The 72089-nt window shown below is 36.3% G+C and overlaps 2 protein-coding genes and 1 long non-coding RNA gene across 18 annotated transcripts; 2 read left to right on the plus strand and 1 right to left on the minus strand.

Annotated features, from left to right (window-relative positions):
• Window positions 1-9828: 9828 nt before the first annotated feature.
• Fam133a (family with sequence similarity 133 member A) lies at window positions 9829-43014 on the minus strand. 16 transcript variants are annotated; one of them, XM_085684877.2, is made up of 7 exons: window positions 42898-43014; window positions 42028-42078; window positions 40271-40295; window positions 38628-38663; window positions 37916-37988; window positions 23162-23234; window positions 9829-12861 (listed from the first exon to the last, which is right to left on the minus strand). In XM_085684877.2, the coding sequence occupies exon 7, from the start codon at window positions 12751-12753 to the stop codon at window positions 12001-12003; it is 753 nt and encodes a 250-aa protein (XP_085541003.1). In that variant the 5' UTR covers window positions 12754-12861; window positions 23162-23234; window positions 37916-37988; window positions 38628-38663; window positions 40271-40295; window positions 42028-42078; window positions 42898-43014; the 3' UTR covers window positions 9829-12000. The 16 variants fall into 16 exon arrangements, with proteins under 16 accessions (XP_085541003.1, XP_085541001.1, XP_085540998.1 ...); XM_085684875.2 differs by lacking the exon at window positions 42898-43014 and adding an exon at window positions 42507-42614; XM_085684872.2 differs by lacking the exon at window positions 42898-43014 and adding an exon at window positions 42487-42610.
• Window positions 43015-43206: 192 nt separating this feature from the next.
• On the plus strand, window positions 43207-56578 carry LOC125389386 (uncharacterized). The gene is made up of 4 exons (XR_007228447.3): window positions 43207-43487; window positions 46158-46276; window positions 46495-46535; window positions 48433-56578. It is a non-coding gene; the product is annotated as an uncharacterized LOC125389386 (long non-coding RNA).
• Nap1l3 (nucleosome assembly protein 1 like 3) lies at window positions 43486-46045 on the plus strand. Its single transcript, XM_048417940.3, has one exon. It carries the CDS (start codon window positions 43564-43566, stop codon window positions 45268-45270), a length of 1707 nt encoding a protein of 568 aa, XP_048273897.3. The 5' UTR covers window positions 43486-43563; the 3' UTR covers window positions 45271-46045.
• Window positions 56579-72089: the final 15511 nt, after the last annotated feature.

A 72089-nucleotide genomic window follows, 5' to 3' on the forward strand; every position in this document is an offset into this window, starting at 1 on the left:
CCAGTCAGAAGGTAACCTTTTTTTCTTATTGACAGTGTCCTTTGCTTTACAGAAGCTTCTCAGTTTCAGGAGGTCCCATTTATTCATTGATTCTCTTATTGTCTGTGCTACTGGGGTTCTACATAGGAAGTGGTCTCCTGTGCCTATGACTTGTAGACTACTTCCCACTTTCTTTTCTATCAGGTTCAAAGTGGACAGATTAATGTTCATGTCTTTAATCCATTTGGACTTGAGTTTTGTGCATGGTGATAGATATGGATCTACTTTCATTCTTGTACAGGTTGACATCCAGTTATGCCAGTACCATTTGTTAAAGATGCTTTCCTTCTTCCATTGTATACCATTAGCTCCCTTGTTGAAAATCAAGTGTTCATAGGTTTGTGGGTTAATATCTGGGTCTTCTATTTGATTCCATAGGTCGCCTTCTCTGTTCTTATGCCAGTACCAAGCTGTTTTCAATACTGTGGCTGTGTAATAGAGTTTGAAGTCAGGGATGTTTATACCTCCAGAAGTTCCTTTATTATATAAGATTGTTTTGGCTATCCTGGGTTTTTTATTTTCTGTATAAAATTAATTTATTATTCTCTCAAGGTCTGTGAAGAAGTTTGATGGGATTTTGATGGGGATTGCATTGAATCTATAGATTGCTCTTGGTAGAATTGCCATTTTTACTATGTTGATCCTCCCAATCCAAGAGCAAAGGAGATCTTTCCATTTTCTGGTATCCTCCTCAATTTCTTTCTTCAAAGACTTAAAGTTCTTGTCAAATAGGTCTTTCACTTCCTTGGTCAGAGTTATCCCAAGATATTTTATGCTATTTGTGGCTATCGTGAAAGGTGATGTTTCTCTGATTTCCTTCCTTGATTCTTTATCCTTTGTGTATAGGAGGGCAACCGATTTTTTGGAGTTGATCTTGTATCCTGCCACATTACTAAAGGTGTTTATCAGCTGTAGGAGTTCTTTGGTAGAGTTTTGGGGTTCGCTTATGTACACTATCATATCGTCTGCAAATAACGAACGTTTAACTTCATCGTTTCCAATTTGAATCTCCTTGATCCCCTTATGTTGTCTTATTGCTATTGCTAGAACTTCAAGCACTATATGAGGTATGGAGACAGTGGACAGCCTTGTCGTGTTCCTGATTTTAGTGGAAAGGATTTGGGTTTCTCTCCATTCAATTTGATGTTAGCCGTCGGCTTGCTGTATATTGCTTTTATTATATTTAGGTAAGATACTTGTATCTCCAGTCTTTCCATACCTTTATAATAAATGGGTGTTGAATTTTGTCAAATGCTTTTTCAGCTTCCAATGAAATGATCATATGGTTTTTTTCTTTCAGTTTATTTATATGATGAATTACATTGATAGATTTGTGTATGTTGAACCAACTCTGCATCTCTGGGATGAAGCCTACTTGATCATAATGGATAATTTTTCTAATTTGTTCTTGGATTCGGTTTGCCAGTATTTTATTGAGAATTTTCGCGTCAATGTTCATGAATGAGATTGGCCTGTAATTCTCTTTCTTGTTTGTGTCTTTGTGTGGTTTTGGTATCAGAGTAACTGTAAATTGCAAAAGGAGTTTGGCAATGACTCTTCTGTTTCTATATTGTGGAATACCTTAAGGAGTATAGGTATCAGCTCTTCTTGAAAGTTCTGGTAGAATTCTGCATTGAAAACATCTGGCCCTGGGCTTTTTTTAGTGGGGAGGTTTTTGATAACAGCTTCTAATTCTTCGTGACTAACAGGTCTATTTAGATTGTTCAACTGGTCTTGATTTAACATTGGTAAATGGTATTTATCTAAAAACCAATCCATTTCTTGTACATTTTCCAACTTTGTGGCATATAAACTTTCGTAGTAAGATATAATGATTCTCTGAATTTCCTCTGTGTCTGTTGTTATGTCCCCCTTTTCATTTCTAATCTTATTAATTTGAGTGTTCTCTCTCTGCCGTTTGATTAGTTTGGCTAGGGGTTTGTCAATCTTGTTGATTTTCTCCAAGAACTAACTTTTTGTTTCGTTGATTTTTTTGGATTGTTTTCTGTGTTTCTATTTTGTTGATTTCAGCCCTTAGTTTGATTATTTCCGGTCTTCTACTCCTCATAGGAGAGTCTGCTTCTTTTTTTTCCATAGCTTTCAGGTGTGCTGTTAAGCCTCCAATATGTGCTTTCTCCATTTTCTTTAATTGGGCACTTAGTCCTATGAACTTTCCTCTTAGCACTGCTTTCATCCTGTCCCATAGGTTTGAGTATGTTGTGTCTTTATTTTCATTAAATTCAAGGAAGACTTTAATTTCTTTCTTTATTTCTTTCTTGATCCAGGCATGATTCAGTAGTTGACTGTTCAACTACCACGCATTTGTAGGTTTTCTGGTGTTCGAATTGTTATTGAATTCTAACTTTATTCCGCAGTGATCCGATAAGACACAGGTAGTTACTAATATTTTTTTGTATCTTTGGAAGTTTGCTTTGTTACTGAGTATGTGGTCAAATTTCGAGAAGGTTCCATGAGTTGCAGAGAAGAAGGTATATTCTTTCCTATTAGGGTGGAATGTTCTATAGATATCTGTTAAGTCCATTTGATTCATTACCTCTAGTAATTCTCTTATTTCTCTGTTGAGTTTCTGTTTGATTGACCTGTCCATTGGTGAGAGAGGTGTATTGAAGTCTCCTACTATTAGTGTGTGTGGTTTGATGACTGCCTTGTGTTCTAAAAGTTTTTCTTTTACATAAGTGGGTGCTTTTATATTAGGGGCATAGATATTCAGGATTGAGACTTCCTCCTGATTAATTGTTTCTATTATGAGTATGAAATGTCCATCTCCATCTCTTCTGATTTTTACTTTGAAGTCAATTTTGTTAGATATTAGAATGGCCACACCCGCTTGTTTCTTAGGTCCGTTTGCTTGGAAAATCTTTTCCCAACCCTTTACTGTGAGTAGATGTCTATCTTTGTGGTTGAGGTGTGTTTCTTGTAAACAGCAGAATGTTGGATCATGTTTTTGTATCCAATCTCTTAGTCTGTGCCTTTTTATAGGTGAGTTGAGTCCATTAATATTAAGTGATATTAATGATCACTGGTTGTTCATTCCGGTTATTATTTTTGTGTGTATGTGTGTGTTGTAGAGTTTGTGTGTTTCTCTTCTTTGAGTTGTGGTTGTGAAGGGTCGCTAGATATCTGGGTTATTGTAGGCAGTGATGGCAATGTTGGATTCCTTGGGTTTCGATTTTCCTTCTATTACTTTCTGCAAGGTTGGATTTGTGGCTATGAATTGTTTAAATTTATTTTCACCCTGGAATATTTTGTTTTCTCCGTTGATAGTGAACAATAGCTTGGCTGGGTATAGTAGTCTGGTTTTGCATCCATGGTCTCTTAGTTTCTGCAGTACTTCTATCCAGGATCTTCTGGCTTTCATGGTTTCCATAGAGAAGTTTGGTGTAAGCCTGATAGGTTTACCTTTATAAGTTACTTGACCTTTCTCCTTTGCAGCTCCTAATATCTTTCTTTAATCTGTATGTTTTGTGTTTTGATTATTATACGGCGAGGTGATTTTTTTTTGATCCAGTCTATTCGGTGTTCTGTATGCTTCTTGAACCTTCATAGGAATATCTTTCTGTAGATTGGGAAAGTTTTCTTCTATAATTTTGTTGAATATATTTTCTGGGCCTTTGATCTTCAGTTCTTCTCCTTCTTCAATCCCTATTATTCTTAGGTTTGTTTTTTTATTGTGTCCCAGATTTCTTGAATGTTTTGTGAAGAGAATTTGTTGGATTTGCTGTTTTCTTTGGTCAGAACGTTTATTTTCTCTATGGTGTCTTCATAATCTGAGATTCGTTCTTCTATCTCTTGTATTCTATTGGTTATGCTTGTTCCTGAAGTCTCTGTTTGTTTACCTAGAGTTTCCATATCCAGCCGGCCCTTGGTTTGTGTTTTCTTCATTGGCTCCATTTCAGTTTTCAATTCTGGAACTGATTCCATTACCTGTTTGATTGTTTTTTCTTTGTTTCCCAGGGTATCGTTTATGAATTTACTCATTTCTTCAAACTTTTTGTTATATTTCTCTTCCATTGCTTTACTCATTTCTTCAATCTTTTTTGTTATATTTCTCTTCTATTTCTTTAAGGGAGTTATTCACACCCTGTTTAAGAGACTCTACTGCTTTCCTAATGACACTGTTTTCTACTTCTTCTGTAATAGGTTGTTCAAGTCCTTCTCTCGTAAGATCGCTGGGATCTGGTGTTTTCATGTTTTTTTTTTTCAGATTGTTGGAGGAATTCTTGCCTTGGCGCCTGCCCATCTCTTCCTTCAGATACTCTCCAATGGCTCTTCCCTCTACTGGGTCTTCTGCTACAGGATCAGTGTCCCTTGCTGGCCAGGAGTCACTTTGCCTACAGTCCTACCTTGCTGCAGGCAGGCTATTAAAACAAAGGAACTCCCTCCCGTTTGCACTCACTGCCCCGTCCCGGCAGTGCACACAGGGGCTGAGTTGGAGGATTTTATGCCCTGAAAAAGGGAGAGAGGAATGGAAGGGGTTCCTGGCTGAAAGTGGGAATGGGGTAGGAGGAGAGAGGGTTTAGCTGGGAGAAGCCACCCCTTCGGAATACCCAGGGAGATAAGGATGTTGGGAAAATTGTGTGTTCCCTTACCAGGCTTGTGTGGCGAGTCAGGAGCACACTTATCCCTCCATTGTATCTTCTGCTACAGGATCAGTGCACCTTGCTCCATAAATAAGAAACTTGAAGTGGGTCTTAGGAATACCTTCCTTTTCTTCAATCTCCTCTCAGATTTTTGTCTGAAATGAAGTACAGAAGCTCCTCTGCCACGTGTTCCCACTCCCTTATGGTTTTTTAAGTACTTATGTGGTGTGGGAGAATTGTTTGTATTTTGTCAATCATGTTTTAAATAAACACTGATTGGCCAGGCAGGAGGTGTATTCGGGAAAACCAGATAGGAAGTGGAAATGATGTAAGGAGAGCAGGAGAATTCTGGGGAGGAGGAAGTTGATTCTTCCCTCTCCTGCCCAGATCACCAAAGCAGCAGGGTGTGAGCATCCCCACTGAAAAAGGTACTGAGCCACATGGCTAACATAGATCAGAAAATGGGTTAATCAAGATGTGAGAGTTAGCCAGTAAGAAGCCTGACCTAATGGGCCAATCAGCATTATAACTTACAGAGATCTGTGGTTGATTTTTCTCTAGGACTAAACAGCTGGGGGGCCAGGCAGGACAGAATCACAAACAAGTAGGCCTGACCTTTTCATGTTACACTTATGGCAAAATGTTCTTGGAATAAATGGAAAACAATAAATCTGCCTTCCTTATATTGTTTATATTAGATATCTTGGTCATAATAAGCACAATCTTAATACTGTATTAATCTCTTAATAGCTGACAGTTTTTGGTCATACAAAACTTTGCACAATGATGTTATAGTAGCAGTAAATCTGAAAAAAAGAAAGTCTATGAAGATAGTAAAGGAAATCAGAATTTTTCAGTATTGAAGAAAGGGGAGATGAAGAGATGCAACAAGGAATTTAAGACAGTGAAAATGTACTATATAATGAAATTGTAGTGGATACAAATGATTCTTCATGTGTTCAAAACCTACAGAATGTAAAATACCAGTAATTAACCAAATATAATCTATGGGCTTTAAATAATAATAAGTCAATGTAGGATCATAAATTCAATCATATGTGTCATTATCATACAGGATACTTACAGTGTGGAAAGATACACATATTTAAGAAAGAATTTTTACGAGACATCTTTATGTCTGCTTAATTTAGTGTGAGTATAAAACTGTTTTAAAATAATAACTATTAAAATTGATAAGTACACATCTTGGATTTTTATGGTGCCTTAAAGAACTACTTCCTCAAAGTTACCTAGTACCTTTTACAAATGAACCTTAAAATATGCTCATTGGATAGAGGAGATGGTTACCAGGCCTTCCTCCTAGCTGGGAAGCTTTTGGCAGTTGAAAGCTGCTGAATGAGGAAGAGTCAGTTTTCATTGGGTATGTGGCCACTCTTAGGTTGTCAGTGCTCCAAAGGATGAAATCATATCCATGTGTTTTTACAGGACTTAGTGGGTACTTTTAAAAAATGAAGAAATGGAATCAACAGGGGCCATGTTGTAGAAGGGGTTCGTGAAAAGTGGTATGGAGGTATTGAGATATATATGATGAAAATAGATTGTATACATGCTTGAAATTTTCAAACAACAAATAAATACTTTCAAATCAGTACACTCGTGCTAATTAAACAAAGCTAGACCAAGAAGCCACTTATGTTAGCATTTTACTTATATGAAATATTTTGAATAGGGAAAATCACAAAGAGAGAAGGTACATCACTAATTTCCAAAGGCATGTAGAAACATTGGAAGTAGATGAAGGTCATATAAGGGAAAGAAATTTAATTACATGTATTTAGACTTTCCCTTCTCTCTCTCTCTCTCTCTCTCTCTCTCTCTCTCTCTCTCTCTCTCTCTTTCTGCATGTTTGTCTGTCTGTCTCTTTTTGTGTGTGCATTTATTTAGTGCCTTCTTTTTTCTATGACCTGAACAACTACTTTCATTATTATGAGGAAATCCCTAAAAATAACCACCATCATTGTAAGAGAGAGAAAAAAAAGGAAAGAGAAGAAAAGAAAAGAAAAGAAAAGAAAAGAAAAGAAAGAAAAACATGTAGTTATCCTTCTGGATATTGGAAGTAGAGAAGATTGTCAGGCAAACATTGGGAGCTTGGGGGTGGGAATGGGATGGGGGTAATGGGAGATGGGAAGAGAAAAGTGAGAAAGGGAGGATGGGGAGAGCTTGGGGGAATGGCACGGTTGGGATGGAGGAAGGGTAAATATGGGAGCAGGAAAGTAAATATCTTAATTAAGGGAGCCATTTTAGAGTTGTCAAGAGACTTGACTCTAAAGAGAATCCCAGGTGTCCAAGGAGATGGCCCCAGCTTGTTCCTTGAGCAGCTGAGGAGAGGATGCCTCAACTGGCCCTATCCTATAGGCACACTGATGAATATCTTGCATATCACAATAGAAAATTCATCTGGCGATGAATGGAGATAGAGACAGAGACCCACATTGGAGCACTGGACTGAGCTCCCAAGGTCCAAATGAGGAGTAAAAGGAGGGAGAACATGAACAAGAAAGTCAGGACTGCAAGGGGTGCGCTCACCCACTGAGGTGATGGGGCTGATCTAATGGGAGCTCACCAAGGCCAGCTGGACTGGGACTGATGGATCATGTGGTCAAACCAGACTCTCTGAACCAGGCTGACAAGGAGGACTGACTGAGAAGCCAAGGACAATGGCACTGGGTTTTGATTCTACTGCATGTACTGCCTATGTGGGAGCCTAATCTGTTTGGATGCTCACCTACCTAGACTTGGAGGAAGGGGGGAGGACCTTGAACTTCCCACAGGGCAGGAAACCCTGACTGCTCTTTGAACTGTAGAGGGAGGGGGAGGGGAAGGGGAAAGAGGGGAGAAAATGGGAGGAGGGGAGGAGGTGGAAATTTTTAATAAAAAAATTGGAATACAACTATGATATGCTGTGCATGGTATACATAACTTTAATCCCAGCACTTGGGAGACAGAGCCAGTACAATGTCTGTGAGTTCAAGGACAGTTTGTTAAACATAATGTGTTCTAGGCTGACAAAGGCTACAGAGTGAGACCTTGTCTTTAAAATAAGAGGATTACGATAATAACGAAAGGAGGAGAAAAACAACAGCAAATGTTTGTTGTGTGCTGGAGACTGACTTAAATGCATTAAATGTTATTCTTAAAAGAATTTTTGAGACAGTGACTATTATTTTTTTCTGATTTTTGTTAATGAGAAAATTGAGTTACATAAAAGTGAACCAAACAGAGTACGAGAACTGGAATTTCATTATCTGGGAGCCAAGATCTTAGCACCTGGTATCTGCAAAGATTTAAAATCTATTATATAAGGATATGAGACAAATCGATGTATATGTCTGTGCCCGTAGTTTGTTTTGGTTAATTTGACCCTAAACTGGTATAATCTGGGAAGGAGGAACCTCAATTATAAAACTACTTTCATCATACTGGCCTGTTACTTGACTTGGGAGGGTCCAGACCATTGTTAGTGTTGCCATACCTGGAAGGTAGCCATGGGTTGTGTAAAAAAGCAGGTTGGGCAAGTCATGAAAACAAGCCAGTAATCACATTTCTTTAAGGGTCTTTGATTCAGTTCCTACATTGAGCTCCAGTCTTGACTACACTAGATGGGAGATGGTCATTGATGTTTATGTATAAGCAAAACAACCCCTTTCTCCCACATGTTACTTTTGCTGATGGCTTTCACCACAATAAGAGAAAATGAATTAGAAACAGTGCAACAAAACAGTCAAGTAAATGTACTATTCAGTCCTCCTCAGTTATAAACTTGTTATGGTGGAACATGCCTGTCATTTTATCATTGCAAAGGCAAGATGATGAATATTTCAAGGTTATTCTTGGGCTACATGGTGAGCATTAAAGCCTTCCTTTATACAATATTTTGCTTCAATTTTTTTTAAAAGAATAGCACATGTTGATTAAACATAATGTCCTGTTTACAGCTCAGGAAGGAATGAAAAAGTCAGTTCACCTCATGTGAATGTCTGCCTAAAATGTTCATAAGTCATAAATTAAGTATGAACAAACATCTGAAATAATATAATTTTGTGAAATATAGCTCTGGAAATAGTACGGTGTTAAAGCATTTGCAATAAAAGCATGAAGACCTGAGACAGGATCACGATCATCATTTATAATTATATATCTGTAATCTCAGTGCTGGGAGTGGAATAGGAGAATTCTAGGAATTCATAGATAGCCAACTTAGCTGAATCAGTGAGGTTCCAGTGCAGTGAGAGACTCTGTACACCTTCGCCCATCCAAAATTTAAGGATGGATGTCAACCTCTGGCTTATAATCATGCTAACCCTCACACATGAATCCATATATACACAAACACCACACACACACACACACACACACACACACACACACACACATACACACACTGAGGACTATTGTAATATAATTAACAATTGTAATAAATCAAAATGAATTTATAATTGCACAGTTATCATCAAATGAAAAGCCAGGGTATTCGATTTTATTCATTCTCTTATCTCAAATTAATCTTTTATCTTCTGAAGATCTTTTAGAACATTTATTTCTTTAGAATTATATTCTTTATCTAGATTGTACTAATTTTTCCTATCTCTTTTCTTTCTAATTGATGTCCTTGCTGTTTCCTTTACAATAGTTAAGTCAGTTGAAAGTTCTGGCTGAAGATTTCTTACTAATCACATAAACAAATCATAAAAACTATTTCAGTGTTTTGTTAGTAGAGATAGTGCTTCAATATTGAGACTATGTGTTAAATATTCACTATTCTGCCTAGCCTATCATTCCGTATATATTTCTAGAGCACTTTTTCTATAATGACATTTACTTTTTACCTAAAAAATGGTATTCTTCTTCATCAATTAGCAATGAGAATCTTAAAATAATTTTCCGTCTAAATTGATTTATGAAAATTTCTTTAGGCTATAATTAGAGAAAAGAAATAGTAATTAAATCAACCTACTTCAGAGTTAATATGTGAAAATGAATGCAAATAAAATGAACATATTTTTTCAATATGCCATATATGATCTCTTTTGGATTAATTAGCCATCTGTAGAAATATCTGATGAAGATAATTGAATTACTTTTTTAACTGACGAACAGATGTTGTAGAGTGTTTTGTTAGTATTCAAGTTAGGTTAGGTGGTGATACAAATAGAAAGGACCCAAGATCTAAGTAACTGAACACATAATTTATTTATTACTCTCAAAAAGTTCATTGCAAGTTCATCAGTTTTCTAGGGCAAAATCCTTCTAAAGTGTCACATAAAGGTACAGCTTGAATCATTCTTGGAAGTTGGCCTTCACTTTCAGTTATGGTGGAAGTTCAAGAGACAGCTGAAGTATTATGTTAGAATTCTTTCTGCTTGAAGATGGAATTAACACATCCCTTCTGTTCTCAATTCCTCTACTTTGAGTAGTCAGATGGGATCCCCTAACTACAGAGACCTGGGAAGTGAATAAGCGCACGGAGCTATAGGATAAACTGTAAATGTTTTTGCCATATTCTACAAATAATATAACTCTTGAAAAAAACTATATATGGATACAAAATATCCTTTAAATGCAATAATTTTATAAGCAATATACATATAGGTATATTTTAAGAAACAGTTGTATTTTTGAAACTCCAAGATGATTTAACATGGCATTACTACACAATACTCCAAGAAGAAATTGAGAGAGTCCAATATTACCACTGCAACATTCTGCAGAGGTGACGAATCATTTATTTACTAGATGTTTTCTACAATGTTTCTTTTGACTCAAAGAATCTGAGACTCAGTCACCTATTTGAAATTAAAAAAAAAATGAGCATCTCTCATCATGTCAAAATATTTGTACCATGATATTATTAGTGTAACTTATGTAATAAGTGTTGTTGAAACATAAACTTATAATTTACACTACTCTGATATAGAATGTAAAGTAAATATATTTTAACATACTTTTAACGTTAGTGGTGAACATTACTCAGCAACAGTCACAAGGCACCAGATCTTAGTAATATAGAGACACAAAAAGATAAATGATATCATCATTACCTTAATTTAACTTCTATTACACTTCAGTACTAATGCTTAGGACAAGAAACATTTAATGAACATACATACAAATATTTTGGCAGTTGTTTATGTAACACAACACTTAGTATACTAGAAATCTGGCACTCAACTTGCTTATGGCAAATCAGCTTCAATATGAAGGCATCACAATTTCTTAAAAACCTTCTTTTTACATGCAAAATATTTTGGCAAATGTGCAATTTAAACACACCAATGAGATAAAAGTAATATCCAAAATTTAAGAAATGAAAATTTTGAACTTTATATCGTAACCATAAATTATATTTAAAAAGATCACCACTTGTCATTTAGAATATCATTGGATAATTATAATGGCAGAATGAAGTGTGTAAAACATCATAATGTTTATTAATAAAAACAAAGAAACAAAACCAAAGACTGTTTGCAATTATCCTCCTTTAAAAAAAATAACAGTTAATTCAAATCATTTAGTATTCTAATGTTAAATAGCATTTAGTACTAAAGAATGAATAGTGCTAAAGTGGAGGTAAATGTCATAGCTTTGGGGACTTTATGCTGTAAACTGCTTTCTTGTTCTCTTGATACAGTACACAACAACATTCTATAGTTTCAGTATGTAAGAAATAAATGGCTGCTGCACTGGCAAAAATAGGATGTGTTAGGATTAAAGGCACACTTTTCAGCTAGCCAGAGTAGCAAACAAACCCCCTCCCACTCCCTGATGTGAGCCCTTCCCCAATGTAAACAAAAACTTCTTGGAAAGAAAATAAACATCAACCAAACACATCTACAAAATTAAATTTTGAACAACAATAATGTCTTATCTTCAAAATGTCAACTCTAATTGTCAGCATGTTTTTGACAGTATTTTAAAGATAGGCAAAATTACATATATCTGAAAAAATACATATATCTGACTGTACTTTAAAGATATGCAAAAATTACATACATTTAACACTAGATATGTTTTTGGTTAAAATTATTCATCATTGAAAATATATTAAATGAACTCCAAACATTTTAATACAAGTAAGACAACTGAGTTTTGGTTCCCAGAGGAGTACCTATTAGGCATAAAGTGAGACATTAAACTAACAAAATCCTATATAGAAGCTGCAAGCAACAAATACCTTTGCTGGCACAGTGGCATTTTACTGGCAACTTAAATTCCAGAATAACTCTATTAATACAGGGAATCTCATGCATTTAAGTAAATATGACCTAGATTTTCACAGTTGAAGTTTCTTTAGATTTTGTTTCATTTTAAATACAGAAAGCCTGTTTGGTATTCCTTTATGTTACACTGACTTGTGACTTGAACTAGACTTCTTCTTCTTCTTCTTCTTACTGTGTTTCTTGTGATGTTTCTTCTTTTTTTTCTTCTTTATTTTTTCCATTTCTCTTTCTTGCTCATCGTGTTTTCTTTTCTTTTTTGCCTGCACCTCCTCTTCATAATCTGATTCGAATGAAGTTTCTGAAGAGGATGGCTTTTCTTCAGGACAAGCCTTCTTTCTTTTTTTGCTGTAACTTTTGGTATATTTTTCTTTTTCAGTTGAATCCTTTGCCTTTTTCTTCTTTAGGGGAAGTTCCTTGCTTGGCGATTCTGATTCAGAAGTGGAGCTTTCTGATGATTTGTGGGACTGGTTCCTCTTTCTCTTTCTCTTTTTCCCTTGTTTCTTAGGCTCTTCCTCAGAATCTGAAGAACTGCTTGATGAATCAGAGCTTGATGAAGAGGATGTATACCGACAAGATTTCTTCTTTTTCTTTTTCTTTCTTTTTTTTCTTTTGGATGAACTGACATTTCCACCTAATACTTTCTCTCTGCTTTTCTCAAGTTCTTTCTTCCAATTTTGATTCATTTTTTCTTCAAATTCAGCCAATGCCTTGGAGCCTTTCTTTTTATTCTCTAATTGTTTCTTTACTTCTTCCCAGGTGGGTCTTGGACGATTCAAATAATCTTGTATAGTTGGGCCGGCAGATTGACTTGTGCCCCTCCATCTGGCCATTGCTATAGGATTCATATATGCCACTCGATTATCACGTTTCCCCATGGCACCAGGTGGTTCTCAGAGCAGACTACCAGTTGGCAAGGAGAAGAATGTTAGGCCTACTTCTCAAGTTCTTCATCTGCTACTTTACCAAGGAATCTCCATTCTGTTCTAAAAACAGATCAAACCATTATTGAACACCTTGAAGACATAATAATATATAAGAATAACTATTACTTTAATATTCATGATGGAAGAGGAGGGGAAATTGCATAAATATATGGAAGAGCAGGAACACGCTGCAGGATACCCCTCTGTATTCTGTGAATATGTTTTGTTACCACTGTTTAATAAAGAAGCTGCTTCAGCATATGGCAGGGCAGAATATAGGCAGGTGGTAAAACTAAACTAAATGCAGGGAGAAAGAATGAGGAATTAGGCAGATACCATGTAGCTTTTCAAGAATAAAGATGTGAAGTAATAAAACACAGACTCATGGTAAAATATAAAATAATAGAAAATGGTTAATTTGAGATGTAAGAGCTAGTTAGTAATATGCCATAGCCATTGGCCAAACAGTGTTATAATTAATATAGTTTTTGAATGATTATTTGGGTCTGGGTGGCCAGGAAAAAAAGCAGTCTCTGTTTATAAAAACAGAGCAAACCAGTGTTTTCTGAACATTCTAAAACTTCTGCAATTATGAAGTCATAGTAGCTGTGGTCACCTGGAAAAGATCAAGTACTCAATATTTTTCCATAGAGCTTGGGCAAGCTCCAATTCTACCTCTAACATAGGAGAAATAAACTGTTGATGGACTCTGGGAAGAGAAAGTCAGTCTTTAAGAATGTGACTCCTGGTAGGATTATCATGCTTTAGTGAATCACTCCATACCCATGAGTACATGAGCAACAAAAATTAAGAGTCATAGAATTATTTTAAAAAGAAAACTCAAAGTTTGTAGGTGGGGAATGGAAGAATTGATCTAGGAGATATTAAAGGGTAAGAAGGGATAAATATGATCAAATTGCATTTTCTCATTTATAAACACAGGAATTCTTCCATGGATTGGCTATGTAAAAGGAACATTCACAACAAGGTTCCCAGAGACAGTCTTTTTTATTTTGGGACAGAATCTCATTATGTTTTCCTTGGTAGCCTGGAAATCCTATCTCAAATGAGTTTGCCTGAAATTCACAGAAATTTACCTGCCACTGCCTCCAAACTATTGAAATTAAAATGTGTGCTACCATGTTTAAAAAATGTTAGTTATTTATGTACAGAAATCTGTAGAATAAAAACATTTATCTTGGATGAAGTAATAAAGGACATGCCAAGAAGGGAAAACTGTATGTGAAAAATCACTGGGATTAGAAAGAATATCATAAAATTACTGATGGTATAGGCAAAGAGATGTTGATATGAGTGAGAGATACAGTTTCCCAAGCAGTCAGAAGCTTGGGAAGTCCTTCTGACTCTTAAAAATCTTTGTTCTAAGTCAACTGGTGGTGGTTCAAGCTTTTAATCCCAGCACTCAGGGAGGTAAAGACAGGCAGATCTCTGTTTGTTCAATATTAGCCTGGTCTAGAGTGAGTTCTAGGACAGCCAGAGACACACAGGGAAACCTTGTCTCAAAAGAAAAAAAAAAAAACTTTGTTCTATAATCGATTAAAAAAAAAACTGAATTCTTTTTAAGCAGAAGATAAAGGTGATCAGACACATAATAAATTTTTCCATTACTCACTATCTTCACTTCTGATCTGTTAAACAATCTATAATATCTACCTATCACAATTTGGATTGTAAAAACTTAAAGCATTCATGATCTTTTCTAATTCACAGCCCCAAAGTCTATATTCCTTCAAGTGAAAAACATGGTCTGGTCTATCACAGGAATACCCAAGTCCCCAGTACGAACTTTTGTTTTAGTCAGGGTTTCTATTATTGTAAAGAGACACAGAAACCACTCTAATTCTTATAAGTTAAAACAATTAATTGGGGTGGCTCACTTACAGTTCGAAGCATTAGTCCATTATCATTATGGTGGGAATCAAGACAACATGTAGATAGACACAATGCTAGAGGTAAGAATCCTTACTTCTTGATGCAAAAGCAAGAAGAAATGAACTGTCCCATTGGGCATGGCTTGGACATATATGGAATATCAAAGCCCACCTCCACAATGACACACTTTCTCCAAAAAAACCATACCTACTCCAACAAGACAGCCCTCCCTAATAGTGTCACTCCCTTTGGGGATCAATTTTTAAACTACTATATTAAGTAACACACAAAAAGAAATAATTTCAGTTAGAACAACAATCCTCACTCCTGTGTAATGTTTAGTTTCAGTGATAAGCAAGTACTCTCTACCTCTAAATATTCAAAAAATTTAAAAATCTTAAACAAGAATATTAAGTGCAAGAGATGATCAAGGAAACTTACATATAAAAGTATATAATGAACTCTTAAGAAACAAGAATCAACCTCTAATGAAATTCTATTAATAAAAATAATATATTTAAGTTTATTTATATGTTTGTATCCTTTTAATGTCAGTGAATCAATTGGTCATGTTTATGATTTTATTTTTAAATTATGTGTCCTGGGGTCTTCTAGTTAATTGTCAATGGTGAACATTCATATGGAACTATTATTTTTGAAGGGGACATATTTTCTTGATGTTGCTTTTTTGTAACATGTGAAGGGACCTAGGAATGTGGACTTTTGTTGGTTATGGGTCTGATATGATTTTGTCTGCCTCTATTAACTGGAAGTTTGGTTCTGTTTTTGCTATTTCTCAAGCTTGGTTGTTTTTATACTTGACCTGAAATCCTTTGAGTATCTCATGTTGTATTTTGCTTGGAAGAATGGGTAACCAAGAAAACAAGTGAATCTGATGATTGAATGGATCACTCTGGGCTGGACACTTGAGCATATCTACAAGATGTTTAGAACACAGCTTCTTTATAGATTCAATGATTGTTGAATCACAATATACCTGACAACACTAAAACATTTCTGAGGATGCAGCAAATAAATTTTGTTTGAAATCAAAAGTAATAAAACCATTTATTTATAAAAAAATAAAAAGTATGTTTTATACTTTGTGATTTGACTACAATTTTAGTTTGTAACATACAATATATCTACTTTCTGTTCCACATACCAGCATGCCATGCCAACAAATACTCCCTGGAACACCTCCGATCAGATAAGAGAAAATTGCTGTGTGTAGTGGTTACTACTGTACAGCCAAAATTGCCCAAGTTTATAGAAAATTACTCAATTATCTTAAACATAAACTTCTAATATTTTCATACTATGCTTTCTCAACATACATCCAGTCAAAGTTTAAATTGTATTGCCTTTGAATGATCAGTTTTTTTTGTTTTGTTTTGTTTTGAAGGAAAGAGAGGTTCAAGAGAGAATTTCTCTGTGTGTAGCCCCAGCTGTCCTCAAATTCACTCTGTAGAGCAAGCAGGCTTGAACTCATAGAGGACTGTTTATCTCTGACTCCTAAATACTCCAAAATACCAATGAATGCTGAAAAATGTCAATTACATTCTATGTCCTAATATCAAACAGTCAGATAACTTACTGCTTTTCCTATAAAAAATAAACAAACAAACATATCTCATTAATAAATAGATTTTCTTTCAATTGAATAGATGATAAAATTATATACATATAAACGCTTTTAAATATAATTTCCTTATGATTTATGGTTGGTAAATGTTTCCTTTATATATATACTTTATATAGCTATGTCAGGTAATGTAAAAACAACTGTAACTATAAAAAATGGATCACAAGTGGAAATATTTTGAAAAAAACATAATTTAGAGAAAATGAAACATAGTTTTATAAAAGTATGTAAGATAGGGGATAACATCAGAAAAACAAAAAATATAGAAAAGCAACTGACATGGTGGTACACACCTATAATTCCAGTATATGGGAGGTGGAGACAGGACAATTTAAGAGTTTAAGAGAAGCCTGCATTATACTGGGAGTTTAAGACCATGCTGGTACTTCATGAGATTTTGTCACAGAAAGGAAAATATAAATACTTGATTTCATGTAAGAGAACCCTCCCAGCAGGTTTATAAAGGAGGGAAGCAATAAATAGTCCTTCCTACCCAGCAATGATACCAAAAGTGGCATGGTATAATGACTTTAAAGGTACATTAATGACACATATACACTCTGGTAAGTCCACAGCTCTCTAGACTTTTGGAATTTAAAAGTGCTCAAAAAGAGGGAAATTATGCTCAGTACTGAAAACCTAGCAAATTACCCAGGACTATTGGTCATGGATCTTGGAGAAGAACCTAACACTGTACTCTGTGAAATCAGCATAATCTGAAATATGTTCTAAATATGTGTCATTTTACCAACATATAAGTACAGAAAACCATAACCAACCAAAATGTATAGTAGTAAATCCCAGTGCCAACTATGTATCTACAACACAGTTCCTATACATAGACTCCAGTATCATTGTTGAAGAGAAGACAGAAAGATTATAGGAGCCAAAGAATCAATAAATAGTCTGTGAGTCTGTGTCTCCTAGTAATGTCATAAGCTACACCCATAAATTCTCACTAACATGACTTCATAAACATAAGTTGAAGAAGGGCAATAATAATAGATATTTTAAAGTCAGTTGGGGTAATTCCATGAGTCCTCAAAACAAAACAAGGGATTGCAAGCAATTAAGGAATATTGAGAGGTAAAGAAATAGTCTTTCCCTGTAAAGAGCTCACCAACTGATTACTCAATATCAAAGGGTAAGTCCTGAATATAGATACATATGAGTAGTAATATTCATAATGAGAATGTTGTGCTTATACATTTAGTAATATATGTATATATTACATCCTACTATATTATATAATTATATAACCGTAAATATATACATAATATGCTATGTGTGTTTATGTGTGTAATAATAGTTAAAAAATAAGAAACCATGAATTTGAGAGAGAGTAAAAGGAAGTGCATGGGAAGGTTTCAAGGGAGGAGATGGAAGAGGAGATTGATGTAATTACATTATAATGCTCAAATAATTGTTGAAATATTATTTCTCAAAAAGTAAATGGAATAAAACACACAATTTCTTATAAGAACTGAGATGAAAAACAGAATATGATAGAGATTTATGGGAGACAAAAATATTCTACATATTATATGTATATAAACACTGGACTTTGCAGCTTGGTTGTGGTGGAACACACCTTTAATCCCAGCAGTGGGGGTGCAGAGGCAGGAGGATCTCTGTGAGTTTGAGTTCAGTCTGTTTACAAGACCTAGTTCCAGGACAGGTACCAAAACTACAGTGAAACCCTGTCTTATAAAACAGAAACACAAAGAAAAACGTTGGCCTTTGTTTTTGCTCAATGCTATATGTGTTAATTTTGGTATTAACAAAACCAAAGAGAAGAGAAGACATCATAGGAATTTTTGGGCCTGCTGATCAAAAGGAAAATGGAAAGGGCACTGAAATCAAGCAAATATGTGAAATATTTAAGAGATCTTTGGACCTACAAAATAAATAATCATTTTCTAAATGATGATATACAATTAATAAGGAAAAGTCACACTAACAGTCTCCTGTTCAGGTATGACAAGATGTATGCTTTTATTATTAAGATCTGTTTATTTTTAAATAATTCTTATGTGTATATACTGCATTATAATTATTCCTTGCCTTTTCCATACTATTATTCCCTTCTAATCATTTCTCAGATTCACAAACTTTGTATTTGTTCTGAGAACCATGTAGTTTAACCATGATCACCTTTGTTACTACTGCAATATACATTGTAGTCTGGTAGGGAGTCACCAATGGATGCACAACCAAAGACAAGGACTCTCTTCTGTCATGAGTCTATCAATGGGAAGTAGCTAATTAGTGAGGAATAGGAAAATTGAAGTCCCTCCATCTTTGCCTGATTATTCACAGGAACATTCTTGTGTAGAGCTAGTACAATTAAGTAATGCTTAGTTTCTAAAAAGTTGGGATGGCAGAGGCTGTCTAATGCTCAGAGATGGAAATTTGCAGACATTTCTATTATCTTCTGGATATTTTTGTCTGTGAGCTCCCCTTTCCTCAGTATTCCCTGAGCCTTTGAAAGGATAGTGTAGATGTCCTTTTTAGTTTTGAGCACTCAACAATTAGTTATTGTCAGCACTTTATGTAGGAATAAATCTCTGTCTTTACCAGAGTCTACAGGAAAAAGCAGGTTCTCTGTTTAAGAGTGGTAATTGTGTTCAAGTATAAACGTGTTTAGAAGAGATCCACAACATTTAAACAATGTTCTACAGTTTGATTTGCTATTTCTAATTATGAGGTACATAATAGTATTTGTTCATTGTTTCTTAAGTTTCCTTATAATTCTATTGGGGTTATCTATTGTGTGATAGAGACTATTTTATATGCCACAGAGAATATAGTCTAATAAAATTGTCAAATCACAGATATTAATCAAGTGAAAGTATAATTATAATTGTTGTTAGAAAGATGAAAGAAATGTAAAAGATGTTTAGATAGATATAATGAGCGTTTCAATCCAGAAGAGAAGGTGAAATATGAGATATTGGAATATAATATAAAACCTAACTGTTTAGCCTGAGCTAGGCAGATAAATAAAAGACCTACAACTATATGAATAATTATTCTGAAATAATACATATAGTAAGAACCCTCAGATACAACAGAAAAGTTGACTACAATGCAAACTATTTATATTATTATAACAAACTAATTCATCCCCATTTCTTCATTTTTGAAAGTGTTTGTATGTATGTCATTTGTCAGTGAACATGCTTTGGTAAAACTCGAGATAAATGTCAGCTTACTAAAAGTGTATATTAATGTTTCAAAATATAGCCCCTACTCTACTAAAGATAGTTGTTTTATAGATTTCTAGTTTAAAAATTATTATCATGAATTTTCAATGGTACTTATTACTTGTTCATGAAGTCTCACAAAAAAGTTACTTGAGTCAGCAGCATTTTTAAAAATGGTTGTCAATTTCTCTGAGACTTAGCTTGAAGCATTCATTCTTTTGAAAATATTTGGCCAATAAAAATGCTTAATATAGTTTTGTTCACTCTAGCTCATATAAGTTTAAGTACCCTGCTACTAAACCCTTTTGCAAAACTACTTGAAGGATTTCAGGTATCATTGATTCTACTAAACTATAAAATGACAATAACTGAATCATGTATATTAGCAATGATTTAACACACTCTCTTTTACCATTTCCCATTAGTTAATAATAGAGGAAAGACAAGATACAATCTAATGTATGGGTCAAATAAGAGATAACGAGGTTTGATGGGCAAATTTAATGATACTTTGAAATTCTTGGGAATACTTAGCTCTAGAAAGTATGATACATTTTTTTACAAAATAAAACTCTAGCATAAACACATCGCATATTAGTTATGTACATGACTGTTCTGAAGGAAGACTTGCTGCTCTTATCATGACTCAGATCAGCATATTAAAAAAACACTATGTTAAATCGATGTTTCTCCAGTGAATTCCCTGTAGTATAGCTCTGCCACTGAATATTTGTTAGTCAGGGGAAACCATACAAAAATTGAAAATGCTACTTTTAATTTCTTACTTCTTCCACTATTGTCAAATACCAAGAGATCAATTTCTATAGTTGTAAAGATGGTATAGATTACAGTAGCAATGAAGGAGTGCAGGTGGAAGAGATAAAAACATAAAACAGTGGCTGGGGAAGGAGTCCAGACATCATTTAGACAGCTGTTAGATAAATGAGTAAAATAACCGTCTGATGTTTTTTAGCAAAGGAATACATGGTAAATTTAATAATTGGAAGATAAGCCACTGTATGCTGTTCAAATGTTTAGATTTTATGTTAATAAAACAATGCCATTTAAAATAGTTAATAAAAATTGCCAAACTTTGTTCAAACACAAAAGAATATACCTTCTTCTCAGTACCATATGGGACCTTCTCAAATATTGACCACATTCTTGGTAACAAAGCAAACCTCAACAGAAACAAAAAAAATTGGAATAACCTCCTGTATCTTATTGGATCATAATGATTTAATGTTAGAATTCAACAACTCTAATTGCAAAAAGCCTACAAACACACAGAAATTGAACAGTGATCAATTAAATCACCCCTGGGTAAAGGAAGAAATAAAGAAAAAAATTAAAAACTTCCTATAATCCATTAAAAATGAAAGCACATTTATCAAAACCTATGGTACACTATGAAAGCAGTGCTTAGAGGAACATTCATAGTACTAAGTGCCTACATAAAGAAGTGGAGAATCTCACACTAGCAACATAACAGCACACTTGAAAGCTCTAGAACAAAAAGAAGCAAATTCAACAGGAGGAGCAGACAATATGAAATAATCAAATTGAGGGCCAAAATCAATAAAGTAGAACAAAGAAAACAATGCAAAGATTCAATGAAACAAAGAGCTGGTTCTTTGAGAAAATCAACAAGATAGACGTCAGGCAGGACAATAGTGCAAGCACAAGAAAGTGCATGCAGTCTCACAGTGAGTAAGAAAAAAATGGCCAAGAAAACCTGTGAACAGACTAAAAGCATGGTAACTAATGACACATGCTTCAAGCCAATAACAACATGCCAGCAGTGACCACCAGTTTCAAAAGGACCAACCAGAAATGTTCCTGCAGCAGCTCAGTTTCCCTAATTGCATAAAACCCCCAACTGCTTCTGTATTGGAATCTCCCAGAGTCTATTCCATTGCCTCAATGTCATCTCACTTTCTGCTTGGCCTCCTCTTCCTCCCCCCACCCCCACACACACCAGGAAAATGGAGAAGGCAAATAGTCAACAGCAACAAGTCTGCAAAAAGTACAACTGGTGCCCAATGTGGATGGAACTTTCCTTTTGTTAACTTTTTTGGTTCTTCTTACTCTATTTTGGGAACTTTTCTTTTCTGCTTGCTGGCCCAGCTGTTGTTTCTGTCCCAACTCTCCACCAGTGTCTTGAGTCAATCCCTTTGATTGTTTTCAGTGATCTGTCCCCTAGTTTTTTTTTTCTAAGCTCTTGGTTAGTTGGGCCTTTTTTTTTCTGTCCCTACATTTTCTTTTATTCCCGTTTGTCTTCCTGGTTAGGAACTCGCCATTGTGACATTGTTCATCATGGTAATCCTACATAAGGGCTGACCACCCAGGAGGTAGAACAAATAAAGTACCCTCTGAACAGGTCCTTTACACCTGGAGACACTGTCTGAGCATATGTCCATGGCCTAACAAAATGCAGAAATCCCTCACTGTAAGCAACACACTCAATCTGAAAGTATTACTCTCCCCTTCCCTTCTGTGTTTGTCCTTGCATGGGCTCCCTCAAAGCCTGAGAACAGCTGATGATTTTTGCCTGGGTATAATCTCTGGGATTATCTGAAGGCTCTCTTGCTTTAAGGGTAGTCCCAACTGGTATGGGAGGTCATTCTGTCTGTGTGTTGCTTTTATTGGTTAATGAATAAAGAAATTGCCTTGGCCTGCTGATAGGGCAGAACTTAGGTAGGTGGGGGAAACTAAACTGAATGCTGGGAGAAAGAAGGGCAAAGTCAGAGAGAAGCTAGGGAGCCACTGCCAGAAACAGACACACTGAAAGTTTTCTGGTAGGCCACAACCTCATGGTGACACACAGATTAATGGAGATGGGTTAAATTAAGGTATAAAAAGCTAACCAATAAGAAGTTAGAGCTAATGGGCCAAGCAGTGATTTAAAGTTCATAGTTTCTTTGTGATTATTTTGGTTCTAGGTGGCTGGGATGAACAAGCAGTCCTCCTCCAATACCCAACCACTCCTAGGAGTATGGACTGCTGGACTTCCTCTCCTAGTCTCTATTCTCAAGTGATCCAATTACCTGATCAGCTTTGCACATAGTGTTTCCTTCTACAAGCAAAACTTGTGCTTATTTAGAGAAGTTTTTTATAACCTTGAAAACTGTCAGGTCTCATAGATACACTTTGATAAGATTTTATACATTATATTTTAATACTCACAACATTTTACAATTGAGAAGTAATGTAAACATTTTTATTTCCTCAACCAGATTGTTTTCTTTATTGTTGCTGAATTTCATTTACTTGTTAGTTCATTCATTTATTCTTGTTTTTACATCCTGACTTCTGTTTCCCCTCCCTCCCTTCCTCCAAGTCTCTTCCCTACTTCCTCTCCACTCCCAGCCCACAATCCACTCCTCCTGTGTTTATGTTTAGGAAAAGGAAGGTCTCCCTTGAGCATCAACAAAAAATGGCATATAAATATGGAGTAAAATTAAGTACCTACCTGATTTTCAAAGCTGCAAAAGGCAACCCAATATGAGGAGAAACTTCAGTTGTTCATTTTAGCAATGATTTGATAGCTACTATTTTTTGCTTTATAATCAGCACCATATAAAAGCATATCATTCCATCTTTGTCAATTACTTACCTAATTTGGAATCTGGATTGTTCACACTTCTTTCACCTCTCCAGATTATTCCTTTTAAATTTTTTTTCAGGTTCTTTCCAATTTAACATACATGAAAGAAATGAGATAGTTTGTTAAAATCCTTCTGGTAATTTGTCAATAAGATTTAAGTTATAGAATAAAAACTTAAAGTAACAGAAATTGCAACTATATTAATGAAGGATGACCAGGGAAAAAGGAATATTCTTTTATTCAGATAAAAGCCCTAAATAAAGTGGATGAGTATTTTCTCAGTATTTATTCAATTGTGTATGTTCTATGAAAAAGGCAGTAGAAATTACTTCCCACTTTCATGTTTTTTACCCATACTTGTTTAGCTAATATATTTCTTCTCCTTGCCTCATGAAATTCCATCATCAATCACATACATGTGTATATTAAATTTTTACAGTGTTTTAAAATTAAGAAACTAATAAAATATTATAGCTATTATAATAGTTGTAATTGGCATAAACTAATTATGCATAATAATGGATTTCATTACTATGTTTTCATGAAATCATTTTATGTATTTTGATTATGAACACAATCAAAATTCATCTCCCATTGCACACTCTTGGCCCCTTCTACTCCCTCTTTGTTCCTTCCATTTCTCAAATAGTTCCCTTCTGTATTTAAGCCATTTTCATTTTGGTACCCAGAGAGTATATAGTAAGGGTTATTTAAAGGAGTGTGGTTGAAGGGTTATTTATAGAATGGATAACTTACCATGACATACATCACTACAGAAAAATTTTCATTTTCTCCTAGCAACTGTTAACTTCCTACAAGTTTTCAGGGGATGGGGCCTCTTGAGCCCCTCCCGTTCAGTGATGGAATGTCAAAAAGTCCAAACTTTTTCTTCTCATGTATAGTCAACTGTTGAGAGTTCGAGACTGTCCTGACATATAATGAGTAGAATACAGTGGTCCACATTAACACTACCTCCAGAATATTTATTCTGTCCCTCTTTTCTATGAAATATATTAAGCATTTGAGTAGTTGACATAAACTTTAATTTATGGAGTAAATTAACTTTCTATTTTCCATATTGTTCCTAAGTTTTAATATACATATAATTTATTAATATAGAGATTTCTAGTAACAGTAACACATCTAAGACTGAACCTCAAAATGTGGTTGCAGTATATATGTATCTTTAAGATTCTTTTTTGCCTAAAATATACCTTACAAAAATGAAATGTAGAAGGGCATATGAAAAGTATTAAGTTGTGCATTAAAAAACTGAAAACATAAAGTCCTATTTTCTTGGTACTATTTTAATTTGATAATACGATATTTAAAGAAAATTATAACTAGGTAGCAAATGAAAGTACTATGATTACTATTTTCAAACATTTAAGATCTATTTTAGTTTTAAAGGCATAAATTCCAATTGCAATGATATATATGACAAACTATTTACCATATAAAATGATGCCCCTTAGGGGGTCTCAATAACTTGTCAGTAATGGAAAGGAAGCCTAATACCGAACAGATTAAGAGTAATGGCTTTGAAAAAGATCTGCTTTTCAAATAATTTTCACTGAGCACCTGTTGTAGAGTCCTGTGGGACACTATAGATCTTGATTTCTGCATGATAACAGAAGTCTGTAATCCCAGAACACAGTGTGGACACAGGAAGATTACCCACTTGATGGCAGTTTCATCCCAATAACAAGTTCTACGCCTGCCTAAGTTATACTGAGAGTTCCAGACAGCACAGACACTGTGTTGAAAGCATATTAAAAAAAACAAAACAAAACAAAGTATACATAATGAAACAGACTCCGCATGCATATAAGCCTCAACAACGTTATAGTTCCCTCTTCTATTTTCCCCTACCATAAATCCTGGACTGTCTTTCACATATATATTCAATATAGAAAGAGTTACTTATTTAAGGAGGCTCAACATGATTTATTTATACCACAAAAGCTTCAGAGACTGCCATGTAGACCTAGGGAAAAGCTGATTTTTATGTTATTCTTCCCCTGTAGTCCTAGCCACCAAGGAAGCTGAACCAGGAGGAATGTTTAACTTGTGAGGTGGAAACACAAGGAGACCCTGTTAGTAACAAACAAATAAACAATGTTTCTTTTCAGTTTTAGTGGCATTAGAAAGACTTGGTAATTTCATAGGAGGTATATCATCTCATTTTATGGGATATCAAAAAAGAGTAGAAGGTGGGGTGGAGCAGTGTGGACCAGAATTCCACATACTGGAGAAATTAAAGTGCTTAAAGAGCTCATATACCCAAGGATAAGAGAGATATCTATGGTGAGGTCTAGAGTTACAAGAGTGGAAGGAGTCCTCACTATGTGGTGGCAGGGATTTCAGAATCATGTGTGCTACAAAACGTATGGCCTGAAGAATTTACCAGAAGGTTCTTCCCAGAAGTAGGGGTTTATAAGGTGTGTGTGTGTGGACATTCTGGAGGACAGATGGCTAGGAGAGCAAATATTTCTTGAGATAGAAAATTAATAACATTAAGGGATACTCAGGGGTTAGTGGAAGTGGAAAATTTGAGACTTGAGAAATTTCCACAGGAGGGTGTTTAGGGTATTCTGGAGGCAGTGTGATCAGGGATTTCTAGCAAGGTGTTTTAAGGGGTACAATGCTTCAAAAGTAGAGGTAGCAATATTATGCAAGTGGATGAAACCATTTTCATGTAGATAGGTAGGGGAGATAGTGAAGCAGGAGCTGTACATTGTTAAGGATGTGAGGAGGGGATCAAAGGGTTTCAGGACGTAGGTGACTAAATTGGTGTTGTATGTCAGAGAATAATGAAAGAAGCAGGAATCCAAAGGTTACATGGTCAGGTGTTTGTAAAGCAGAAGTGGAAAGTTGGAGTTGCCAGTGATGGAGTTTTCTTAGAGAGGTATTAGAAGTCATTAATCAAGTTCCCTGAGATGGTAGACTTTGAGAATTGAAGAGGTAGTAGTGTTTCCTTAGCAGATCCTTGACACCATCAATTCTTATTCACTTCTGCTAATGAGTAGGGAAGGTCTGCACATGCAAAGAATTCCATCTAGGAGACTATTATCACAGGGTAATTTTTGTTAAAATTTTAAAGAAAACAGAAAATAATATTCCCTCACATCAAATAGTCATTTTATTGATAACAAACAGCCGAGCGTTGCCATATGTATGATCATTCATGTAGACATACTGTGTGCTTCCGTCCATGGAGACACTTAACTACAATCCTATCAATATGTCAGTAGTAATCAGGATTATGAAGGTTAGTTCATGCTAGTTAGCATGATAAACTATGGTAGTATAAATCATGGCATTCTATTTTTCAGCTTATAAGTAAATAAAAATAGTATAATAACTGATGGAATCCTACTATTTGAAAGGCCAAAGCATGTGTATTATACTTAAGGTTATCATGAGCTACATAATGAATTTCAACTCACCCTTGGCCGTATGTATAGGTATATGTATGTTTGCATTTGAATTCAGGAAGAAATAGGGAGGGGAAGTGGGATGAGAGGAGAGGAAGACAGAAGAGAGGAAAGGAGGGCAGAGGAGAGAAGAGAGGAGATTCTGGACAGCACCAAAGATAATGAATTAACCGAATAATTCAGCATAATCCACAGTGATTTATTTGATTTTTGTTTTTCATTTCTCTAGTTTTTGTTTGCTTGTTTGAATGCTTTTTTTTTTTTTTTTTGGAACAAGTATCTTCTTATGAAGGTAGGCCAGCTGTGAACTTGTTAGGAGCCTCCTCTGTCATCACCTCAGGGTTGGGATTATAGAACTGTCACTAAGCCAGCTCACTGTGATAATTTAGTCATCACATTAAAATCAGAAAAATCAACTAAATATGAATTCTGTAAATCACGATAAGTTGAAACGATAGATCTTCTACATCTTGTTAGCATCATATTAACACTGCTTTGCAGTCTAAATATCTCTTTTCACTTCCTTTTCTCCTCATGAGCAAGTTCCATGAAGATCATTAATAAAACAGTCATTTCTTAAGGAAGCTCAAAAATCTCATATATCAGTGATCTTTCAGGGGCAGCAATGTAGGTCATAGGAAAAGGACGTTTACTTCTACATTCTGTTATTTAAACACTATGTGCATGATGTTTCTATCACTGAATAGTATAATAATTTTTCTAGATTTAAAAACCTTTATCCCTGTTGATCACTGATTAGTGTTCAATTTGTACATAGACCATTTTATTTAATTGGACTATTGGTGTTACCAAAATTTTTAAACTTGAAAATGTTGTCTTTCTCCTTTGCATTAAACCTAATTTTATAGCTCTATCACTGAAAATTATTTTCAATCCATATGTTCTACTATAATGTCTCTTTTTATTTTCTTTTACCCTTCTTATTTTATCCTTAGACCTCCAAATAGCCAGTCAGCTATACCTAACATTTTTCTATTTAAACCTTGATTTTTTTTTCGTGTTCAAAACATAAATTTTAATTATTTTGAACATATACATTTTGAAAATTCCTATAAATCATGTGAAAGTACCTTTAAATTAAAAACAAAATAATTTATAATTAGAAATTATATTATTGCTGCTATAGGTTTGCATTTTTTAAGTAATTTTATTAAATTATAAAAGTTTCCATTTCCGCCCCTCCTCCCACCACCCTCCCACTCCCCCCACTCCCTCTCCTCCTCCCTCTCCATCTCTAAGAGCAGTCAGGGTTTCCTGCCCAGTGGGAAGTTCAAGTTCCTCACGCCTCCCTCCAGGTCCAGGAAGGTGAGTGTCCAGACGGACTGGATCCACAAAATCCAGTATATGCAGAGGAAACAAGTCCCAGTGCCATTGTCAATGGCTTTTCACAAAGACTCCTGGCCAGCCATCTTCAGAGAATCCGGCCACATTCAGAGAATCTGGTTGGATTGCATCCTCATTCAGTCCCAGTTCAACTGGCCTTGGTAAACTCTCATTAGATCCGTCCCCTTGTATCAGTGGGTGATCACATCCCTCGCAGTCCTTATTTCCTTTTTCATTTTCTTCCTCCTTCTGCTCCTCATTTGGACCTTGGGGGTCTCAGTCTGGTGCTCCAATGTGGGTCTCCGTCTGTATCACCATCCATCGTCGGATGAAGGTTCTCTCTGATCTTGCCTTCTTTGCTCACGTTCTCTTTCCTTCTGCTTCTCTTTTGGACCTAGGGAGTTAAGTGTAAACTTGTGCAGCCACTGTGGAAATCAGTGTGGCGGTTTCTCAGGAAACTGGGAGTCAACCTCCCTCAGGACCCAGCAATTCCACTCTTGGGAATATACCCAAGAGATGCCCTATCATACTACAAAAGCATTTGTTCAACTATGTTCAAAGCAGCACTATTTGTAATAGCCAGAACCTGGAAACAACCTAGGTGCCCCTCAATAGAAGAATGGTTAATAAAGGTGTGGAATATATACACATTAGAGTTTTACTCAGCGGTAAAAAACAATGACATCTTGAATTTTGCATGCAAATGGATGGAAATAGAAAACGCTTTACTGAGTGAGGTAAGCCAGACCCAAAAAGAGGAATATGGCATGTATTCACTCATATGTGGATTCTAACCATAATTAAAGGCTTTGAGCCTATAATTCGTGATCCTAGAGAAGCTAAATAAGAAGGTGAACCTGATGAAAATCATGTAGCTATCTGCCTGGAGATTGGAAATAGACAAGAGTCCCAGGTAACCTCGGGTGCATGGGGGGGTAGGAGGGTTGTTGGAAGGGGAAAGGGTTAGAGAGAAGGGAGTAGGGGAGGAATGGGGAAAGCTAGGTCGACTGGGATGGGGGGAGGGAGGAAGGATGGATATGAGATCAGGGAAGAATATATTTCAACTAAGGGAGTCATTTTAGGGTTTACAGAAGACTTGATTATAAATGGGCTCCCAGGTCCAAGGAGAGATCCCCAGATTGTTCTCTGGACAGAAGAGAGGGTGCCTGAAACGGCCTAGGCCCATAACCATACTGATGAATATTTTGCTTATCACCATAGAACCTTCATCTGGCGATGGATGGAGATAGAGACAGAGACCCACATTGGAACACTGGACTTAAACCTTGATTTTAATCTCTTCTCATGTCAATAGCACTGATGTATCAACTTTACACACGATAGTTTTAACATATTTTTAGAATTGCTTTTTTGTCTCTCATGCTCTTATTTAATATTTTTAAAATTATATTCTAAGCTATTCCTAAAGCAACTTTCAAGTTTGTTTTATTCCTGTGCCTTCAAAGTAACCACTACATTGGTAAATATATGTTATCTGTATTCAGTATTATGAATGCATGCATTTTTATGAGCTTAACATTAGAGTAAGTGTTAAAAGAAAGAACCGAATAAATAGCAGCTTACCATATCTCTTATGCTTACAAGTCTAGCTATGAAAATTAAAACACATAAGTAAGGTTAAAAAAGATTGCCATTTAAAAATATAATCTACGATTATGAATCATAGATTCTTGAATCATAGATAATGAAGAAAAAGCTAGTCAGTGACTTAAGTCTTGAAAAAAAAGTGTATGTACTCTTGAACCTTAAAATATATCTTGAGCCATTTTAAACAGGAGAAATATACTGAGTGACAAGGAAAGATATGAGAACTTGGGTTCATTCATAAAATTTGAGAAAAAGTTAAACTCACAAATGCTGAGGACAAAAAATAAATCACTATGAATGCCAAATAAAGGAGTCTATATGTCTTAATATAACCAATTACTAAGCAGTTATGTGAGTTGTGCTTTTCATTCATGGATGATGTCTACTTTGTGATAGATTGTTTGACATGTATTTATCTCATAGTATACATTTTCTTATGACAAGAGTACAGTGGGATCATGACCAGAGGCTTACAGCACTGTAGCAAAATTCTAAGTAATTAAGTTGACAATAAATGAAGTTCCAACTTATTTCAGATTTGACATATGATTGTTTTATTTATTACAAACTGATTAAGTCCTCTATACGATTGTTTCAAGTAGACATAATATTGGCTTCCTTCCATGGAGACACTATCTACCATCTTGTCAGGATACTAGAAGAAACTAGTTTATAAAGGCTAATTCAAACTAGTTAGCCTGATAAACTATGATAGCATACATTTGACTCTCTGTTTTCAGCTTATAATTCGAGCTAGCACAGATAAAATAACAATCAAATAAATAAGTAGTGTTTTCATTTTGTATCATATAATGTACATGCAAAATCTTAATCAAAGTTGTGTTGGTTATAATTAAGAAATTCTGATAAATATGGAATATTTTCTTCATTTCATTGATAAGGAGATATCATAAGGTTAATTAAGTAAATTTCTAAGACATGTAGCAAGTGTTACAAATGATTATTCTTTTTTTGTTTTTTTGTTTTGTTTTGTTTTGTTTTTTGCCTACTACTCTATATAGATCTACGGTGGAGGTTGGGAGACTGTGTGTGCGGTGTGCGGTCGTTCTGCAGGCCACCTGCCAGGCCGTGGCGCTGACTGACGATATAACTACTTGCAGTGCTGGGCTGGGGATCGAACTCGTGTCCTTGGGCGGAGCGGTCAGGCACTCTGCCCCCTGAGCCGTCTCTCTCCGGCTCATATGATTATTCTTTAGACTGGAATCTTTTCTGAAAACTTATTTTACTTTACTTTTCTGAAAACTTATTTAAGTTAAATAAGTAATAAGTTACTTATTTAACTTATTAACTTAAGTTACAAAATTTTACTATCGACTATGTGGCAAGGACAAGATTTAAAATCTAAATCTTCAGCCTGTTCTTTATTCTTCTTGAAAATAAACTGTGTGTTAGAATAAAGGCTAATACATGAGGTAATGGCTTGTTCTTTTTCTGGGGTAGTTGAAATGTATTAGTAAATAACATACGTGAGTAGATAAGAAAAGTGACCTGTATGGTTCTGTTATAGTATTTACAATACACACACACACACACACACACATACACACACACACACACACACACACACACACACACACACACCTACATACATACACACATACAAATAAATATAATGTGCTCTAAAAGTAAAATACCTTAAAAAGGAATACTGAGCAATTAGTACTATAAAAGTGCAAACTTAGAAAGGACTGATTGAGAGTTTTAAGTGTTTTAAGAATTTAGTACGTATTCTATCAGTCCCATCTCAACATGACTACAGAGAATTGGATACTATTAAAATTGTGTTATCACATATGTGAAACTTTGGAATAATGCATTGGAAATACAGTGAAGTATTATTGGAAGTATAAAATTAGATGGGGCTTCAGGCATGCCTAATCAGATAAGAGCAAATGGCTTTTCTTACAGAAGATGTGGGTTAAATTTCAAATGCTCACATGTTATAGCTCCAGTTACAATTTTCTGTTCCAGCCCCTGAAGGCACTACACACATGTGGTGCACATATACATGCAAGGTAAACATTTATACACATAAAACAAATATTGTTTGAGAAGAACACATAAAATTAGAGAATATATGAGATGATGTATGTTTAGGATGATTTTTCAACAAACTGCAAGCAGTATGAGTAAAAACCTAGGGAACAACTAGGAAGCTTCATTAACCATAGTGTTCAGCTATTTAAACCTCTGTGTAATTTTCTCCATAGCTAATGCTTACTCCAAGTTAAATAGAAAATAGGAACACTCTCATAATGTCAGGTAATGAAAAAGTAATAATTGAACTTTCTGGCTGCTTGAAATTAGAGAACACTTCATAAACACATATTGGTTATACAAGAAGCATGCTCAATATAATGTTTAAAATTATTTATAACTGTCTTAAGATGTTCATTTAAGAAGAAGTAGATTTAGAGAGCTTTCTGGCTGTTTCAGGATTGTTCCTCAACACTCAATATATTTTTTTTATGAGAGCTGAATCAGTTACTGCTTTATGAGACAACTGTCTTATTTGGTACTTGTATTCAATCATTGTGTACTTACCCTTCTTACTTCATTACTGAGATAGAAAACAGTAAAGTATTAAATATCTTCACATTGAGTTCATTAATACTGTATTGCTGAAGCATTGCTATTCTTTACATGCAAGAATATAATTTAAGAGAAAAATGCCTACCAGAGGACATAATAAGTGATCCAAAGATACCCATTGTCATCTAATAAAAGTATGATTTTCAGTTAGAAGGAAAGTTTTACTTATTCCTTAATTTGAAAGAGGTGGCACACATGTACAACATATCAAATACAGATCAGTTAATAACATTAGCCTTAATGCTGGATCATGCATATTTAACTGAGATGGGAATCTCTAAATATACCTGCAAAAGGCATAATAGACAACAATTACTGGCTTTAACTTACCTAAACTACCAACATTTTTAATTAATCTATTTTATGTGTATTTTATTTATCCATAACCATAACCTCCATGTATTTCTATGTACGACATGTATGTCTGGCGCCCACAGAAGTCACTAGAGAGCATGAGTTACCCTGGAACTGGAGTTACAGATGTTGTGAAGCACCATGAGTGTTCTGACAATGGAACAAACTCAGGTTCTCTGATAAAGCAACAAGTGTTTTTAACCACTGTGACATTTCTCCAGACTTCATTATTTTCTTTTTTATATAGTTACCACATGGTACAAAGTCTATATTTATCATTTTTTGTGGATAAGAAAGGAACTTTATTAAGAAATGTGACTTATCCATGGCCATTAAAGCAATAGTGGTAAGAATTAGATTCTGTCACTGTCTGTACAGCTGTGCTAATGAGTAACTCACAAGGATATGGATCATATATAATGCATCTACATAAAAATTGTGCACAGGTAGAAGAAATTTAATTTCATATAGCAACTAGTATCAACAAATTGTAGAGAATAATTGAACATTCAAAATAAAATTATATTTAACTGTGCGAATCTCAAAATGGTTTCACACATTTTATAGGTAATTTCAATTACTCAAAGTAAAGAATCCTTCTGGTCCTGTTGATAATTTTGTGGAAAAGTTTCGGGGATATTTTTTACTTAATTTTGAATAAAGTATTTTGGCGTCAACTTTGGATATATTAGAATTAAAGAAATCCATCTTTTTCTCAAGGTAACTTGGCTTTTATATTCCTTGTTAGTTCACTATAAAACTTTTGTGTATCAGAGAAACTGGTATTCCTAAAGCTGGTATTCCTAAAGCTGATGATTCTATAAGAATATAAAAGGTAAGAATGAAATACAAGAGATGCCATGATTAACTTAAATTTTAGTTGTAGTTCCAGAAGTACAGTTTTTGTTCCTTAAATCTAATGCTTTAATACAATATATAATGCCAGATCATCTGTTTTTATATCTATGTTTTTTTAATAATAAAAATATATGACTTTGAGAAGTTAGAATATAAAGGAACTGCTTATTGTGTAAACTAAAATGTTACAGTTAAAGAAATGTATTTTATAAAACACAACAGAAAACGTGATTAAGTTTCATATTATTATTCATTCACAGATATGATCATTTTCTACATAATGCTGAGGATAAGTATCCACTATTAGAGTACATGAAAGTGTTATTTATCCTGTGATCTACTTCTAAACAAAAATCCTAATAACATTTATATATTGTATACATAATAATAAACATAAGTACAGTAATCTCCAAATTTTGTAGTGATGAATACACAGAAACACCTATAATGTACATTAAAGTTTATCTATTGAATATAAGATTCAGTTAAATATCTCTCAAAAACTTTTCACTTCCAAGGAGAACAACTGAGAACTACGAAGTAATCAACAGAAAAATAAATGAAAATAAATGTACTAGCTGAATATTTAAGCTTACCTCACAGACATACTAAATTGAATCTTATACTTTTGGGTGTGGTAGCACATGCCTTTAATCCCAACACTTGGGAGCCAAAAGGAGGTGAATCTCCTTGAGGTTGTGGCCAGCTTGGTCTATGTAGAGAGTTTCAGGACAGCCAGAGTGATATAGATAGCTTTGGCTGTCCTGCAACTCTTATAGACACCTTGTTGAGGAGAGAGAGAGAGGGAGAGAGACAGAGAAAGAGAGACAGAGGGAGACAAAGACACAGAGAGGAGGAGGGAGGAAGGAAGGAAGGAAGGGGAGAGAGAGAGAGAGAGAGAGAGAGAGAGAGAGAGAGAGAGAGAAAGAGAAAGAGAAAGAGAGAAAGAAAGAAAGAAAGAAAGAAAGAAAGAAAGAAAGAAAAAGAAAGAAAGAAAGGCAAACTCTGCACATACCATACAGACAAAGTTTAAAAGAGAGCTTATAAATATCAAGAACAGGGGGGTAGAGAGATGATTCAGGGCTTAAGAACTCTGCCTGCTCCTTGAGAGGTCCTGAGTTCAATTCTCAGCAACCACGTGGTTGCTTGCAACCATCTATAATGAGATCTGGTGCCCTTTTCTGACCAGCAAGAATACATGCAGGCAGAACATAGCACACATAATAAATAAATAAACCTTTACAAAATTAAATAACTAAATAAATATCAAGAACAGAAGTTACTGTTTCACAATTTTAGTGCTATTATAATTTAAGATATATGTAATTGCAAATAAACTTGATGTTACATATTTATAATGGAATAAAAATATTCAGGGCCATGAGATAAAGTAAATTTGTCTTAGAGAAGACAAAATGTGTAGCTTAAGAGCAAGAAATTTTTCATGATGAATGGGGACATATTATGATGTGCAAAATTAAATTAATATTTACTTTTATTTTAAAATATATATATTTATGAAAATGAACAATTTTGAATGGTAAATGTACATGTATTTATTTCAGTCTGCAAGTATATCTGCACTACCATGAGACTGTTTTTCCCTCAGCACAGTCAGATAATGAAATTGTGTTTCTTCTATTCGGCCTTGAAGTTGATAGATAGTATCAACACATTATGTTCCTTGTATTCAAATAAAGAATAAATTTTTGACAGTTATTGAGGTTAAATACATATCAACACTGTACACTGCTTAAGTTCTTCAACATTTTCCTCTGTCTTCAATAAATTATGAAAAATACAAATAAACATCCTTTAAAATATATACTTTATTGGAATTATAGTAATTTCAATGGGTGTTGTAAGAAAAAATCTTTGGCTACCACTGTAAATGTATCCTTTTATGATTTTATGATTTTACATTATTTTTTGAATTATCACATTTATTTTGTTAACAAGTAAACAGACTATCTTTTTTCATTATACATTTCAATCCAAGTTCTTACTCCCTCCCCTACTCCTCTTCCCTCCACATACCCTGCCACCCCACACCCACCCAATCCTCAGAAAGGGTAAGGCACATTGCCCTGTGGAATGTCCAAGGCCCTCCCTACTATATCTAGGCTGAATAAGGTATCCATCCAAAGAAAGTAGCTTCACAAAAATCCAAGACAAGCAGCAGGGATACATTCTTGTGCCACTGCCAATGGCCCCTCAATCTGCCTCAGGCATGAAACTTGAGGGAATGGAATTGTCAAGAAGGAAGGACAGAGATTTTACATTCTTGAACAGTGTATGCAATTTTAATTTGAAGACTATTAATAGTAAAAATAAAAAATAAACCAAATAGACAAATGAGATCACAATAACGTGAAAATTTTCTGCTCAGTAAAAGAAACAATCAACAAAGTGAAGATTCAAAAAGTAGAATGGGAAATTATGTTTGCAAACTATTGATCTCCTAAGTGTTTAATACTCCAAATACATAAGACATTCAGTGAATCAAAATTATAACTAGGTTAAAAATGGATAAAAAAAACTAAATATATATTTTCAGAGTAAGAAATACAAAATAACAGATACTTGAAATCAATGCTATATATTATTAATCATCAAGGAATAAACAAATAAAATTATAATCAAGTGTCATTTCATTCCTGTTGAAATGGTTATCATGAAAAAGAAAGACTACTAATATTGTTAAGGATGGAGAGCAAATGGTAACCTTTAACACTGTTAATGTGAGTAAATTAATAAGCCATTACAGAAATGAGTATGTTCAAGAAATCAGTATGTTAGGAAAACAGCTGGTATCTGTATTCACTATGCCATTATTTAAAATAAGCAAGGTAGAATATTAATCTAAGTGATCATAAACACCAGGAAAGAAAATTTGGAATGCATATGAAGTTAAGTCTATTTAGCATTCAAAAAAAAACAATAGAAATCTTGTAATTTGTGACAACAAACATGAGCATGCAGTGCATTATGTTTAGTGAAATTAACAGAAACATACACAGAAACCAGGCCAAGAAATGTGAACAGATTATCTAGCAGTTCATGATGTAGCTAGTGTAAAATGCATATGTAAAAATATATGCATACATATGTATGATCTTATGTGCTACACATACAATTATACTTTAAAATTATTTTAAATTATCATTATATTGACAATATATTGATATATCAAAACCTCTGTCTATACACCACATTCAGTTCATTTGTATATTTTATAAAGGAATAAGAAAGAAGTACAGTATTATAATGAAAATAATTTTGTGAAATAACAAACAATATAATTTTACTATTAGTTATCAATCATAAAAGATATTATCTTAAATTTATTTGTATTTCAATTATAGTAAACAAAGGCCTCTGGATTAAGAAACACAAAGGCATTTTTTACATTCCTGAAAACTGCAAAATACTATTTCTATAGTTATGCTGTATATATGTATACACAGCCAACTCCATAAAACCAACTTATTTTTTATGTTTATTTGTTCTCTAGATTTATAATGTTTCTGTCTGTTTCCGTATCTCAATCATTTGGAGAATAAATGAAAGGTCAATTATAAAATTTGTGCACTTTAATTCTCTCCATTGTAATGAAATTCTATTATCCCACACTGGCTCTTATTCTCTCCTGAATATATCTAATAAATGCATGCCTATCAATTTGGGGATTAAAACCAGTAACACAACGGTTCATTGTAGAAGCACACATATTCAGACAAATAATGTTTGACAATTATGTACATTCATATAAATGGAGAAAGGAAAGTCTCTTGAATTTGAATCAGTTATGTATATCTTTATGAAAAAATATTTAAATGATTTCAATCCAGATATTTTTGTCACACACCAAAACATCAAGCTGAAAAGCATTAAATTTCTAGAAAAAAAATGATAAAGAATAGTATCTGTGGATGCAAGGGGAAATGGATAGAGAGAAGGAAGAAGGGGAGGACACGGGAGAGCTTGGGGGAATGGGATGGGTGGGATGGAGGAAGGGTGGGTATGGGAGCAGGGAAGTAAATAGTTTAATTAAGGGAGCCATTTTTTTAGGGTTTGCAAGAGACTTGACTCTAGAGGGGTTCCCACGTCCAAGGAGAGGTCACCAGATTGTTCCTTGAGCAGCTGAGGAGAGGACGCCTCAACTGGCCCTATCCTATAGCCACACTGATGATTATCTTGCATATCACCATAGAACCATCATCTGGCGATGGATGGAGACAGAGACAGAGGCCCACACTGGAGCACTGGACTGAGTTCCCAAGGTCCAAATGAGGAACAGAAGGAGGGAGAACATGAGCAAGGAAGGCAGGACCACGAGGGATGCGTCCACCCACTGAGATGGTGAGACTGATCTAATGGGAGCTCACCAAGGCCAGCTGGACTGGGAGTGATGGAGCATGTGATCAAACTGGTCACTCTGAATGCAGCGGGCAATAAAGGCTGACTGAGAAGCCAAGGACAATGAACTGGGTTTTGATTCTACTGCATGGACTGACTTTGTGGGAGCCTGGTTTATTTGGATGCTCACCTTTATAGACCTGGATGAAGGGAGGAGGACCTTGGCCTTCCCACCGGGCAGGGAACACTGACTGCTCTTAGGACTAGAGAGGGAGGGGGAGGGGGGAGGGGGGGTGGAAGGAAGACAGGGAGGAGGAAAATTTTAATAAATAAATAAATAAATCGAAATATATATGTTCATATATATGTATGTATGTATGTATGTATATCATTGACCATACAGACAAGAAAACAAAAGCCAAAAAAAAAAAACTGTGACTTTGGATGACACATGATACTTAGAAAACAATATTACTTGGACTTCATTTTAATTGTAAAAAGAGCTTCTCTTTTCTGAAAAGTATTAAAGGCAATGTTGAGAGAAGATAAAATAAGTTCACACTGGATTTGCTAACCTTTTTTACATGAAGGACTCATGTAGACAGTATAGAAGACCACTCAAAGAATAGTAGCAATGTAAGTAATACTTATTTTTAAATAGAGAAAATATGAGTACATACTTCACAGAACATATGTGATTAGCAAATCAGCATATGAAAAGATGCTCAACATCAGTAGTCTTTAGAGAAATGCAAATAAGAACCACAAGACTATGCTACCACATACCTATAAGAATGGTTATATTTAAAAACCCTGAACACAGCAAATATTTTTACTGTTGGTAGAGTTGAAAATAACCTATTTGAGAAATAGATTTCTTATAATGGCAAACATGCACCTACCATTTGATCCAGCCATTCCACTCCTAGGAATGTTTTCTAAAAGAAACAAAAACATATGTCCTTGTCCATATCGATACTTTTTCACAAAGGGATCATAGCAACTTTATTCACAAAGTCAAACTTAAACAGATGAATAAGAATAGTCTACTTACACAAAATATATCACTACTCAATAAAAAGTAGGAAAAGCATTTTTGATACATACAAAATGGATAAATTTTGAAATTTTTTTGCTAGAGAATGAATACAGGCAAAACATGATGAATATTCAATGATACTGTTAATTTACAAAAGCAAAAATCAAAAATTAATGTATAGGACCCTAAATAGATTAATTATTACAAAACAACAGAGGGAGGAACTATAGATATGTAGATGTGTGAGAAAAATTTTGGTATGACAAAATCTGTTATCTTAATGGCAGAGATGATGCCAAATGTGTATAGATTTATTAAAGTTTGTTGCATACATTGATTTTAATAGCTTTTTTAAAAACAAAATGGGGAATGGGATACTAGTTTAGCTAAGTAACACTGTCAGGATGATTTTTCATCTCCAAATGACACAACAATAAGAAAAAAACGAACTGGTCTCTGTAGCAAGGCTCAGTGGGTAAAAATGCTTGCCATGCTAACCTGGACACATGGTACAATGAGAGAATCAACTCCTCAAATTTGTCTTCTAACTTCTATATGTACTTCCAGGTAGTACAGACACACATACACAGACATGCACACATGTGTACATGTTAACAAACATACAATTTACACCATTTTAATTTAAAAGCTTAAAAGTAATAAGCTGCTTATGCATCATTTTATAAATATTTGTAATTGAACAAACACTGACACACTTGCCATTGTGTGTGTGTGTGTGTGTGTGTGTGAGAGAGAGAGAGAGAGAGAGAGAGAGAGAGAGAGAGAGAGATAACAATACAAGGATCTATGCATATATCCTTATCAGGAAAGTTATACACAGTTCTTAAAGACTCATGTATAACCTGTGTAGCTAAGAATTTCTGTGATAAACATTATTTACTCTAAAGAACGAGAATTTAGTATTAGATAAACAATAACAAGATAAAAGAACAGACAGAGCACTCATTGTGTATGAAGTTTATACATAATCTTCTGATGAAAATTAGCTACATAATGTTTTGGAACTAAAGCATGTAGATATACTTATAGTAGAAAATATATGTTGTACTTAAACTGCTTACATGAATTACATGAAGAAATGCATATGATATATATATATGTGTGTGTGTGTGTGTGTGTATGTATATAAATTATATCTAATAAGTAAAACACCGAATGATATATAATACCTAAGGAAGAAAATATATGAAAGAGTAGTATGATTGGAAGCTGTCATCTAATTTCAAAATTCACAGATTATAGAAAAAATCAAAAATCATAAAATTCTTAAATACTATTTTGTATGACTTTTTATATGTTTCTTTCCCATTAAAGAATTTACAAAATATGTATGTGAATATGAATTCATAATTTAAAATTATAAAAATCTTCTAAATATATAACTTTATACTAAACCCTATAATAAAGATTTATATGGAATGTTATAGCAATGATATTTTCTAAAATATTCATGGTTTCATTAATTCAATGCTCAAGTCACTTTACCTTTTGAGTTCAACACGGATTAATTCTTTTTTCATTCATTTGGGAAAAAGCAGATAACAAATTATTGCTAAATGGAAAATAAAACTATGAAAAGATATTCAGTCTTACTACTAATCTAAGAAATGATGTTTAGAGAATTGAGAAATCATTACAAAATATTATTTAAATGAGAATAATAGTAATCTCTGGAAATACCTTGAGTTACATTTGATTTATTATTTTTATTTAATATATCAACTTATTTCAATCAATTCAAGTAATTTCAAAAAATATAAATTGACCTTAAAAGTCCCATAGTATTGAAACAAGCCTGGGATACACAGAAAGTTTGAGGCCATCGTGGGATTCATAGTGTGACTATCTCTAAAACAACAAAAATTTTCCCCATTGCATTATTTTCTGAAATTGTGTTCAATAAAAATGAACAGAAAGTAGAAATTGATCCAACTGAGTCAGTTTACATGGTACATAAACAGTTTCAATAGGCACAGATGAAAAGATTACTATATAAGTGTTTCAAAAAGTAATAGGTAGCTACCAATATAAAAAATTTAAATATCTAAGGTTGTAGTTATAGGTCAGAGATAAAGTGCCCTAACATGAGTGATTCTTGTATTCCAGACTCACTTCTGGAAAATAAACAAATCTAGATCTTAACTCACAACTGACTCAGAAATATTAATCTCTGATGGTATAGAAGTTAACATGTAAATTACACTATTAAATTACTATAAAATATAAGTATCTTTATTTTAGAAATGTCTATTACTGTAACTACAGATAAATGGAAGTACAATATTTATCATGCAGGCCATTGTTTTGAATTATTTTTTACATAGTGTGTGTTATCAATAAAATTAAAAAACAAAAATTAAATGTAAGCATTTATTACTAATATACTTGTCAAAGGAAAGACACGGGCATAATTGGTTGAATACTGGAATGGATGAACTCTTAAACCTTTTACATTTTAATAATCTTCGTGGACATTTGCAACCGGTACAAAATTACTAAATAACCATAAGACTTAGTTCATAATCCAATATCTAGAAAAGTAAACTCTGTTAATGCTCTGAAGTACATACTAATTCATGCTATAGGTACTCAGGATATATACATATATAGTACCCACAAAAAGACTCCGGTTAAATAGTTCAAGACAATTATAATGAAATATAGATCTATTTAAAAATAAAGAATTGATTATTTCCTATGAAAATATAGCTATAAATCAGAAAATTACTAACTATCATATGATGTCACATGGATAAAAGAGTATACATAAAGAAACTGGGGTATACAAACATAAGGATACTACTGGAAGGACAAGCATCAACAAATTAAAATGCTTATCAGTTGGTTGCTATAATTAAAGGTTCACTATAATCAGAATATTCTATACTGAATATTAATCTTTAAAATACACATATAATTTGACAGCTACAGATAAATACAAGTTTATTTTCAAACTAATATCTTAACTTAAAAATAAGTGACTAAATGAAAAGCACAAACTCTATAATGAAAAGTACGGCACAAAAGCTTGTCAAATTTTAATATATTTCATCATTTGAAATTAATAATGGAGTATATTTTATATTTTAACATAACACTTATAGACTATGATCAACTTTAAAGAGCACATTTTAAGTAGGTTATTTTCTTATATATATGCCAAGCCAGATCTGTAAAATTTTATTTAAGCAAAGATGTGCAATTCTGGTCATTCATAAAAAAGGGTGTTAATATGTCCTTACCTTTCAACGGAAAGTGAACACTGGTCTTTTTGGTTGTAGCAGAACTGAATCCTGTAAATAAAAATAGCAAATATCTGTTTTTAAACTTCATTTAGCAAAAGTTTGTTTACATATTGCTGGACTTGTAAATCATCCTTTTAATATGGATACAATTCAAAATTAGAAGGAAATTGGTGACAGATGACATCTTAAACGCTTACAGATGATGCACTTGCGTTATAACAACCCCTCCTCCCATCCTGCTGTTCGTGGAATTGAAACCTGCTGCACAAAAGTCTGAAATAAATTCTCCGATAAAAAAAATACCACCTTATATTTTAATCCCCCTTTGTTTTATCTAAAATTTTGCTGCAAGCATTGAAAAGGACTACGTGGCAATTTAGCAATACGATTAGAGTACAGTATATGCCAGCTTTAAAACAGAAATACGATTTTAAAAAAATGATGTGACTGACTCACGGCAACATGGGTTCGCAAACCTTGTAGATGGATATAAACCAGATAAACCAGGATTGCCAAACATCACAGACAGCACTTATTAAATCTGCTACGTGGAATGCAATATGCCTGCTGTCTGGCCCCTCCCCCCTCTGCCAATAAACGACTCCCCCTTTTCAAGTGTGAAAACACATGCTCATAGAATATTTAGAGAAAATCATTTTTGTTTGCGTGTCCCTTCCCACCCACCCCCAATTATCCAGTCACAGCATGCAATGACGCCATTTAGAGGTTTTTTTTTTTTTTTTTTTCATTAACAGTTCGCGGTGTGGAGGCCTTGTTCAACCAAACAGGAATTCTGGGCTGCTGAGCTAAAGGGATTCTTTTTTTTTTTTTTTTTCCGTTGCTAGGAATTATAGCTGGAATTTTTACCTCATGTCTACGCTTTTTTTTTTTTTTTTAAATTTCTTTATCTCCCTTTGAATTAGAAACCACATAAGGAGAGAATGTTGTTAAGAGAGACCCGGTCTAGGGTTGGGGGAAGGGTGCCTTAGCCACTAAGGAGCATCTGGGAAGGTGGGAGGAGCCAGGAGAGAGAGCGGCCGCCTTAGGCCTTTCGTTGGCCTTAACCCTAGTCAATCCAGCCTGTTCAGCAAATGAGGAGCGACTACAGGCATCCGGGGAACGAAATTAATGAGAGGGTGTCAGCAAAGGGAGGGGCTCTCCATCCTAACCCAGAAGCCCATTCTGGCTTCGGTACTGCGCCATTCGACTGCAGCACGTCTCGGCCCCGGTTTATTGCGGCTGAACAGCCCTTGTCGCCAAGGTTCCGGGCCAGCTTCCGCTGCCGCGGCTTCCTGAGCGCCGCCTCCGTAGCCCCGCCCAGGCCGCTCCACCGCCGCAGTCACTGCAGTCCTTGTCGCTGCCGGTAGCCTGTCGCTTGTCTCCTCCTGCGCCGCCGCCGCCGCCGCCGCCGCCGCCGCCTGATAGCCCGGGCCTTCGCAGCTGCCTCCGGAGCGTCCGTGAGTCATTTCTGCCCATCTCTGGGTGTGCGATCTCATTTGTCACCACTTTAAAGAGGTTTGCGGGACTAGCAGCATGGCAGAAGCGGATCCTAAAATGATCACAGAACCTGCTGCCCATGGGGTTGCTGAAGAGGTGATGGCTAGCTCAGCTAGTGATTCTGGGGAAGAATCTGACAGCAATAGCTCTAGCAGTACCTCTAGTTGCAACAGCAGCAGCAGCAGCGGCAGCAGCAGCAGCAGCAGCAGCAGCAGCAGCAGCAGCAGTAGCAGCAGCAGCAGCAGTAGCAGTAGTAGCAGCAGCAGTGGCAGTCAAGTATACCGAAAGAAGAGGGTACCTGAGCCTTCCAGAAGGGCCCAGCGGCATCCCTCCGGGAAACATTTTATGGATAAGCTGCCTCAGGCTGTGAGAAATCGGGTGCAGGCACTGCGAAATATTCAGAATGAGTGTGACAAGGTAGACACCTTGTTTTTAAGGGCAATTCATGATCTTGAAAGAAAATATGCTGAACTCAATAAGCCTCTTTATGATAAGCGTTTTCAGATCATAAATGCAGAATATGAGCCTACAGAAGAAGAATGTGAGTGGAATTCAGAAGAAGAGTTCAGTGACGATGAGGAAATGCAGGATGACACACCTAATGAAATGCCACCCTTAGAGGGTGATGAAGAAGAAGAAAGCTGTAAAGAAAAATCTGAAGTAAAGGAAGAAGAAAAGGATGTTCCAAAAGAAGTTCCTGAGGCAAAAGTTGAAGACAGCAAAGCTCCTAAAGAAATTTCTGCGGTGAAAACTGAAGAAAAAGAAATTCCAAAGGAAGTACCTGAAGAAAAAGTTCAAGAAAAGGAAGTCACTGAAGAAATTCTTGAGGTAAAGGCTGAAGAAAAGGAAGCCTCTGAAGAAATTCCTGAGGTAAAGCTTGAAGAAAAAGAAGCCTCTGAAGAAATTCCTGAGGTAAAGTTTGAAGAAAAGGCAAACTCTGCAGATTATATAGAGATAAATCCTGAAGAAAAAGAAGACCCCAAAGAAGTTCCCCAGGCAAATGCAGAAAATAAGGATCAGCCTACAGAAGAATCTAAAGCAAGGGCTCCAGTAAGAGAGGCTCAAAAAAGAGTTCCTGAGACAAGGCCTGAAGAAGGAGGTAATGTTAAAAGGGCTCGAAAGGGAAAGCCTAAGAGAGAAGATCCTAAAGGCATTCCTGACTACTGGCTGACTGTTTTAAAGAATGTTGATAAGCTTGGGCCTATGATTCAGAAATATGATGAGCCCATTTTGAAGTTCTTATCCGATGTTAGCCTGAAGTTCTCAAATCCTGGCCAGCCTATAAGTTATACTTTTGAATTTCACTTCTTGCCTAACCCATACTTCAGAAATGAGTTCCTGGTGAAGACATACATAATAAGGTCGAAACCAGATCACTATGACCCTTTCTTTGCTTGGGGATGGGAAATTGAAGAGTGCAAAGGCTGCAAAATAGACTGGAGACGAGGAAAAGATGTTACAGTGACAACTACCCGGAGTCGCCCAGCTGCCACTGGAGAAACTGAAGTCCAGCCAAGAGTGGTTCCTAATGCATCCTTCTTCAATTTCTTTAGTCCTCCTGAGATTCCTTTGATTGGGAAGCTGGAACCAAGAGAAGATGCTATACTTGATGAGGACTTTGAAATTGGTCAAATTTTGCATGATAATGTTATCTTGAAATCAATCTATTATTTCACAGGAGAAATCAATGATCCCTATTACCATGATGTCAGGGATTATGGAAACAGGAAGTACTACAAGTGAAAAAGGCAACTTGAAAGGCTTTTCAAGAACATTAAAAAGTCAAGCAAGCAGAAGTGAAACAGATTTACCTAACCTTGTAAAAGACAAAACTTACCCTATAATCTGAACACTATTGCTCCTTATAGTCTGGTGTTTTCATTTTTTACTGGTAATGTCCTAAAATAGTGTCTTATGCATCTGCTATTCTACCTTGCCTGTTGAAATATTCTTCAAAATATGTAAACTACTGTTAATTTTGCAAAGCATGTTTTGTTTGGTGCTACAGTGTTGGTTTTGTGAAGTCGTTTTGTCATGTTCCTATTAGATTGTACCTGTGCAAATCATCAAACTCGATAGACAAATTTTTGCCTGAAAAAGCAAAACTTAAATGTCAATGTATATGTGTTTTCTCTTTCTTTTTTCAGCACAGAAGATTAAGGACTTAAATCTGCTTGCACTAGTTGTGCCTTCATTACTTTGCCATAGAAATGTAGTAATAATTCTAAGTAAAACATTCTATTGTGAAATGTAATTGCTTGAAAAAATATGATATATTTAAAAATATCTGTCAGTTCCAAATTAGTGTGTGTGAAATATTGTTCTATAAGCAAAAGTATTATTTCCCACTAAGGTGTTGAATATAGTATTTTAAAAAGTTACATCATAGTATATTGTGTAATTGAAACCATATTTTTATTGTAATGTGTTTTACTTTGCCTTTCATTACATTTGATAAGCTTTCCTGTTCTTTTATTGCACCCTAAAATAAATGTCAAATAAATGCCATGCTATGAAACCTTGCCATTTTCTCTTAATTATAAAATTTGTTTATCGTAAAAAGTATAGAATACTGAGCCTTTGACTGTTTAATAAATATATGACTATTAACATTGTGATATATTTCCTAGATCATAATTCTTCAACTGGAAGATATCATTGGAGATATTGGAGAGGAATGGGACAGGAGAAGGAGGAGATCATGGGAGGAAGAAGACAAAAGTGGAAGTAGATAAGGGAGAGAAAAAGGGTGAGAAAGAAGTAATTGGGAGGAAGAAGGGTAAGAGATATGTGTGTAGGGAAGGGGAAGGGAATGAAGTAGGGGAGGGAACAGTTGGGAGGAGAAGAGGGAGAGTATCTCACCCAGAAAGATATGAGCTAATGGTTTCAAATACCCAGTACCTGCTCTGTCGTTGATCTGGAGGAGGTCACCGCTATTATGACTTTTGTTCTTTTTTTTTTCAATAGGTGAAATCATTTTGCATCTGTACATCACAGCTGGTCTCAAGGTAATCGCATCCTGGAATCTTGGGTTGAGTCTAGCAAGAGGAATAGGTTCCCTAAGTTCAGATTTACCAAAGTGCTCTGCACTGGGTATAAAGAGTATAAAAACGTAATAAGCATTGGATATAATAAATTACCTTATTTCACATTTCTCTTTCTCCATACACATGTTTTCCTTCAAGATGATAGGAAATGTCTGATGGGAAGAAAACAGGATTATAGAATTTCTGGAACTTTGAGCATAAAATTTGGTAATAATCATCCTAGACCCCACGTTGTTTTTATGTGTGTACTTTTTCATTATGAAAAATACAGAGGAAAAAATGCTAAACTTTAGTAAGAGTTTTAAGAAGGATGTTCCATTCCAGGTAAAAGTTTAAAAGTTTCTGTTATAAGGGTTGCCTAGCAACTATAAAATGTATCTACTTTGGCAATCAGTGTACCCCTAGAAGGCATATTATATAGCTCAAAATCTTTCTTTTATTCTTGCTTAATAACAATTTTCTATCCCATGTATGTAAAAAGAAAAATATATGTAACCCATGACATGTGTATATTACTAATCAAATGTACTTGGGTCTTTAAGTTATGTTATAAATATCAAGAAACATTTTTTTTTATTTTCACAGTACTGTTAGATAGCCAAGAATGCCCATTTTAATCGAGATTTTTGCACTTGTCAAGAGTCCTTAGAACATGGGTGACCTATCAGATGAGCACCCTAGAGATATTTATAATCAGCACTTAGGTCAGTTATGGGTCTCTACATTAACTGTTATGCAGTGCAGAAAGAAGCTATTCTGACCAAAGTTGAGATCAGCATAAGTCTATGGGAATAGAAAATATTTATAATGCAGTTTGTCAGCTTGCCAAGTTAGCATGTGCATATGGATGGCACTAATAGGACTTGGGGATATTAAAATCAAAAATCAGAAAATAAATCTTGAAGATGGGAGGAAGATGGGGAGAAGAGATTGGGGAGAATTGGAGAGTGGTAGTGATAGATGGCTCTGGTTAAAACATGTATCAATATATAGAACTTTCAAATTATATATAAATGATTTTTAAAAAAGAATTTATAAGACACATTTACTTGTATGGTAGAACCAAAATGAAGACTAATAAACAAATATAATATGCCTTGTTCTGTGGCTTCATAGGTTGCCAAAGTGACTATATTGTGTAACTGCTAGGTTACACCTATGTCTGAATCTTTAAAAGATTACCTGAAATTAACATCCTTCTTAGAAAACTTAATAAAGTATAGCACTTTTTCTCTGTGTTTTTCACATTGAAAATGTAAACACACAGAAACAGATTAGAATATGACTGGCTTGTAAATGGTGTTTTGTTCTTCCAGTTATTGACTCAAACACAAAGGTGAATTACACTGAATAGGTATAAGAGAAGTTACCAGGAGTTTCCTACTACTGTATAAATTTTAAGTATAGAGATTGGCGAAGGGATGAAATTACAAAAAATCAAAAGGTGTGTAACAGTAACATTAAGATTCCTGAAACACAAGCTGTCTCTAGGATGCTTTGTCTCCTTGGGACGATTTTGAACAGCAGGAAATCCTATTAGCCTGCAACATCCATTAGCCTGCATTTATCTGTTGCAACTCATAAGCCAATGGATGTTATAAAAATAAATCTCCCGAGAATGAAGCCACTGTGAGAAACAATGAGCAAAGTCTTTCATGCCTTTCTTGTGTTCTTTGTTCTTTTTTGCTGTGATTCAAAGCTGAAACCAAGTGCCCAATTTGATACTGTCAAACTGAACAAGAGAGTGTCCTCTGCCACTTCACCCTTTAACTCTTAACAGTTAATGCCATCTGCTTTATGATGGCAGAGCATTTGCTCCACCCTGGTCAGTCTAAACATTTGCTATTTTCTTTAACAGGCCAGGATGAGATGACGAGAGACTGGCAACAGCAGCAGCAGCAGCAAAGTTTGCTAAAGAAGTTATAGAAGAGCACTTAGAAGTTGTAGACAGAAGGGTCAGGAATTCAACGTTATACTTAGCCACAGAGCAAATTATGGAGTACTGGGGTACTTGCAAACCTGTCTCAAAAACAAATGGGGACTGGAGATGAGGTTAATAACCTTTATAACCTTTTTTTAGTTCCAATGGGTTCTGTGCTTTCTTCTGGCCTTTGGAACCAAGAATGCATGAAGTGCACATACATAAATTCAGGCAAAAACTATACACATGAATTTATTTTAAATCTCTTAAAAATAATTAATAATCATTGAAGAATTGAGCTGACTGAAAAAATATTAGCACAATCCATAGTAATGCCCAACAGGACTCACACTGGCCATACAGGTGTATTTTCATTTAAGATGCTGTGGGGTATGCACTGGGAAGAATAAAATTGGAGTTGAATTTACTCAAGAATTATAGGAGCTGGGAAATTCATATATATATATATGTATATACATATACATATATATATATATGTGTGTGTGTATATATATGCACACACACACACTCTCATTTGAGCTTTTTATAACCACCATAAATAATGGTGCAATAATAAGTATAATTTATTAACTTTTAAGCAATTATAAATGATATGAGTACTGTATGGGGTTTGCTGTTATGACAGATTAAAAAACTGAATATCCTAAAATTGATGGGGATTTAGATTTTGAGAGGATTAGTAAACTTGAGAAACAAGTGGTAAAAAATAAAAACATTAGTATGGAAATTGTTCAACTATACATTTATGTTACACCTGAATGTAAACAGACTTCTCATTCATTTTCAGGCTTCCCAGACCCAAATAATCACACAAACTGTATTGATTACAACTGTGTTTTGCTAATAGCTTAGGTGTATTCCTAGATAATAACGAAGGAGACAGACACTGGAAAATTAACCAGTAGGGCACAATCTTGTGGTGATGCATAGATCAATAGAAATGACTTAATTTAAGATGTAACAGTTAGTTAATAAGAAGCCTGAGATAATAGATCAAGCTGTGTTTTAATTAATATAGTTTTTATGTGATTACTTGGGTTAGGGCAGCCAGGAAACGAAAAAGCAGTCTCTGCTTGCATCTGAACTTATATATTTCAAAACAAATGTGTAGCAGATCAAAGCAAATGTTATAGTGATCTTTGATCTTCAAAATATTCAGAAATTGAGAATTACAAGAGTATCAGGAGACCAGAAGGAAATGAAAATTACCTTTCTAAAAACCAAGATAATCACATTTTAAATGAGATGTTCAACTTAAAATTAGTTTTCATGTTTCTGCTCTTGAAATTTTACAGTGCTTTAAACGAATTCATGAGAAAAAAAAAGGAATGTTCAATTGTGACTCTAACTTTTAAGAGAACTGTGTAGTAATCTTACTTTCTTTGGATTTCCTTTTACTGCCTAAGCTGCAATCTAAATTATACTCTAGCATGCCCCCTGGCCCAGAACAGTTCATGTATTTCATTTTGTGAAAACAGCAAATACAGAAGTTCTAAACAACTTGTTAAAGTGTACTATAAATGTTGAAAGGATCTTTCTCGGATATCAGTTGCTAAGTAATGTATTTGTTATCTGAACCAATTATAACCAGTTGGAGCCAGTTGGAGTCCCTTCTCGAACTTAAAGATTTCTGTAAAGTATCTCATTCCTTACCTATTTGTTGCTTTCTGATTTTCAATGAAGACAGAGTGACATTTTCTCTTAGAGACACACCAGTCACTCAAACACACACATAGTCACCTAACAGACTAACACAAGGACAGACAGTAACAAACAGATTCAGGAGACAGCCTTCAAGGAGGCATAGTTTCATAGTCATGCAGACAGACAGAATGAAAGACACAGAAAATGTGAAGTATAGAATCCAATCTGAACTAATTCTTGGCTAAATGAATCCAAGGCGAAGTGCTTTTATTTCTTTCCGTAATGGGACATGGATTCATTCTTGGTGACTAGGAGCTAATCATTATTAGTACATATAATCTACCCACTTATTTATAAAGTCACATGAATAAGTAGTAAAATATGGAGTTAAGTATGTTGCCTGGCTTAATGGAATCTGAAATTACCTGACAAGAGTGAGAAGGAAGCATGAAATATGCAACAAATCTGCTTAAAAGTTTATTAGAGGAGATATGTACAGGTCTGGTGAAGTCGATGTGCAGAAAGAGAGTCTGAAGATCGTGTTCCATCTTTTAAAGGCTGCCTAGCGCATGTGCATGTCTATGACTTAGCTACATCATATGCAGGTGACAAAGCTCATGCATGTGTGCAAGGGCTTACATAGCTGAGTCATACGTATGTGATGCAACCATGACACCCATGGGTCACACAAGGCCTTTTAAGGTCCCTCTGGTGGCTAGGTATTTTTGCCTGAGGGCTTATCCACACATGCGTGGCACTGGAACCCAGAAATGCCAGCCATAGGCATTCCTTTTGTTTATTATAAAACTTTGGGGAATTTGGAGTCTTTAATAGGTGAGAATGGGGTGTCATCAGGTCTCTTGTGACTTTTTCTTTCTAATTTTGTGGGCATTGTCAGGTCTTTTGAGACTGCTTTTTGATGATTGTGTGGGAATCGGAGAGTTGAGCTGCTTGACCTCGTACTGGGGTGGCTGATTACTTTCAGGTTTTTTCAGGCTCTGTGGAACTGGCTGGCTAGCACCTTGGACCTCACGATATTCTGGAAAAGCAGAAAGTTATTTTTGGAAAAATTTTAGATCCTGTTGATTGAGGGAAGAGAGTCTAAATTTGGAGGGATTTTTTGGGGGGTGGAGTGGAGGGGGGAATTTCCCAGGGATTCCCAAGACCAGGAATAATAAGGGATGAATTAAATAATACTTATTCTTGGTGAGTCTGCTCCATTTAGATAGATCCAATTTGCTCCCCGGAGCTTATGAAAAAGTTTGAAAAGAAATAAATTTTAGACTTATTAAAAGCTTATGATTATGAGAGCATAGTGTTGGAATAGAAAATGGTGGGGAGGGGGGAAGAATAGAAGGTGGACTTATTAGAAAGGAGAGTACTAGACCCCTCAATGTTTTACCTGAAGCATATCTTAAGACACTTGTTCTCTTTTCCATCATGGTATCACTTTAAAATCCAGGAGACATTGTTGCAGTCAGTGATACACCTGTTAAGTTAAAATCTGTTTTGTGAGTTTTTTAGAGTCTGGGGTTGTGAATGTCCTTAAATTCTTCATTGTTTCTTACCACCTTGGCTTTTGGCAGTCTTTGTACCTCTGACTCTATGTTTAATGATGGTCCCTGTAACATGATGACTGGCTTGTTGGGGTTCTATCCTACCTGGTCCCCCAGCCATTTTAGTTCCAGAGAAAATCACACAGAGGTCTCCATAAGATTATAAACTGATTGGCCCATTAGCTCAGGCTTCTTATTAGGTCTTGTACCTTATATTAACCCATTCTTATTTGTGTTAGCCACATGGCTCAGTACATTTTTCAGCTGGCAGGTCACACCCTGCTTCTTTGGTTGTCTGGGCAAGACTGGGGAGGAATGGGCTTCCTCCTTTCCAAAATTCTCCTGTTCTCATCATCCTGCCTCTACTTCCTGTCTGGTTGACCCGTCTATACTTCCTACCTGGCCAATCAGCATTTATTTAAAACATGATTGGCAGAATGCAGACAATTCTCCTGCACCAGGCCCTATAATAACAACTGAGTGGTTAACTGGAAATTTAAGTATGAATTGGAAATATAGAGAAGTTGGTAAAACAGATAGGAGGAAGAGGGAGAGTATATGGAGTTTTTGGGCAAAAGAGAGTTGAGTATGATGATGAGACTTTTACTTTTCTGGAACTGGAGAAAAAGTGGCTGATTGTGGTATCCTCTGGAAATTAAGGGAGCATAAGTTACCATATACAAAGGGCTTTCTTGAGCTTTGAGAGTAAAAGGTTTAAGATGAGACAGGTGTATCCAATGAGAGAGTCCCTCTAGCTTGGCAGCTGTGGGAGTTACAAGAATTACTTTAAAAGGGTCCTACCATTTAGGGGAAAAACGTGAGAGGTGTTGGTCTAGTGGGGGAGAATAGTACCTGATCTATTTTATTCAATGGTAGGCATGGATTCACACATGGTTGAGGTAATGAGTAGTTGGTAAAATCCCATAATAGTGAGGGAAGATTGGATAACAGTGGAGTAAGCAGGTCATCTGCTAGGGAAGGGTTTTTAGGTGAAAGACTGGGGATTAAAACTGGCTGCCCATACATGAGTTAAAGGCAAGATGGAAAAGGATCTTTTTGGGAGAGCTCTAAGCCTAAGAAGGGCCAAAGGCAAAATATTTTCCCAGTCAAGCTGAAGCTCCTGTGACATCTTAACAAGAACATTTTTTAAGGAATGGTTAGTTCATTCTACCTTCCCTGAAGACTGAGGATGGTGTGGGATATTAAAATGCCAGGGAATGTTAAAGAACCTTAGATAAAGTTGAGAGAGCTAGGAGATAAACTCTGGGCCAGTATCCAACTGAAGAGATGTTGGGATTCCAAACCAGGGGATAATTTCTTAGAGAACAACATCTGAAATTTTCTGGGCCCTCTTATTAGTGGTGGGGAACACTTCAATCTACACAGGCAAGATTTCCACCAAAACCAGGAGATATTTAACTCATCAGACTGTGGACATATAAGTAAAATCAAGCTGCTAGTCAGTTCCTAGAAGGAAAAGGAAGCTTTAATACTTGGTCTTGGGATCTGACTTTTGACAGATTTTACAAGAAGCAGCAATAGCTTTTAAGAACACTTAAGTCCTCAGGGATGGGTTGGAGGTGAGCCTTGACAAAATGAAACAGAGCTTTGCTATTAGGATAAATGAGCTGATGTAAGTAGGACTGAATTTGCCAAGTGTTAGGAGGTGACTGTGAGAATGTGGCCTGTACTGTATGAACCCCCTGAGGTAACTGAGGTAGGCTTGGGCTCTGGAAAGCTGCTGTTCTAGCTACTTGGTCAGGCTGGTTATTTCCCTTAGAAATAATGGAACAGTTGGTCTGATGAGACAGGCAGTGAATAATTCCTATAGCGTTGGGTGATGGGAGGCTTTTAACATGTCCATAATGTAACCTGAGTTATTATGGATCCTCCTTTCATCATAAGGAGCTTACGCTCCTTCTAGATAGCTGTGTGAAATAGGGTGATATGAAAGACATATTTGGAGTCTATGTTAACATTTAAAGATTATCCCTTTGCTAACTGGAAGGCACGGGTAAAGGCTATTAATTCAGTCTGCTGATTAGTGGTATGGGCAGGGAGTGCCTGTTCCTCTACCAACCCAGTATTTGACACTATGGCATAGTCTGCTCTATGGGTCCCCTCACATAAAAAGGAATGCTATCTGTGTACCAGGCATAAGTGGCCAGGGACAGTTTGCTCTCCTGTATATGTGAGAGGTGGGACAGTAGATCCTTTAGGGTTTCTATGCAGGAATGAGAGGGGAAATAATTAATGTTAGATTGAGGTAGGAGATTTGAGTTATTAAGGGGTGGGCAGGATTGGAAAGTGAGTATGGCAAATTCTACTACTGCCACCCGGAAGGAAAGAATTCGGGAAGCGGGTAAGGATAGTAAGTCTTTGTAAGTTAAAAGATGGGACAGATTGTGGTGGGAGAACACAGTGATAGGTGATCCAAAGTTTAGTTTCTTTAACTCACAAATAAGATCAGCAGCTGCTAAAGCACATATGCAGGTGCCCAGCACTGAGTGGTGAGGTCCAGCTCCTTTAACAGATATGCCACACGTGCAAAGGAAGATCCCAACTGGTGTCCTAGGACATCAAGGACATATCCCTCCTTTTCTGTTACATAGAGGGAGAAAGGGCAAGTTAAATCTGGGAGATAAAGAAATGGAGCCTGTATAAGCACAGATGTTACGGTTGTAGTCAGGTCAAAGGAGCCCAGGCAGCCTCAACTTGTCCATGGCCAGACCTAAAACATCAACTTGGGAATATTCTGGATTTGATGTATCCATGTGCACGAGGACAATCGGCTGCCCTATGTGCACGAGGACAATTGATTGCCCAATGTGCATGAGGACAATCAACTACCCAATATCCTTCCCTATGACATCTTGGACAAGGTCTCATGGGATCAAGATGTAGGTTAGGGCATGCTCAGTCCTAGTGGCAATTATTTCCACATTTGATACATAAGAACTGACCACATGGGCCTGGTGGTTCTTGAGCCCCTAGGAGCAAAGGAGCAGCAGGGAAAGAATGGATCAGGCGGTGTCACCTCGGCCCATTGGGGGGTCGTGGCTATCATGTGACAGTGATGATTAAAGGCTTTGTAACTCCTTGCGTGGTACACCTTAAAAGCCAACTCTAAGACTTCTGCCTGTGGAGTCAAGAGGCCTTTCTAGAAACATCTAAGAATAGCCTTAATGTTGGGGTAGCACTGAGGGGAAAAAATGAGTCATGAGTAACTGTCTGCCTTCTGTAGTTTCTGGATCTTAGTTAGTATATTGTAACAGAGCTTTAGTCAGGCATTCCAAAAATGAAGAAGGAATTTCCTTCGTATCCTGAACAACCTCTGAGAGCTTACTATATATAGTTTACTGGCTTGAGGGCAGCCTTACAAGGAGACCTGCCAGAAGGTAAGTCATAAACCAATTCCTAGCTAATATTCTACCTCGGGTATTATTATAATCCCAGTTTTGTCCTGCTCGTGGCCCTCCTCTGCCTCCAGGTGGCATGTTGCATGAGTTTGGTGAACTTCATCTGCATGTCGTCTGGCCTGCTCCCAAATTTGCCTGCACTCTTCAGGAAGTAGATTATTAGATAGGATCATATAAATATCATGAAAGGTGAGATTATAAGGCTCAGTAATGCATCAGAATTGCTTTATGAAAGAGGTAAAATTATATGTGTAGGATCCAAGATTTGTTTTATATGGGAGAGTTCTGAGAGGGAGAAGGGGGTTTGTACACTAACCAATCTATCTATGCTGGCTACTTCTTGCAACAGGAGTACTGCAGCCAGCTTGGCTTGGCTCACAACTGGAGAGCTGCAGCTGGCTTGACTTGATCAGAGTTGGTTTCCATGGTAGCATGTAAGCACGTGAAAGGAGGACTAAAGGTGGGTCTTAGAGCCAGGTGACAGTTGCAGCCTGGCACCAGAGAGGAGGGATGATCCAGTGGGGCTGATGGAATAGTTAATGGTGGGGGGGAGAGCTGAAAAAGGCAACAGAGCCTGCATGGTGTTGGTGCAAACATAGAGAGATAGTGAGGAAGGCAGAAAACCAGAGGAAGAGGAAGTAGTGGAAGTATTTGTTGAGGTTAGAAAGGTGTGGGTTCCTTAGTGGGGTTCAGAGTGGGAGCTGAAGAAGCAGAAGTAGCTGCCCACTGATGTCGGAAATGTGGGGGTTTGTTAACTGCGTCCAGAGCAGAAGTGGAGTTTTCTTACAGCTCAAGTGGCAAAGACAGGAACATGTGAGCAGATGAACAATTTGCAAGGACAGAGGGCTTAGATTTAGAGCTTAGGTAGTAAAAGTCTTAGATATAAGGAAACACCTTCCATCTGCCTGTGCGCTGACAGTAGTTAGAAAACTCCTGTAGAATATTGGGATTAAAGGTGTCATTAGGCAATCACTTTAAATTGTTATCTAAATGGTGACGAGGACATTTTTTTAAAGCAAAGATGGACAAGTTTGGCAATCTGTAAGTAGGGCATTAAGGCCTGGGGTTTCAGAGCCTCTAAAAGGCATCCCAGCAAGAAGGTTAGGTTGATGGCTTGTTACCTAAAGCTAAAACGGTGAAAACACTCAAGAACAACGACACCTCAAGGCTTAAAGGATGATGTCTCCTCCCTATAGGTGGGTTTTAAAATAGCAACACCACAAAGCCTATAGAAAGATGTCTCTTCTAAAGGCTGAGTGTTGAAACCTGACTGGCTCCAGTATGAGCAACTCAGAAGTCAGGGAGACTAGAGGCCACTCCGAGCAGTCTATCCCAGTGGGGATTTCTTACAAGTGGTAGAAAAGGAAAGGAAAGGAAAGGAAAGGAAAGGAAAGGAAAGGAAAGGAAAGGAAAGGAAAGGAAAGGAAAGGAAAGGAAAGGAAAGGAAAGGAAAGGAAAGGAAAGGAAAACAGAAAAGATAAAGAAAAGAAAAAAGAAAAGGAAAGGAAAAATCTGAAGGACCCTGGGCCTCAAAGTAAATGTACTTCCCAGTGTGTGTAGTGCTAGTGTGGGTGGACTACCCTGGGTTGTCTGATCATGTTTTTAGCTATGAAAAAAAAAACAGAGATGAATGTCAGCAAGGGGCTCAACTGTAGCCCGGAAAGCCATGTTTGGAAGCTTTCTCCCTGTTTCTAGAATACCTGAAGATTTGTAGGAGCTTAAAAGTCAATTCCCCAGGTTCAGAGAAAAGTTTAAGCTGACCAGGATGAGGAACCTCACCAATTGAAGCCAGGGATGTGTGTAGATGTCATGCTCAGGCTGATGGAACACGTGGTTGTATGTGGAAAAATTACTTGTTTCTGAATCCCGACCCCAGGAGAGGGGCAGGAGAGCCTACTGAGACTCACAGCACCAATGAAACTACCTGGCACAAGAGAGAAGGAAGCACAAAACATGCAGCAAACCCACTTATGAGTTTATTAACGAAGACATGTATAGAACTGGTAAAGTCGGTGTATAAAAAGGGAGAGCTTAAGATGGCACATCCAGCTTTTAAAGGCTGGCTACTACACAGCGGGATGACGGAGCTCACACGTGTGTGCAAGGTCTTAAGTAGCTGTGTCGTACGTAGGTGATGCAACCATGCCGCCTGTGGGCCTTTTAAGGTCCCCGGAGAGGGTAGGTATTTTTGCCTGAGGACTTGTCTGCACATGCATGGTCCTGTAACCAGAAGTGTCAGCCATGCTAGTTGGCTAAAATCATAACAGAATCTATCTGTGATCTCAGTACTTTGAAGGAAAAGGAAGGGAAATCATGAATTCCAGGTTACACTCAACTATGTAATACATTTCATGCCAACCTGAATTGTATGAGACACTGTCTCAAAAAATGATGATTATAATCATAAAATAAAACAAAATACTGAAGAACATTTAAAAACAAAAAAATATAAATTATTGTATATTATGTTTTTGTATCTACTTGGATTTATACAGAAAACAATTTAATCAAAATTACTTCTTAGAGTAGTCTTAGGAAGAGTGTTAATAAATGTTTTTCTCTTTAATAATATAGCAAAATGATTAGGCTTATTTTCCTTACAATACCACTTATATTTGAATGTATGTTCTTGTTAAATATGTTTAGCCATAAAATTTGACAAGTGTACAAAACAGTATAAAAGCTATTCTCTACATTTTGAGCAGTTGTGGATCTCTGTAGTAGTCTGCATCTGTTGCAAAAGGAAGCTTGCTTGATGAGAGTTGAGAGCAATACTTACGTGGGCATAAGGATAAGTATTTAGAATACATTTAGAAATTACATTAGTTTAAGGAAGTAGAAATAGGTTCTCTTCTAGGAAGATTCAGCTTCCTTGAGGGATAAATTTATCCATTTATTTATTCAAACTCAAGTGTTCATCAATGAACACATGTAAATATTGGCATGGTAAATATGTTGTTTACAGTTGTTCTTAAGATTTGGAGGTTTGTTTTTCTCCTTTACTGAAGAAGAGTTTTAATTTTGATATTGGATATTGCCACATTTATCTTTTTCCATTGTTGAATTATTATAAATATCTTAATACATCAAAATATTTTATTTGCTAATCTTTTGAGGACATATATAGTTTTTACTTGCATCATAGAAAGTTTCTTTTCAATGACATTCATTGAATGTTGACTAGCAAATACAAGGAGCTAGTTACTTCTGTCATTGTCTTATTTCATTCTTTTATGGTATAGTACCTATTTCTAGTTATTTTCAGTTATTTTTGTGACAGTATACATTTTTCATGATATGAATTTCTAAGACCTATGATATAAGGTAAAATGTTTCCTAATGAAAGTTCTTTTAAAATTTAATTGACATTTCAATCTACTTTTTCCCATGAACCACAGCACCTCTGGTTCTGCAAGACTAACTTCTTGCATCTAACAAAAATAGTTGATCTTATGATTGGAGTCTGTTGGAATTTGTAGTTTAATTGACAAAGAATTGGGATTGTTATACCCAGTCTTTTCATCCAAGGGCCAGTGAGTCTTGCCATTTTAAGCAAGTCTTTCTTATGTCCTCCAGGAGAGTTTGTTTATCTTTAGTGGTTTGTATTTTTAAAAAAGTCTGTTCCTGGGCTATTTTCCCCTTTTTTCTTCCTTTTGCTTGAACTATTTTCCTTCTTAATGTTAAATAATATAATCCAATAAATCATCTAAAACTACTTGTCTCCAGTGGCTCTCACAAGTAAAGATGGAATGCTTCTGTGATTTCTGTACTTGACCTCACTTTCCAAGTTGTGAAACTTTTTCCTCAAATAGCTCTTCTCTGCTGCCATAGTCTTGCTGCTACAGTCTTGGCTTAAAGGAAACTTTACCATGCTTGAGTTCTGCAAAGTGGCATTGATTAGGAATTCTACATCATTTTGACCCAAATTTCACCCAAGTGGAAATTTGACCCAAGTGGAAGAAAGTCTTTCAGAGGCAGTTTTGTAGCAGCCTCCAAATGTGTTAATTTGGAAAAAGTTTGGTGAACCACAGATATTAACAACTTATCTAACTAAACAATACTGCAAAAATAATCGTTTTATCACCAATGGCTTTAGTCAACTAAATAAATCAACTCAATTTTTAAATACTTACTTAATTAGTAATATTTTAACTTATTTGTTTTGAAACAAAAATATCATAGAGGTTTAATAGAAAGTTTCTTGTCATTCACTAATCAGGCCCCAATGATAGCATCCTACATTACTACTTACCAATAGAAAAAAAAAAGAAAATTAACATTGGACCAATATGAATGTACAGAGATAACAATCACATAAAATTTGTCATGTGTATATATGTGTGCATCTGTGTCTGTCATTCTAAGTAATTCCTTACACCTGTAGATTTGGATAATTGCTATCAAAATAAAAAATGATTACTGTAGGCCAACGGTGGATGCCCCAATGGTGCTGAAGAACTTTGGGTAAGTGTTCAGGCAATGAGATATCTCTGTCAATCCTAGAGTTTTGGAAGTTGCTTACAATGTACTTTTTGTTTATTTAGGTAATATTATATCCTTTTGGAAACTTTGATTAAGTTGAAGAATTTATGGTTATAGTTTTCCTTAGTTATGATCAAAGATAATGTCGGTATAAATATTGTAACTATAATTCTTGTTTGATACCTATTTTGTTATATGTAATTTTACTATGCTAAAGTTAAAACGTTTCTATTCATTTAAACAGAAAAGGGGAGGTGATGTGGGTTTTCCCCTCCTATGCTGTGATTAACATTAATTAATAAAGAAACTATCTTGAGATTATAGCAGAACAGGGAAGAAAGAGCTAGGTGGAGAGAACTAAACAGAATGCTGGGAGAAAGAAGGGCAAAGTCCAAGAGAAACCATAGAACTGCTGCCAGAGACAGACATGCTGAAGCTTTGCTGGCAGGTCACAACCTCATAGTGATACACAGAGGTGTAGGAATGTGTTACATTAAGATGTAATAGTTATCCTGAAATATGCTTAAACTAACAGGCCACGCAGTGTAGCAAGAGGCCGCTTGTTTGTTCTGACTGCCCAGAACTAAAGTAACCACGCAGAAACTGTATTATTTAAATAACTGCTTGGCCCATTAGCTCCAGCTTCTTATTGGCTAACTCTTATATATTAATTCAATTCATTTCTATTAATCTGTGTATTGCCATGTAGCTGTGGCTTACTGGCAAATTTCCAACTGCCATCTGCCTACAGAGGTTCCATGTCTTCTCTCTGACTCTGCCTTCTTCCTCCCAGCATTCAGTTTAGTTATACCTGCCAAACTCTGTTATACTCTATTAGGCCAAGCCAGTTTTTTTTATTTATTAACCAATAAAAGCAACACATAGGCTTAAGGTCATCCCTCCCCAAAGCAGTGTTTTAAATAGTATAGTTTCTATGTGATTATTTTGGGGCTGAGCAGCCAGGAATGAAATAAGCAGCCTCCTCCAATACTCCCCTTCTGCATAGATCCCTGAACCTTTAGGGGAGGGGTTTGATAAGGAAATCCCATTTAGAGCTGACTGCTCTGAAGTCTCATACTCTCTGAACATTGCCCAGTTATGGGTTTCTGCCATTTATCATCTCTGGCAAGAAAAGGCTTCTGTGATGAGTGTTGAGTAATGATCTGTTCTATGAGTACTGACATATGTCATTAGCAGTCATTTTATTGCTATGTTTATTTATAAGAATAGCAGTTCTCTGCCATTTTAGTGGTGTTAGATATAGGTTCCATCTTATGAAATGCACATAAAATCAATTCAAAAAAGGATTACTACTCCCATAATGTTTACATCACAATTACAGCAGTATATCTTGCATGCAGGTCTCTGTGGTTGGTCAAAGATTTTTTATCAAGGTGAAATTGAAAATTATTTTTCTCTTCTGGTATTATGCAAAGTATATGCTAGCACCAATACCACAAGTTCAGTAGGGGTGAATCTTCTAGCTGGAGTTTAGCTGAATTTTTCCAAATTTGAAGACATATGTAAATTTTACCTTCAAATATAGTTCCTTACCATTACCATATAGAAAGCAACCACTAGTTTTTCCATAGCCTGTGGTATTTGAAAAATCTATGAGAGCCCTTTGGACAACAACTTTACAAGGGATAACCCATTCCTGGTGTTGAAAGTTTTACTTGGAACACAAAGTATCTAATTGAGGCATTGTCTCCATTATACATTATAGTAATTCCATTTAAATTTCTTTTATATATCTATATATTTGAGGAAGCTTCTATAGTAGTACATATTTCCATATGGCTTTTGAAAAAAACTTTGTGTTAGTTATTTCACCCCATATTTCATCATTAACATATCTTACCATTCATACATTTAATACTATTACTCTAGTTTCTCCTTTTTCTCTTTATGACATTGTACACTATTTCCCTTCTTTTGGAAGATCTTCTCCACCCCCAGTGCCTAAGTAGCTATGTAGTCTATGTGGTTATACAAATTGTGACACACATATATAAACTTTATTGTCTAACATCCAGATAGAAGAGAAAACATGAAATAATTGCCTTTTGAAGTCTGGGTTGACATATTCAGGATAATTGTTCCTTTTACTTGGATATTTCATGATATCAGCTTTCTTGACTGCTGAATACTATTCCATTGTATATACAATTAAATTGTGTATACATTGTATATTTTATTGATAATGAAAATGTATTCAATCATTAATAGATCAACATCTAGGGTATGTCTAATTTATGTATATTATGAATAAAGTTGCAATTTACATGGATGAACAACTACTTCTGTTGTAGAATATAAAGGCATTTTGAGTATATGTACAAGAGTTATGTAGCTAGATTTTGAGATGGACACATTTTTAGTTTGCTTCAGAATGGCCATACTGATTTTTATTGTGGCTGTACAAGTTGAAAGTCCCACCAGCAATGAATAATTGTTCCTGCTTAATCACCAGCATGTGCTGTCATTGTTTTATTGATCTTTACCATTCTAACTAAAGTAAGTTGAAACTTAAATTAGTTTTATTTTCATTCCCCTAATGTCTAAATATGTTTAACATATATTTCAGTGTTTCTCAACCATTTGTGTTTCAGGTTTGACAACTCTGTTTCTATGCCCTATTTTATTTATTTTTTGAAAGTAATTTTATTAAATTATAAAAGTTTCCATTTCCGCCCCTCCTCCCACCACCCTCCCACTCCCCCCACTCCCTGTCCTCCTCCCTCTCCATCCCTAAGAGCAGTCAGGGTTTCCTGCCCTGTGGGAAGTTCAAGTTCCTCCCCCCTCCCTCCAGGTCCAGGAAGGTGAGTGTACAGACAGACTGGATCCCCAAAATTCAGTATATGCAGAGGAAACAAAAGATTGGGTATATGAGGATCATACCTAAATATAATAAAAGCAATATATAGCAAGCCGACAGCTAACATCAAATTGAACGGAGAGAAACTCAAAGCCATTCCACAAAAATCAGGAACACGACAAGGCTGTCCACTCTCTCCATACCTCTTCAATATAGTGCTTGAAGTCCTAGCAATAGCAATAAGACAACATAAGGGGATCAAGGGGATTCGAATTGGAAAGGATGAAATTAAACTTTCGTTATTTGCAGACGATATGATAGTGTACATAAGCGACCCCAAAAACTCTACCAAAGAACTCCTACAGTTGATAAACACCTTTAGTAATGTGGCAGGATACAAGATCAACTCCAAAAAATCGGCTGCCCTCCTATACACAAAGGATAAAGAAGCAGAGAGGGAAATCAGAGAAACATCACCTTTCATGATAGCCACAAATAGCATAAAATATCTTGGGGTTACTCTAACCAAGGAAATGAAAGACCTATTTGACAAGAACTTTAAGTCCTTGAAGAAAGAAATTGAGGAGGATACCAGAAAATGGAAAGACCTCCCCTGCTCTTGGATTGGGAGAATCAACATAGTAAAAATGGCAATTCTACCAAAAGCAATCTATAGATTCAATGCAATTCCCATCAAAATCACATCAAACTTCTTCACAGACCTTGAGAGAACAATAATCAAGTTTATATGGAAAAACAAAAAAACCCAGGATAGCCAAAACAATCTTAGACAATAAACGAACTTCTGGAGGCATTACCATCCCTGACTTGAAACTCTATTATAGAGCTACAGTATTGAAAACAGCTTGGTATTGGCATAAGAACAGAGAAGTCGACCTATGGAATCGAATAAAAGACCCGGGTATTAACCCACAAACCTATGAACACCTGATATTTGACAAGGGAGCTAAAGGTATACAATGGAAGAAGGAAAACATCTTTAACAAATGGTGCTGGCATAACTGGATGTCAACCTGTAGAAGAATGAAAATAGATCCATATCTATTGCCATGCACAAAACTCAGGTCCAAGTTGTTTAAAGACATCGACATTAATCTGTCCACTTTGAACCTGATAGAAGAGAAAGTGGGAAGTCGTTTACAAGATATAGGCACAGGAGACCACTTCCTAAGCAGAACCCCAGGAGCACAGACAATAAGAGAAACAATGAATAAATGGGACCTACTGAAACTGAGAAGCTTCTATACCCCATTTTAATTTGATAATTTGTTTTATTGATATTGATTTTTAGTTCATTATGCAGTCTAGATATTAAACCTTTAGCAAATGTATGATTGGTAAAGAATTTTCTCATTCTGAAGTCTTCAAATTTGTTTAAGTGATTGTGTCTTCTGCTGTACAGAAACCTTTAACCTTCATGAGGTCTATTTATTAATTATTGATTTTAATGCCTGAATTATCAGTTTCCTTTTCAGAAAGGCCATTCTTTTGCCAATGAGTTCAAACCTTTACCCTCTCAGATTCAGGGTGTCTGGTTTTATGTTGAGGTTTTTGATTTATTTGGAGTTTAGTGTTTTTATTTTGTGTTTTGTCTTGTTTGCTCGTTGTTTTTTTTTCTTTGCAAGATATTAGATATGGGTCTATTTTCAGTCTTCTACAAGCAATAATATAAATTTATAAGCACCATTTCTTAAGATGCTTTTTATACCTCCAGTGTGTATTTTTTACTGAATTATCAACATTCAGCTATCTCTGGATGTGAAAAATTATGCCCACAACTTCAATTCCATTCCATTAATTATTATGTCTATATTTATGCCAATACCATTTGTTTTAAGACTATAGTTTCATAATAAAACTTGAAGTATGAGATGGCAATGCTTACAGTAGTGAGTTTACTCAGTCTAGTTTTATCTGCCTTTGTTGCTATTTTTTTATGTCTGCACATGCGTGTGTGCACATGTGTTTATGTGATTCACAATAGCCAAAAATAGCATAAAGTATCTTGGGGTAACTCTAACCAAGGAGGTGAAAGATCTATTTGAAAATAACTTTAAAAAAAAAGTGAAGAGGATACCTGAAAATGGAAGGATCCCCCTTGCTCTTGGATTGGTAAGATCAACAAAGTAAAAATGGCCAGTCTAACAAAGACAATCTATAAATTCAATGCAATCCCCATCAAAATCCAAGCAAAATTCTTCACAGACCTTGAGAGAACAATAATCAACTTTATATGGAAAAATTAAAAAAAAAAGAATCGTCAAAACAATCCTATACAATAAAGGAACTTCTGGAGGCATTGCCATTCCTGGCTTCAAAATCTATTACAGAGACACAGTAATGAAAACAGCTTGGTATTGGCATAAAAACAAAGGTGTTGACTAATGGAATTACCTTGAAGACCTGGTTATTAATCCACAAACCTATGAAGATCTATTTTTGACAAAGAGGCTAAAATTATACAATGGAAGAAAGAAATCATCTTTAACAAATGGTGCTGGCATAACTGGATGTCAACCTGTAAAAAAATGAAAGTAGATTCATATCTATCACTATGCACAAAATGCAAGTCCAAATGTATTAAGGACCTCAATATAAACCCTACCACACTGAACCTGATATAAGAGAAAGTCAAAAGTAGCCTGCAATACATGGACGCAGGAGACAACTTCCTACATATAACCCCAGTAGCACAGACAATAAGAACAACAATGAATAAATGGGACTTCCTGAAACTGAGTAGCTTCTGTAAAGCAAAGGACACAGTCATTAAGACAAAAAAGAATCCCACTGAATGGGAGAAGATATTCACCAACCCCACATCAGACAAAGGCCTGATCTCCAAAATATATAACGAACTCAAGAAACTAGACATTAAAATTCTAAATAACCAAATTAAAAAGTGGGGTACTGAACTGAATAGAGAATTCTAAACAGAAGATTTTCAAATGGCCAAAAGATATTTAAGGGCACGCACGTTCAACTTCCTTAGCTCTCAGGGAAATGCAAATCAAAACAGCTTTGAGATACCATCATACACCTGTCAGAATGGCTCAAAACAAAAACAACAATGATAACCTATGCTGGAGAGGATGTGGAGTAACGGGAGCACTCATCCATTGCTGGTGGGAATGCAAACTTGTGCAACCACTTTGGAAATCAGTGTGGCCGTTTCTCAAAAAACTGCGAATAAACCTACCTCAGGATCCAGCAGTACTACTCTTGGGAATATACCCAAGAGATGCCCAATCATATTACAAAACCATTTGTTTAAATATGTTCATAGCAGAATTATTTGTAATAGTCAGAAACTGGAAACAACCTAGATGCCACTCAATGGAAGAATGGATAAAGAAAGTGTGGCACATCTACACATTAGAGTACTACTCAGCTGTAAAAAACAATGACATTTTGAAATTTGCATACAAATGAATGGAAGTAGAAAACACTATTCTGAGTGAGATAACCCAGACCCAATAATATGAATATGGTATGTACTCACTCATTAGTGGATGCTAGCCATAAACAAAGGACATTGAGCCTATAGTTCACAATCATAGAGAACCTAAATAATAAGGTGAACCCAAATAAAAACATATTTAGATCCTCCTGGAAGTTGGAAGCAGATAAGATTGCCGGGCGAAAGTTGGGAGCATGGGTGTGTAGGTGGGATTGGGGTGAGGGAAACTGGAGAGGGGGAGAGAGAAGGGAGACAGAAAGGTTTGGGGAAAGCTTGAGGCAGTGGGAGGGTTGAGATGGAGGAAGGGCATATATAGGTGCAGGGAAGAAGATATCTTCATTAAGGGAACCATTTTAGGTTTGGCAAGAGACTTGGCTCTAGAGGGGATCCCAGGTGTCCATGGGAATGTCCCCTGCTAGGTCATTGGACAACAGAGGAGGGGGTGCCTGAACTGGCCTTGTCCCATGTAGTATGAGTTGCAAGCAGGCCTGCTTTTCATCCTGCCCAGCTCCTGCACGGCTAGCTTAGTCCCAGAAATAACAATACACAAATTGAATTCATTTAAGCACTGCCTGGCCCATTATCTCTAGAGAGTTAGTTACTGACTAACTCTCATATCTTGATATTAACCCATTTCTAATAATCTGTAGCACCACGAGGTGGTGGCTTACCGGAAAAGATTCAGCATGTCTGACCTGGTGGCTGGCTCCATGGCTTCTCGCTCATAGCCCTCTTCCCAGCATTTTGTTCTGTTTACTCCACCTACCTAATTTTCTGTCCTATCAAGGGGCCAAGGCAGTCTCTTTATTGACCAATGAAAATAACACAATAGACAGATGACCCTCCTCCATCATTTCCCCTTTTTCTGTTTAAACAAAAAAGAAAGGCTTTCATTTTAACATAGTAAAATTACACATAACAAAACAGTTATCAAGCAAGAATTACAGTCACAATATTTATAACTAAATCTTTATCATAATAATGGAAAACTATAACTACGACTATCCATTCTTTAACTCCATCACAAGACTCCAGAAGGATATATTACCTAAGTAAACAAGAAGTAAGCAACTTCCAAAACTCTAGAAATGACAGAGACATCTCGCTGCCTGGAAAGTCACCCAAACTTCCTCTGTATTATTGGGGCACCCATCTTCAGCCTTCAGGCCCATAATATCCAGAGACATTTCCAAGAAGCAGGAAATTTCAAAGGCAATTCAGTCACTATCTGCTATGTCCTGCAGAATGTCTCGCAGACTCTTTTATGAATCAAGAACCTCGATAGATCATCTCACCTTTAGGCAAGTTCAGCAGTCCTCTCTCTGTGGGTTCTTTGTGTCCAGTTTATACAACAGTCCAGGCAAGAGCAGTTGCTTGCCCAAATGGCTAACCAACTCCATAAGGAGCCTCTTCGATGCCCATCTTCCTCTTGAAGTAGATTGGTGCTACCAGGAGCAGACATGTCTCATTGTCCTAAGTTATTAGAACATTAAATGCTATGTTCAGTAGTCTTTGAAAGATATGAAGAATGTCTCTCTGAAATATATCTATGCACATCTACAAAATCAAACTAACATGACTACAAGCTTGACTATTATCGATGATTATCCATTAACAACCTATATTTTTAATTATACATTGCATTTTTAAATGAACTATACAATCACAATACATCAATTAAGATCAGAAATATATATATATATACATATAACAAAATTGACCTTAAAAGCCATACCAATGAAATTATTCATATCTATATCATATCCCCCTTTAAATGTAAAAGAACATTTATGAACAATATTTGGGAATATGGACGTAGTTATTTCTCTCCAAACTTCTTCCTGCTGTATAGGGGCGCAGTTAATCAGGTCTTTCATGGTATAACCTGTCTGCCAGGTTCATCTCAGAAGGCAGTTGAGTGAAGAAATTTTTTGAGGGTGTTCACAGTAACCTTTCAGGAGGGCGTGGTCTATCATATCATATTGGGATAGAAGCAATCCACAGGGTCTCATTCTCTGTGAAAAGAAAAGAAGAACCTCCTTTCCAAAGTATCATATCCTTAGATCCAAATTCTGAAGTCAAGGTATTTTCAAAATATCTGTCTTGGATTAGTTCAGCAGCATTTATAAACAAATATCTTTTAACAGCTGTTGCTCCTTCCTCAGCGTTCAAACAATTCAAAGAGAGCATAATAACATACAGTATCATGATTCTCTGTGTATTTTCCATCTTTGTGCAGCTTTATTTTTAACCTCTATTTCTTTTATTTTTACTTTTACTTTTTTGACACAGGTTCTCTGTATATCTTTGTCCTGGAATAACTCTGTAGACCAGGCTGTCCTTGAACTCACAGAGATCTGCCTGTCTCTACCTCCCCAGTGCTGGGATTAAAGGCATGTGCTACCACACCTTGAACTCACAGAGATCTGTCTCTGCCTCCCAGGTATTGGGATTAAAGGCGTGTACTACCACACCTTGAGATCACTGAGGTCAATCTACCTCTGCCCCTTAAAGTCACAATGGTCAACATACCTCTGCCTCCAAGTCATTGGGATTAAAGGTGTGTACCACCACACCTAGCTACTTCCTTTTTTTCTTTTTTATTTATAATGACTTTAACCTTTAGCCTCCATATATTTTTAACACACTGTAAACCATTTAGAGGTTTTCTTCCTCTTTGAATCTCTCTTTACTGTATATCTCTCTTTTTCTGACTACATGAGCCTCTAATTTACTAAGCAATATGGAGAGCCGAGGCTTTGACAGCTCGATCCATCTCATTTTTTAACTTTTCAGCCTCATGGCTGAGATACCAGCCAGAGCTGTATTCACTGTCACAACTCTATGGCGTTTCAAGGTCCTTGCTAGCAAGCAAGCCTCAGCATTCTGCTCACAGACCACACTCAGTCGGACTGCCTGCCTGAAAGAGTCAGAGATTACCCTGGCAGGACAGCCCAGAAAGCCAGCATTTTATTTTATTTCTTATTTTTTTTATGAAAGTAAATTTTATTAAATTATAAAAGTTTCCATTTCCGCCCCTCTTCCCAACACCCTCCCACTCCCCCCACTGCCTCTCCTCCTTCCTGCCCTGTGGGAAGTTCAAGTTCCTCCCCCCTCCCTCCAGGTCCAGCAAGGTGAGTATCCAAACAGACAGGATCCCCCAAAATCCAGTATATGCAGAGGAAACAGGTCCCAGTATCATAGTCAATGGCTTTTCAGAAAGACTTCGGGCCAGCCACATTCAGAGAATCCGGCCAAATTCCGAGAATCTGGTTAGATCACGTCCTCGTTCAGTCCCAGTCCAACTGGCCTTGGTAAACTCTCATTAGATCCTTTCCCTTGTATCAGTGGGTGATAGCATCCCTCGCAGTCCTGATTACGTTTTTCATGTTCTTCCTCCTTCTGCTCCTCATTTGGACCTTGGGGGGCTCAGTCCGGTGCTCCAATGTGGGTCTCCGTCTGTATCGCCGTCCTTCGCCAGATGAAGGATCTATGGTGATAAGCAAAATATACATAAGTATGGTTATGGGCCACGGCCGATTCAGGCACCCTCTCCTCTGTCCAGAGAACAATCTGGGGGATCTCTCCTTGGACCTGGGATCCCATATATAATCAAGTCTCCTGTAAACCCTAAAATGACTCCCTTAGTTGAAATATATTCTTCCCTGATCCCATATTCATCCTTCCTCCCTCCCCCCCCCACATCCTAGGCCACCGAGCTTTCCCCATTCCTCCAATACTCCCTTCTCTCTAACCCTCTCCCCTTCCATCAACCCTCTCACCCCCCCATGCACCCGAGGTTACCTGGGACTCTTGTCTATTTCCTACCTCCTGGCAGATAGCTAAATAATCTTCATCAGGTTCATCTTCTTATTTAGCTTCTCTAGGATCACGAATAATAGGCTCAAAGACCTTTAATTATGGTTAGAATCCACTTATGAGTGAATACATACCGTGTTCCTCTTTTTGGGTCTGGCTTACCTCACTCAGTAAAGCGTTTTCTATTTCCATCCATTTGCATGCAAAATTCAAGATGTCATTGTTTTTTACCGCTGAGTAAAACTCTAAGGTGTATATGTTCCACACCTTTTTTAACCATTCTTCTATTGAGGGGCACCTAGGCTGTTTCCAGGTTCTAAAGCCAGCATTTTAAAACAGCGCAGCTTTTTTCCTTCTATGCCTGAAAACAAAAAAGCATGAGTTCAGATTTTCAACAACACCATTGAAATGTTTCCTGGCAGGACCTCTTAATGAGCTGCAAGGTTTTGCAGCTAAAGCTGAGTCAGAAAGCCTGTCTTAGATGAGAGCGCTTGCTTGCCTCTAGCAAGCAGAGCAGACCCGAGAAATTGTTGCCACCAAGAAAACATGCTTTATTCTATTCTTTCCCAAACTTTCTCAAGCTTTCTATAGATTTAGTTATCCACGTGGGCGCCAATTATCAGCGAATCAATCCCACACCAGTTATGTTTTAAGGGGTTATTTATTTTGGGGGGTAAAACTTACATACACCATAAACCGTCAGGAAGGGAGGCTAGTAGCTGGAGCAGGAGCCAGGAGCAGGAGCCTGGAGCAGGAGCCGGGACCAAGCACCAAAACCAAGAGCCTGAACCAAGAGAGCCTGATCCGGGTCTGCTTCTCTTTTTATTTTTTTTTTTTGAAAGTAAATTTTATTAAATTATAAAAGTTTCCATTTCCGCCCCTCTTCCCAACACCCTCCCACTTCCCCCACTCCCTGTCCTCCTCCCTCTTCGTCCCTTAGGGCAGTCAGGGTTTCCTGCCCTGTGGGAAGTTCAAGTACCTCCCCCCTCCCTCCAGGTCCAGCAAGGTGAGTATCCAAACAGACTGGATCCCCAAAATGCAGTATATGCAGAGGAAACAGGTTCCAGTATCATAGTCAATGGCTTTTCAGAAAGGCTTCAGGCCAGCCACATTCTGAGAATCCGGCCAAATTCCGAGAATCTGGTTAGATCACGTCCTCATTCAGTCCCAGTCCAACTGACCTTGGTAAACTCTTATTAGATCCATTCCCTTGTATCAGTGGGTGATAGCGTCCCTCGCAGTACTGATTTCGTTTTTCATGTTCTTCCTCCTTCTGCTCCTCATTTGGACTTTGGGGGGCTCAGTCCGGTGTTCCAATGTGGGTCTCCGTCTGTATCGCCGTCCTTCGCCAGATGAAGGATCTATGGTGATAAGCAAAATATACATAAGTATGGTTATGGGCCACGGCCGATTCAGGCACCCTCTCCTCTGTCCAGAGAACAATCTGGGGGATCTCTCCTTGGACCTGGGATCCCATATATAATCAAGTCTCCTGTAAACCCTAAAATGACTCCCTTAGTTGAAATATATTCTTCCCTGATCCCATATTCATCCTTCCTCTCTCCCCCCCCCATCCCAGGCCACAGAGCTTTCCCCAATCCTCGCCTACTCCCTTCTCTCTAACCCTCTCCCCTTCCATCAACCCTCCCACCCCCCCCATGCACCCGAGGTTACCTGGGACTCTTGTCTATTTCCTACCTCCTGGCGGATAGCTAAATAATCCTCATCAGGTTCATCTTCTTATTTAGCTTCTCTAGGATCACGAATAATAGGCTCAAAGACCTTTAATTATGGTTAGAATCCACTTATGAGTGAATACATACCGTGTTCCTCTTTTTGGGTCTGGCTTACCTCACTCAGTAAAGCGTTTTCTATTTCCATCCATTTGCATGCAAAATTCAAGATGTCATTGTTTTTTACCGCTGAGTAAAACTCTAAGGTGTATATGTTCCACACCTTTTTTAACCATTCTTCTATTGAGGGGCACCTAGGCTGTTTCCAGGTTCTGGCTATTACAAATAGTGCTGCTATGAACATAGTAGAACAAATGCTTTTGTAGTATGTTAGGGAATCTCTAGGGTATATTCAGAAGAGTGGAATTGCTGGGTCCTGAGGGAGGTTGACTCCCAGTTTCCTGAGAAACCGCCGCACTGATTTCCACAGTGGCTGCACGAGTTTGCATTCCCACCAACAATGGATGAGTGTTCCCCTCACCCCACATCCTCTCCAGCATAGGCTATCGTTGGTGTTTTTGAATTTAGCTATTCTGACAGGTGTAAGATGGTATCTCAAAGGGGTTTTGATTTGCATTTCCCTGATCGCTAAGGAGGTTGAGCATGACCTTAAGTGTCTTC

This window comes from Myodes glareolus, chromosome X (genome assembly GCF_982192425.1).
Source record: "Myodes glareolus chromosome X, mMyoGla1.1, whole genome shotgun sequence".
NCBI classification, from domain to species: domain Eukaryota; kingdom Metazoa; phylum Chordata; class Mammalia; order Rodentia; family Cricetidae; genus Myodes; species Myodes glareolus.

Coding starts and splice junctions, on each gene's coding strand:
- Fam133a (XM_085684882.2), bottom strand. CDS start 12,753: ATGGGGAAACGTGATAATCGAGTGGCATATATGAATCCTATAGCAATG.
- Nap1l3 (XM_048417940.3), top strand. CDS start 43,564: ATGGCAGAAGCGGATCCTAAAATGATCACAGAACCTGCTGCCCATGGG.